A 69663-nucleotide genomic window follows, 5' to 3' on the forward strand; every position below is an offset into this window, starting at 1 on the left:
AAGTGCTACACCCGCCCCCATCGGGAGATGCCACCAGTGATTCTGTTCATCACACAGGGACTGTGGAGTTGTTGCCACAGTTTAGCTCCAAGTGCAATGCAGGTTGTCCTGCACCCAGTGTGTGCTATGCACTGACCTGGAATGTCCTGCTCCCAGAGAGAGCTCTTGTGTGTTTCAGCGAGTGCAGAGACCTAACTCAGTGTGTCATACGCCTACCCTGGTTGTTTTTTTTTTAATTTTGATACATTTTCTTAGTTGTTTAGGGCACATACGGTCAGGGGCTACAAGAAATTGGGTAAGACCATTGTTTCCATATTTTTTTTTCTGTATCTGTTTTAAGAAGGGAAATAAAGGGAGAAGCCCCACCCAGCCTCCCACCCCATCCCAAGTCCCCGACTCAGGAAATGCTCTGAGGCTCCTGCTCAAGACGTTCTGGTGGCTCAACTGTTTAGAATTCCTGCCACTCTCAGCATTACAAGCATGATGGAATCTCTCCAGAATCCACTGGTTGACTTAGTCCACCTTAGAGTCTCCATTTGCCTAGGTTTTCATTGGCAACACATGGTGGGATTGTTGAATGCTTTGTTCTGTCTTCTGTCCTCTGTTGTGGTACCAAGTGTCCTCTGCAGTTTCTGATGGACTGCCATATCTTCCACGTGCACCTGGAAATGCTGTCCACTGCTCCGTCTGAGCCTCTGAGGAGGCTCAGCTTTGACACTTTGACTCCTTGAACAGAGCTTGGAACCTACACTTCTCTTCATGGTTGGGCTTCTGAGATCAGCAGTTCAGTTGGAGGGATCCCCAGCGGAACTTCATGTGAGGTGATCCCAGAACAGATTCTTGTGTGTGCGTGCCAGTGCAGGGTCTGGCACAGTTCGTCACCCCAGTCAGCTTGAGCATATGCTGGTGGTTGCAATTGCTGGGTCAGTTCTATTTGCATTTCCAGCCCTGTCTTCCACATGAACCAAAGGGTGTTGCAGTGCATCCTGATTCTGCCCACCACACACTCGGCCCTCAGGCAAAAAAACCATTGGGACCTGCAGCCTAGTCATACCAACTCGCAGTAACCCCCACCAGGCCCATCCCCTGCCCTGGTGCCCATGCTTGCCCGTATGTACAGCAAACTGGTCCAGCCTGTCCCACATCCCATTCAACTCTCATGCATGTTGGTGGGCATTGAAGCGTCGTTCAAGCCAACCAGCCCCACTGTCCAGCCCACACCCATCCTGGGAGGTGATGTTCTGTCCCGCCAGGTCTGCCCCAGTCCTGGTTTTCAGGACTGGTTTTCTAGTGGGAGTGGTAACCCAAGAGGGAGGTGCCCACTATTTCCCTCCTGGGCCCACTCCTGGATCATGCACTTTCCAGGTGGTTCTGCAGTTGAGCTTGACAGAATTAGCCCCCAGTGCCAGCATCTGCCATCTGAAGCTGTGGCAAAGCCCAAGCAACCCTCAGCCATTCTGCTTCATGCGTGCACCAGTAGGGACAGTCAGCCCAGCCTGGCTCTTCCCTGATCTGGCTTCCATGAGGCGCACAGGTGTTGTAGCCTTGCCTGGTTTGGTGTGCCTCCATCCCAACTCACGCTCTTCCAGTGGGAAATGGCGGTCCAGCAGGGGAGCCATCCACTTTCCCTGACACAGCTTTGCCCCCACCTCCCCCGGTTCTCACGTGTGCTGATTGGGTATTGCAGTCTAGTGTGGCATAGCCCACCTTGCCTTGGCATTTCCAGTGTGTGCTGTAGCCGGGCCCAGCCGGGCCCAGCCCCCATTCCAGCTGGTGAGGGAGGGTTCCCGTCTAGCCCAGCCAGGTAGGCACCCAATCCCAGCAGTAATGTGTACTGGTATGTGTTGTGACCAAATCTGGCCTGACCCACACTCTGTCCTGGTACTCAGATTCACCAGTGGGTGATGTGTACTGGTTCAGTACACTAATCTGCCACCAACCTGTGGCAAATAGATGTTGCTGGGTACCTTTGCCTGGTCTGGTCTGGAATGCAACTTATTGTGGTTCTTGCGCTCACCTGCCAGGACTGTGTCCTGACAGACTAGTATCCCAAACTCCTCCATCAGAATCTCTCCCAAAGCAAATTTCTCGCATACTGGTGGGTCAGTGGGCTAACACTACTTAGTCCACCTCCTTAGTCCTGCCAGGAGCAGTGGCCTTTCCTGGCTGGCCTACAAACCATTCCAGCTGTTTTTGTATTTTCAAAAGATGTCTTTGTTTTTATTTCAAAGTCAGATGTACAGAGAGGAGGAGAGACAGAGAGAAATAGCTTCCATCCGATGATTCACTCCCCAAGTGACCACAACGGCCGGAGCTGCGCTGATCCCAGTCAGGAGTCCAGATCCTCTTCCAGGTCTACCACGTGAGTGCAGGTCCCAAGGCTTGTGCTGTCCTTGACTGCTTTCCCAGACCATAAACAGGGAGCTGGATGAGAAGCAGGGCTGTCGGAATTAGACCCTTCGCACTATGGGATCCTGGCACGTTCAAGGCAAGGGTTTTAGCTGTTAGGCCATGGTGCTGGGCCCTCCAGTTTTTATTGCTGCATGTTTCAGCACAGCCAAGACTCATTCATACCCAGACTCGGCTCACACAAGACCCAGTTGGGGCTACTCCATGCGACATCTACCCTGGTCCTGCAGAGTACCAGTTCCTACCCTGGCTCTTGAGGGCACTAGTTGGTGTTAGAGCCCAACCTAGTTTGGCACACCTCAGACCTGTTGACAGGCATGCTGAGGGAGACTGCAGTCCTGCCCAGTGCAGTTTGCCACCCCCATTCTGACTCTTGCACTCACCAGTGGGAACCATATCCTACCCGGGGCATCCTCTTAGCTTCCTGAGAAGACCTGCTCTCAGCCACAGAGCTTGCATGTGCCAGTGCATGCTCTGACACAGCCTGGCATAGCCCATCACCCATCGTGGCCTTTGCCATCAGCTGCTGCAGCCTAGCCCGGTTTGCTAGCCCAAGGCTTAGTCCTCAAGTAGAGTGGGGGTTGGGTGCCACCTAGACTTGCCAAATTTTCTGCCATCCCCGCCTTTCATGCTAGCAGATGCTATGATGGGCAACCCTAATGGCACACATTCCATCTGGGATCCTGCATATGCTAGTGTGCCCAGATTTTCTCAGGCCCTGCCACATCCATCAGCTGCTTCTCCACCAGAAATACTTGACAACAAGGGGATCAGCCATGCCCGGACTGACCACTAGCCAGGCTAGTTCCCCACATTCCCCCACCAGGCCCACTCCCACACCCAGATCTCACTTCTTCTAGAGGTTTCTGGCTCCTAACCCTGCAGTCTGCACCCTCTGTCTAGTCTTTCGTGTGAGCTGATGCATGTTGTTGCCCTTGCCACTACATATCATTTTGTGTGTGTGTTCCTACAGGGGCTGCATCCTGGATGAGCTGGGTCTGTTCGCAACCCGAGTTTCCATGAGTGCCAGCAGGTTCCTTGGTCATGCTCAGCTCAACCCATGGACACCATAACTCTTGAGCAATCCAGTGAGTATTGCAATTGCACAGGGGTGAGTCCACATATGCCCCACACAATCTTCCTCACACATGGTTCTCTAGCGTAGTATTGCGTAGTGTCATAACACAGCCAAACATCACCAGTCCCTCTTCCTATCCTCAGAGGCAGCGGTGCCAGGTTGGGGCCATGGTATTTGTGCCTCAGCTAGTGGCTAGGACGCAGGATGGATGGCCACACTGCTGGGAGCTGAATCGAGGCTCTTGTGCCATGCGGTACTCCTCAGCCTGCATCCCACCACCCCCGATTAGGGCAGTGTGCAAAAAACCAACCTACACCCAAAACAGTGCATCCAAAGGCTGCCGTGAGGGAAATGGAAAGCAATGGCTCTCTGCCTGCTGAGCCTGCGCCTCTAAGCCAGCCCCTCCTCAGCCCATTCACCAGGAACAGAGAGAAGACCTCAGAGAGATGTCAGTTCATGTCCCGGCTGCTCTGTGAATACAAGCTGGGAAGCTGCAGCAGGAGATAACGGAATAGTCACCTGATGAAGTCCTGGAATGTGGGCTTCTACCTGGGACAGTCCTGGCTGTTGCAGCCCTCAGGGAAGGAAGGAAGGCAGCAGATGGAAGCTTTCTCTCTGTCTCTCCCTCTCTGTCTCTGTACCTCTGTCTCTCTGATAAAGCAGTGCATGTTTGGAAGCTCTGGAGTTGGCAGGAGCTCCCCTTTGTCCTTCACCACAGTCTGGCAGGCTCCCTGGCCCTGTCGCCTTAGAGAGTGTCTGGTGCATCCTATCAAACACTGTGGCTTCGACATACGTGCACCCGTACCCTGACTGGGTCAACAGAGAGAGGAAGTCTGCTGAGCCTAGGGGACAGGTGGGGACTGTCACCAAAGAGACCCCAGGCTGCCTGGCCTCCAGCAGGAAGTCTTGAGTGCTGGAGAGACCAGACCTAGCAGGCAAGGAGCAGAACCAACCAGCCAGGGTGTCACGGCCCCTCGGAGTGGCCAGCAGAATCTTCCTCCAGTTCCCTGCTGACAGGAGGGGAGAGCACATTGGCCTCAGGAGCCCAGGAGGAAGAGGTGCAGCCCCAGGTGTGGGAGCCTGTCCCTGAGGGAGGGGTGGCCATGTCTTCCCTGAGCACAGGTGAGTGTCCCCACTGCCCGGTGCTGCCTACAGAGGTGTCAGCCTCCCGCGTGTGCCTGTGGCCCAGCCCTGGTGGCTGTGGAGCTTTGGGCACTAAACCAGGTGCTGACTTTTCTTGTCCCTATCATGTAACCTACAGGCACCTGCCAGGTTTGCATCCTGGGTCTTTCTGCACTCCAGTGCAGGCCACACCTCCCGCTCCAAGGCCCTTTACAGGTGAAGACTCAGTCACCATTAGTGCTCAGAGTCCAGCGAGGGAGTCAAGCCAGCATGTATGGTGGAGGTAAGAAGACTGTTTTATTACATGTCCCCAAGAAGTATAATTCACATTCTCCCTTCACATAGAGACAGACCACGGTCCTCATGCAAATTCAAGGTGTCAAGGCCAGATGAACCTGACAATGGAATCTTGGCAAAAGTCACTAACAAACACCCATATCTCCACAAACACTCAATCAGGAAATTGCAGGATTTACTATCTCGTAGATTATATAAGCATTAGAGTTTTTAAAAATTTCTAAACTGGAACAAAATTATATGTATGTATCATGTATGTAAGAATTAAAATGCTGGGCCCAGCGGCTGTGTGGCCTAGTGGCTAAAGTCCTTGCCTTGAACACGCCCCGGGATCCCATATGGGCGCCGGTTCTAATCCCAGCAGCTCCACTTCCCATCCAGCTCCCTGCTTGTGGCCTGGGAAAGCAGTCGAGGATGGCCCAGTGCTTTGGGACACTGCACCCACGTGGGAGACCCGGAAGAGGTTCCAGGTTCCCGGCTTCAAATCGGTGCGCATCGGCCCGTTGCGGCTCACTTGGGGAGTGAAACATTGGACAGATGATCTTCCTCTCTGTCTCTCCTCCTCTGTGTATATCTGGCTGTAATAAAATGAATAAATCTTTAAAAAATATTTAAAAGAATTAAAATGCTAACAGAAAGCTATAGAAAAACATTTTTAACAACAGTGGCTATTTTTTTTTTTTTTGCTAGTAACACTTTTATTACATCATCAAGATGACAGAAACACAAAACACTTAATCTAAGGAACTAAGAAAACATGAGGCAATTGCTAGAGCACTACTACAAATACAACCTTGAGCTACAGTCAAAATGAGGCCATTCAATCATTTTGGTCATCATCCCAGTCTTTCTTCCCCCCAGGAGGCTTGGGTCCACCGGCTGGTTTTGCCATGATGATCTGATGCACTCTAAGCACAGTGAGTGCAGCATTTGTGGCCAGTTTGATAGCCCAGTACTTTCCTAGGTAAGTATCTAGAACACCAGCTTCCAACATGTCCTTTACAGCAGGAACTGCTGCCTCAATGTCCAATCCAACATTCTTATTTCCTTCTTGATGTACTGCATAAAGTTTAGAGATTACTTCATTGGCCTTAACAGCGGTGTTTTCTGCCAGTGCCCGGGGAATAGCTTCGAATGCCTCAGCAAACTTCTTCATAGCATACTGTTCCAGGCCAGGACATGTCTCTCCATACGATGTGATCTGTTTGGCCAATTCAATTTCTGTTGCTCCACCTCCAGGTACAAGACGTTTATCCCTTGTCAGAACTTTGAAAGTATTAACACCATCATCTACTGCTCTTTCTATATCGTCCATCAAGTTGTCCGTGGAGCCTCGAAGTACTATGGTGGAAATAGCAACATCTTCCTTTTCATGCTGAAAAACCACCACTTGTGTGTCTCCAACTGCTGAGAGGTAAACACTATCACACTGCCCCATTTCTTCAAGGCCAGGAGGAGTCAATCTGGGAAGAGCCGTAGCACCAATGTTTTACAAAGTCTTCTGAAATCCCATTTAGAGTTCAGCCTTACCAACATAATATTGTATTTCTTTGCATAATGAAGAGCCATGTCTGCCACTTTGCCACCAGTCACTATTACATTTGCACCAGTAGCAGCAATAGCTTTGACTTGTGTATCCGAGAGATTTTCTTCTCCCTTACTAAAATGCATCAATTCCTCAGCAGTCTTTATCAATACAGTTCCCTTGGTTTCTGTTATCAGGCCATCAAAAGGACAAGAGTATACTGCTATTTTTGAGTCTTGGACAGATGTTACATCACCTTCGGTTTCTTTCTTAAAAACCATGCCATGTAAAACTGAGGAGGAATAGATCCCAGGGCCCAGGATTTTACAAACTCTGATGTTATCAACATTGAAATGGCCAGAATCAGGAAAAAAGCACATGCCTGAGCAATGAGCTTGGCCAGAAACCCTTCATTGCCGTACTGTTTACTCATGATGGAGGTACGAAGTAAAGATGACACTTCATCGACATTGCGAAGGTTTTTAGCAGAACAACACACCAAATCAGGAAGGATCTCATGAGCTTTTTTGCAAGCTATCTCGTAACCTTCTATGACCTCTGAAACCGATAGCCCGTTCCTCAGAAGCTCTTCAGCTAGCTCCAGAAGAGCTCCAGCAAATATAAGAACGAAGTTTGTGCCATCTCCCACCTCTTGCTCTTGCATGTGAGAGGCCATCACAGTCATTTTTGCAGCAGGATGCTGTACTTCTAGTTCTTTTAAAATAGTTGCCGCATCATTTGTCACAAACAATTTCTCTAGATGGTTGATAACCATTTTGTTCTTCCCATCCGGTCCATACGTAGTGCGTCGAGTGTGGGCAAGCTCTTTGCAAGCTTGTATGTTGCTGTACACAGCCTCTTCTAATCCCGAGAAATGTTTGGCTCCTTCCTTGAGCATCTGGGCAAAGCCCGGAGCTTTGGGGACGTGATGCGCCATGACCAGGCTGCAGCAAACCGTTCAGGCACTCGGTCAACAGTGGCTATTTCAAGACTCTGTGCGATAAACTTAATTATCTCTAAAAATAGATTTTATAAATATTTTCTTCATAAAATAGATCATAAATGTATACATTATATAAGAGCTAACTACAGAATATGCACTCCATTAGAAATGCAATTGGAGTGCAATTCATCCCAATGATGAGTCCAAATGCTGGTCCCTTCTGATGGTTTTCGACCGTGGGGACCAGACAGATGAAAACGAACTCATGAAATAAATAAATGGGTAGGGCTGCAGCTGCTGTCTCAGGGGAGGAGATCAATTGTGCCAATTTGTTGGAGTCTCGGGCCAGATGGAACTGGATAGGATGCCCGTCCCACCGCACAGCCCTGGGAGTGCCCACAGCTCCCAGGAGTTCATGGTGGGGATGCTGATGTAAAAGAGTCTGGGTTGTTCTAGACTGCCACCCAGCAGGCCTCTCCGCCATCTCGCAGTGGCCCTTGGTGTCTTGGCTGTTGCTGCTGCTGCTGCTGAAGAATGCCTCCCCTTGGCTCACCGACCTGGAAGCAGGAGAGACCCAGTCAGACGTGACTCTCAGGAAGTTGTGTCCCCATGCACGGGTGGGCTGGGGGACAGACTCCCTGGTGCCCTGGCCCTTGGTCCTGAACTCTGGTCCTCAGCCATCCTGGGCCTGTCCGTGGGAGTCCCTGACTCTGGGCCTGAGGTGGGGCCACTCGCCAGCAGGAGAGCCCATGCCCAATCCTGGACCCTCACCACTCAGCTCACGGCTCAAGGTGCGTCCTTGCCCAGCCCACATCCCTGACGTGCTGGGATGTTCCAGTGCTTACCCTTCCAGCGTTCTGGCAAATTCCATGAGCATAGGAACACTTGGAAAGTAGATAGAGATGTTTAGCTGGTGCCCTCCCCACCCACAAGGAGACTCATGCATGCATGTCCCACATGTGCACTTGCCACAAAAGTGTGCAGATCCAGTGGCCATGCTGGAGTGGAACCTTGCAGGAGGGGCCAAGGCGGCAGAGGTGGGAGTGAGGGGGCAGTGTTGATGCTGGTGTGGCCAACCTGGTGAGGGGTGTTGGAAAGTGACTGTGGGTGACTGCAGAGCACAGCAGAATTGAGTGGCAGGTTTGGACGTGCACACAGTCCCATGTAATGATCTCGCAGTGTGGATGTGGACAAGGTTTTAGAAAGGTGGGGATGACCAAAGGGAGTGCAGCTCAAGGGGCCCCCAGATCTCGCAGACTGGACACAGCCCTCTGCCAGCCCACCTCAAGGACCTGCACGTACCTGCCCTCTGGCCGGTGCCCACTGGTCTCAGTGCAGCCGCTTAGCAAAGGAGGGCCCGGTCTCGCCCCCACACCCAGAGCTCTGGGTCATAGGCTTGGATCTGGAAAGACAAACGCTCCCTCAGAGGCTCCTCCCTGGCCCTTCTGATCTGTCCCCACATCCCAAGCCCGGGCCCTGCAGCCCGGCTCCTGGGCCCTGCTCAAGCCGCCACAGCCTCACCCACCTACCTCCTCACACTCCTCCAGGGTGACCCTGGCCTTCCAGCCCATGCAGCGCATGAACTGCAGGCGCAGTTTGTGGAAGAAGGGCCGCTGGGCGTAGTTCCTGCCATAGAGGAAGGAGAAGATGGCCTGCTTGGGGGCCTCGTCGTCCTCCTCCATGTCGTTGGCGAGGTAGCTGTGGAAGAAAGCCCATCTCTTGGCATGCTCCCAGCAGGAAGGCCACTGGCTAGCCCAGCTTCTGGATGGGCACCCTCACTGCCCCTCTAGCTGGACTTGAACTGGCAGAGAATGCCTCCCACTGCGCCCTGGGCACTGCATCCATGCCATCCCTGCCCTCCCCACCCCTTCACCGTGATGTAGGTGCACACACCTCCCCAACTGCGCAGACATGCACCCTAGTGCAGACACACCGTGTCCATGCACTCCCATGCACTCCTTCAACATGCAGCTTGTAGCTCCACATTCCCTGTCACACTCTCTGGCCCATGGCATGTAGCAGCCAAGGCCTTGTACTGAGTGAACGATGTGCCAAAAAAAGGCAGAAGCTGAGCTGTCATCTTACACTCAGTGCCACATGGATGCCTAGAGATGTGCAAAGTAGGGCCAAGCCTGTAAGAGCCTGTGGGCACTGTGACATGACCCTGCCCCACAGGCCTGGGCCCAGCAGGTCAGGGATAAGAAAGTGTGGCCCCGGAAGCCGGCTGGGCAGCAGCGCTGGGAGGCCAGAGAAGCAGAGGGAGGGTGTGGTGTTGGAGCTGACTCTGCTGTTGCAGGTGTTCGGAGGACTCAGGCCCACAGGGGCCAGGGCAGAGAGTTGGGAAGCAGAATACTCACAGAGCTACAAAGAAATGGATGCGCCTGTACTGCCAGGAGAAGAGGCCGGCTCTGCTGAGGTAGGCGACGACCATGGCCAGCAGGTACTGAGGGAGAGAGGGGAGCCCGACATGAGTCCTGAGTTGACGAGAATCAGGACAGGGTGTTGGGGATTGGGGCTGTGGGCTGTTGCCACCCAGTGTAGCCTTGCAACTGCCAGGGGTCTGTGTGAGGGCAGCTGGGGTTCCCAGGGCTCTGGAGGAGCAGGAAGCAGGGGACGTGGACCCAGATCATCAGGGACGCCCACCAGAGTTGCAACATCCGGGCTGGCCTGACCTGGGGCCTGGCACAGAGGCAGCAGTCTCGGTGGGGAGCAGAGCTGCCACAGGCTCTGTCACACATGCAGGGCCCGTCAGGAAAGGGCAGGCACTGTGTGTGCGTGCTGGGTGGAGGCACGTGCAGGGGCAGATGACTGCAGGGGTGCTATGCCGTGTGTCCCCAACCCAATCTATCCGTGTGTGTTGGGCCCACTCACCTTGTCAGATAGTCTCAGCTGCTTGTCCCAGGCCAGGAACCGCTTGACCACGGGATCCTCTGGGAAAAAGGGCCAGTGTGTTAGGCTGAGAAGCAGGCGGGCCCTGGCCTCTTCTGGGGAAGTCTCAGGCAGGCACATGGCAGTGGCTGCCCATGTGCCATTGAGCCCTACTTGAGTCTCCATGGGGTGATCAGTGGGAGACACCCCGGCATAACAGTGACCCTGGCATCTCCCCAGCCCCACTGGTGGGCATGGGCAGCAAGAGCTGACATGTGTCAGAGAGCATGGCAGACCCAGGGCTCTCCCTAGGCCCCAGAAAGGTGAGTCTCTCACCTACACACTCTCTCACTACACACTCAAGGCTCTTCCTGGTCCTCCAGGACCCACCCAAAGACCCCCACCCACCACCCCATCTCATCCCCTACCGAGCAGCCTGTTGAAGACCTTGTGGTGCTCAGGCAGCACCGTGGACACACGCTGCTTCTTCAGCCTCATCTTCGACCCGATGAGCCACTCCACAGCCCAGCTCTCCATGGGGCTTGTGCGCTTGTTTAACAGCACCTTTGGGTTGGGCTCCATAGCCAGCTCGCCCTGCAGCCCCGAGGCCAGGTGCCCTTGCAGCACAGGTGTCACCTCCGTCTCTGAGTCCGACCCTGTTGACACATGCTGCTTCTTCAGCCTCATCTTCAGCCCGAGAAGCCACTCCACAGCCCAGCTCTTCATGGGCTCTGTGCTTTGTCTGCGCCTCTGGCTGGAGATCTGGGGCGAGCTCGCCCTGCAGCCCTGAGGGCAGGGGCCCTGCATCTCAGTTGCCGCCTCCATCTCCGAGTCCGACCCCGAGTTTGGGAAGGCTGTGGACCAAGGCCTCTTTCTGCTGCAGGCAGAACTCTGGGGTTCGGAGCTGGTGTCCATGCGTGGGGCTGTGGGAAGGAATTGGCTGTGTTGTGATGGGCCGTCTGTAGTTTGGTCCCCACAGAGTAACTGAAGCCGGCCATGCTCCCCAGCCCCAGCCTGGGGCCTGCTCCTGAGGCCGCCTGCTCCTTGACACATGGCACACTTGCCACCACCCCCAACACCCAACAACGCCCAGCCTGTCTCCTACTCGTCCTCAGGAAGCTAGGACCACCACTGGTTTCTCTGTCTCAGCACTGCCATGCCTAGCTCCCTGGGGTTGTGTCCTGGTGGGCATCCTGGTCCCCTCCTCCAGGCCTCTCCTCCAATCCCGGACCCCGAGGCCTGCTTTGCCATCACACTTGTCCTCAGCTCCCTAGGACTGCTGCCACCCTCCTCCTCCCCATCAACCTTCTCAGTTCCCACTCCCTCGGGGCCCCTCACCTGATGGTCCTGGGACTTCATCAGCCACCAGCGCCTCCAGGGGACAGTCCTCGATCTGGGAGTCTGCTTCACAGCTGGCCATGGTCTTTCTCAAAGCCCTGGCTCCCTGTCGCGGACCCACACCCTGATCTCTCACAGTCCTTCCCGATCAAGCCTGTCTGGCTCAAGCGCACACCGTGTCTTCCTCAGCCTGGGAGTCAACACTGAAGCCCAGCTCAGAGAAGATGCAGTTAGCCAGTGCTGGCAGGTGCCACCGAGTGTGGCTCCTCCAATCAGGAGGGGCAGAATCCTCTGATGTCATCTGTTATTCCAACCTGGCAACCAGCTCTAATCATCGCAAGAGCAACTGCCATACCTGCCTGACACTTGACCCTGTGTGGACCATTCGTTTGGTTGACCCAGGACCCCATCTCTGACCACACTGTCCACAGCCACACTCCAGGCCTCTGGCCTCCCTACTCATCTGCAACAAGTTTTATAAAATGATTTTATTTTGATGTTGATTGTGTAGTTGAGATGGATCCATGTCCATGTACCACTCTATCCCATGGGAAGGGTCGAGGAATAGGCTCACATGCATGACACCATCGTTTCTGATGTTCATTTTCTTCTCTGTGTTCTTGGGGAAAGGGAAGAAGAAGAGGTGAAGCCATACCCAGCATCCTAAGCGCATGAGTGGCTGGGGATGGAGGACAGCCACCCCATATGATCCCAGGTCCCAGATGTGGATCAGGCTCTGAGGGGACTGCTTAAGTGGTTTTGATAGTTCTGAAATGGTGTTGGTTTTGTTGCTGCAAGATTGAGGAAATTCTTCTTCTAAGGTCCACTGACTGACATTGTCCACCTTAGAGTGTCTGTTTGCCCAGATGCTTGATGCTAAATCCTGGTTTGTAGAGTTGTCCGAGTTGTTCTGTCTCCCATCGTCTACATGGTACTAAATGTCTGCAGACCTCGGTGAGCTGCCCTATGGCCCAAGTGCATCTGGGCATGCTGTCCACTGCTCAGGCTTAGCAAGTGAGGAGACCCACTTCTCCAAAATCCATGAGGTAGAGTTTCCGCTGGTTATGTTCATATAGTTTGTTGGTGAGATATGTTTCCTGTTGGCAAGAGACAGATGTGTGTTTCAGTTTTTGTTTGTTTGTTTTCGTTTTCTTTAGTTCTAGTCTGCTAATCTGTGATGTTTGCTTGATGAGTTTCAGCCATTTGTATTGAGGGTTACTAGGAATGGGTGGTAATTTGGTCGTGTCCTTTTAGCAATGGGTTGTTCATTGATTTAGTCTTGTGTTGTTCTTTTCCTGGGATGTTGTTGGTTTTGGTGGGTGCTATTCCTTTACTCTGTCAAGAGATGCTTATAAACAGACAGGAAACGGTCAGTGGGGATGCACTTATAACTCACTGGTGGGACACAAAGTTTAGTTACTCCTCACTGGGGTATGGAAGATTTCTCTGCACACCCCTCCTATACATGCTCACCTAAACTGTTGACATATATCCTGTTAGAATTATAGAGTTAGACCACCTGAAAAACAGCCAGGTTCAGCGAAAACGTGCTTCAATGCTATAAACTGCTAAATACTAAAATTAAAATAGGCATGAGACAGCTGAATAGCAATCTAAGCCATTTTAAGATGTATAGAACATGGTTGAATATAAAGTAAAATTGAAATTCTATGAAGAAGTCACAGGTTGTGGTTGAGAACCTGCATTTTCCTATTAACATATTGGTTAATCAATACCATGTCAATTAATACCACAATGTTGTAAATGGTTGGAAATATTATGTCGGGGCTTTTAATTGATTGGGATGATACTCTGCCGGCTCTACCTTCAGACTAGAGATGGTCCCACCAAGAAACCATTGAACTTACGAGGACAATAAGGTGCTGGCCTTTATGCTTGGTAAATACCTCCAATGAAAGAATGTCACCTGAATTTGAACTTTGGAAATGTAACAAGGTGGAGCAATCCACCGTGGAGGGAGGATTTTGGGAAGGGAGGGGGGAATCCCAATGCATAAAAAATGTATCACATAATGCAATGTAATTAATTAAAAAAATGAAATGCAATAAAAAAAAGAGAACATCTTGAAGTATCCTGTGTTGTGCAGTTTTGGAGGAGGCAAATTCTTTTAACCTTTGTTAACTGTGGAAAAATTTTATGTCATTTTCTAAGACAAAGGGAAATTTTGCTGGGTACGACATCGTGGGCCGACAATGTTTTGGTCTGGGACTCTGGGACTATGTTGCTGCATTGTCTTCTGGCCTGTGGAGTTTCCTGTGTGAGGTCTCCTGTGAGTTTAATTGGCATGGTTTTATTTGTCCGTTCATTTTTTTCACGTAGAATTTAAGGATGTTTTATTGATGTTCAATTGAGGAGAGCTTGCTTATCATGTGTCTTGGTGATGACCACTCTTGGTTAAGCCTGTTGGGAGTTGTGTGTTCTTCCTGGATGTTGTTTCCTAGTTCTTTCACTGGATTAGGGAAACTTTGCCTATGATTTCACTGAAGACACCTTGAATCCCAGCTTCCCTTTCTGCTCCTCCTGGGACACTCATGACTTTTGTTTTCTTTATTTGTGATAATCTTCACATGGTTGATTAGGGCACAAAGTGTCAAGGGCTACAGGACAGCGGATAAGGCTATTATTTGCACAAATGTTTTAAGCATAATTCGTTTTTTTATTAATTTTGTTGCATTTTGTGAGACAGTTTCATAGGCTCTGGGATTCCCCCAACTCCTACCAGTGTCCTCCCCCCATGGTGAATTCCTCCACCTTGGTGCAGTATTACAGTTCAAATTCAGTCAAGATTCTTTCATCGCAAGCATATAGCAAGCCTAGAGTGCAGCATCTTTTTGTCCAGATAAATTCAGCAGTTTCTTGGGGAGACCATCTGTGGTCTGAAGGTAGAGCTGGCAGAATATCATCCCGATCAATTGAAAGCCCCAGCACAACATCAACAACAATTTCCAACTTGATGGAATTGATTGACATGGTATTGAGTAATCAATATGCTAAAACAATGCAAGTCCTTAACCACATCCTGTGACTACTTCATTGACATTTCCATTTGTTTTTATGCACAGAACCGGTTGCTATACACCTTTAAGTAGCCATCGGGTACTATTCAGCTATCTCGTGTCTATATTTTCATTTGAGTATTTAGCAGTTTATAGTGTTGAAGCATAATTTTGCTGATTTTAGGATAGTGTAAACTGGCTTATAAATCTAACAAGGCCTTTCAACAGTTGAGGTGCAGAACAGTTTTAGGAGGGGTGTGCTGAGAAATCTGCAATACCCTAGTGAGGAGTAACTAATCATTTGTGTCCTACCTAGTAAGGTCTGTGTGGATCCACGGTGACTGTTTCCTGTCTGGTTCTAAGCTTTCCTTGTACTTCTGTGTCTATCTATTCTAGTTTTCTTTTTGTGGGGGTGGTGGTGGGGAATCTGGAGCGACCCTGATGGTCCTTGCAAGAGAGGGTGGGGATCCAAGCTGGAACTAAGTAAGGACCAGAAAAAGCTCCTCTGCCTAGTCCCGAAGGCAGTTTAGTGTTCTTCTGTTTCTGCAGACCACTCAGGGGTCCTGGCTGTTGTTGCGAGGACCTTGGATCCTGCAAGGAAGGAAGGATTTGTGCATCTTCGATCCCATGTAGTAGATCCCAACGGGGCTGGGTGACCTCGGAGTTCTCGGCCTCCAAAGGCACTCCAATTCCCCGTGTTCTCCTTGGCTGTTGGGATGAAGTCCTTGGTGCCCGTACTGATAGTCCTTTGTGAGGATCCGAGAGTCTTCAGGGTTCTCCCTCATAGTCTTGATGTCTTCCTCAGCTGACTGTGAGGTTGACCAAGGCTTTTGCTGCTTAGCAAGGAAGTCTTCAGTAACATTCATTGTGTCTCTGTCTCTTCTTTTCTCTTGGTCAGTGTACTTCAGGTTGTGAGATTCTTCTCCTTGGGGCAGGTTTCTAAGCTGTGTCACCCACAAGTCTACAATTTGATTTTTCTTGTTGTGGTTGGGATATGGCTCTTAGTTTGGAATTCCTTGTGCCACTCCCTCCACGAGTTCCAGGTCTGGGTTCTTATGTTAGATTTCCAGGATGCTCTCCATAGCCCCAGCTCCTGATTCCCCACTCTCCACCTCCTGTGATAGCATGCTGAGGCTGCACCATTGTCTCTGCAACTTTTTTCCCGTTTTGAGTTGGAGCAGGTCCCAGGATTAGTGAGACATCAGGTGTCCTCTATAGCTAGGTTGTTGTTGGTGCTGATCTTGCCAGAGCCTGTTGACTGTTAGGCCTGAGGGCCACATGTGCCTATTTTGGTCCATCCAGTGCCAAAGTCAGTATTCTTTCCCTGTGGGACCAGTGCAATGCACTGAGCTCAGTGAGTTCATCCCAGTTCAGCACATGCACAGCTCACTCTTGTCCCTACAGTCTTAAAGTCTTTCCACACTGGACAAAGTGGCACGTGATGTGTCAGGTTCTTGATCTGCTGGCTATCAGGTTGAGGATTACCTGTACCTATCTTTTGATGGCACTTTGTTGCAGTTCACTCAACAAATGAGCCAGAAATGAGTTCACTCCCAGCTCAGTGCATGCACAGTCCTGTCCCATAGCCTTTGCCTCCCTATATAAAATGACACCTGACTCGGCTTTATGGGGCAAACTGGGCTGTTAAATCCACCCTGTTCCCTCACTGCCCATCTGGGACGTACTGCTCTGTCTGCTCCTGCTCAAATCAAACTAGCCAGCAGAACGGGCAGTTGTTTGTGTGGCTTCACCTTCTGAGCTCCTTGTGAAAGTCCCTCCCACCTTGTTGCTGGTGCAGTTCTGGCTGTCAGTGCTGTTCTGAAAGCAGCTGGGATATCGGTCTCTGCAACACCACACCATTGTGTCTACTGCTTTCTTGCGTGTGACAGTCTCCAGGTCCCCCTCTGCTGTGATTCAGTCCTCTCCCATTTGCTGGAATGTGCCCTCTCTGCTTCACACTGGCTAATGTTTCTCCATCTGTTTCAACGTGTCCTTACTCTATTGCACCATCATTCCCCCCTTTAATGTACACACAACAGCTGCCTTTTATGTTTGCTTCGCTTAAGAGTTTGACCTAGAGATTCTTCTACAGACGTTTGTTTCTCATTGCTTTTTTGTAAGCTTTGAATTTTCCACTGTATGCATGTGCCATGATCCATCGATAGGTTACATGGCAATGTCACGTAGAACAAACAGTGCTTCTGAGAGTCACGTGGTACACAGACTCCCTTGAATTGTGTGAATGGCTATATATTCACTCTCCAGTGACCACACAGCCAGAGCCAAGCCAGTCAGAAGCCAGGAGCTAGAAGCTTTGTCCAGGTCACCCACAGAGGTGCAGGGTCCCCAGGCTTTCGGCCATTCTCTGTGTCCTCCAAGGCCACAAGTAGAGAGCTAGTTAGGAAATGGAGAAGCAGAAGACAAAGCAGCACCCATATAGAATCTTGGTGCTTGCAAGGTTAGGATTATCCAATTGAGCCATCATCACATCAGGAGCAGCACTGATTTTTTATTATTATTATTATTATTATTATTAAAAATGTATTTTTATTGCACAGCCAGATATTCAGAGAGTAGGAGAGTCAGTGAGGAGAATGTTACGTCCAATGATTCACTCCCCAAGTGAGCGCAACGGCCGGTGCTGCGCCAATCCGAAGCTAGGAGAGAGGAATTTCCATGAGGTCTCCCATGCAGGTCGGGGTCCCCAGGCTTTGGGCCATCCTTGACTGCTTTCCCAGGCCACAAACAGGGAGGTGGATGGGAAGAGGAGCTGCCGGGATTAGAACAAGCGCCCATATGGGATCCCAGCAATTCAAGGCGAGATCTTTAGCCACTAGGCCAAATCGCTTTGCCTACATTGATATATATTAAGCAAAAGAAATCATAAAACAAGCTAGGCAACTGCTTTGTGGGGAAATGCTTTGTTCTGAGGGATATTTCATATATGCATGTATTTCTCTTCTTCACAGGATCTTGAAAGCAGAAATGAGTTAGCAAAAGTCAAAGATGACCAGTGACCAATGGGATATCACTATTAGTTCTCTGAACTTTTTTTTTTTTTTGAGATGGTTAAGATTGAGTGGATAGGACTGAAACATACACATACCCCAATGATGTTATAGGTCTATTGGGATTGTGAATTGCTTCTTGATTCAGTCTTGCTGGATTGTGTGTGTCCAAAAATCTATCCATGTCTACTAGCTCTTCTGATTTGTTGCTGTATAGTTGCTTGTGATAGTTCGTACTAATTCTCTGTGTGTCTGAGGTATCAGTTGTTATGTTTCCTTTCTGATGTCTGAGGCTATTGATGTGTATCTTCTGCCTCCTTGGTTTGACTCCTTGTGCTAGTGGGGAGTGTATGTTGTTGATTTTCTCAGAGAACCAGCTCTTTGATTCATTGATCTGATGAACCGTACTCTTGGTGTCTATTTGGTTTATTTCCTCCCTCATTTTGATGATTTCTTTTTGCGTAGTGATCTTGGGATTGCTTGCTGTTGTTGGTCTAGTTTCTCACCTGTGAGGATAGTGGATTTACTTGATGCTTTTCGAGTTTTTGAATGTAAGCATGGATTGAGATGAGTTTTGCTCTTCACACTGGCTTGATTGTGTCTCTTAAGGTTTGATCTGTTGTGTGGATGCCTTCATTGGTTTCAAGCAATGTTTAAATCTCCCCTTTGATTTCCTCTCTAATCCAGTGCTCATGTGGTAATAGATTATTCAGAATGCATGTGTTTGCAAGTCTTCTTGGCTGTTTTGACTTTTTGGTCTCTAGCTCACTCCATGATGCATGGTACAATTTTGATTTTTAAAATTTTTGCTGAGGCTTGTTTTGTGGCCTAAACATGGTCAGTGTCTGAGAACGTTCCATTCACTGATGAAAACCAAAAGTGTATTCTGTATCTGTAGGATGAAAAGTTGGGTAGTGAACCAGTACACATCACCCACTTGCGAATCTGAGCAGCAGAACAGAGTGTGGATCAGGCCAGGTTCGGTCACAACACATAGCAGTTCTCCTCCTAGGCTTCTGGTGAACGCCCCTTGCCACCTTGTTGCTGGTGAGGTTCTGACTGCCAGTGCCATGCAGATCGCCACTTGCTGAATGCCGCTGGGGTACTGGTCCCTGCAACACCACAGCGTTTTGTCTGCTGCTTTCCTGTGTCTGTCAGTCTCCATTTGCCCCTCTGCTGTCATTCTGTCCTCTCCTAGTTCCTGGAATGTGGCCTTGGGTGCTTCACACGGGCTAACATTCTTCTGTGTGCTGAAATGTGTCCCTCAAGGAGTTATTCCACCAGATCTTATTTCTCCCAAGGCTTCCACTTTCTGAAGCTAAGTGCTACACCCGCCCCCATCGGGAGATGCCACCAGTGATTCTGTTCATCACACAGGGACTGTGGAGTTGTTGCCACAGTTTAGCTCCAAGTGCAATGCAGGTTGTCCTGCACCCAGTGTGTGCTATGCACTGACCTGGAATGTCCTGCTCCCAGAGAGAGCTCTTGTGTGTTTCAGCGAGTGCTGAGACCTAAGTCAGTGTGTCATACGCCTACCCTGGTTGTTTTTTTTTTTAATTTTGATACATTTTCATAGTTGTTTAGGGCACATACGGTCAGGGGCTACAAGAAATTGGGTAAGACCATTGTTTCCGTATTTTTTTTTCTGTATCTGTTTTAAGAAGGGAAATAAAGGGAGAAGCCCCACCCAGCCTCCCACCCCATCCCAAGTCCCCGACTCGGGGCATGCTCTGAGGCTCCTGCTCAAGACGTTCTGGTAGCTCAACTGTTTAGAATTCCTGCCACTCTCAGCATTACAAGCATGATGGAATCTCTCCAGAATCCACTGGTTGACTTAGTCCACCTTAGAGTCTCCATTTGCCTAGGTTTTCATTGGCAACACATGGTGGGATTGTTGAATGCTTTGTTCTGTCTTCTGTCCTCTGTTGTGGTACCAAGTGTCCTCTGCAGTTTCTGATGGACTGCCATATCTTCCACGTGCACCTGGAAATGCTGTCCACTGCTCCGTCTGAGCCTCTGAGGAGGCTCAGCTTTGACACTTTGACTCCTTGAACAGAGCTTGGAACCTACACTTCTCTTCATGGTTGGGCTTCTGAGATCAGCAGTTCAGTTGGAGGGATCCCCAGCGGAACTTCATGTGAGGTGATCCCAGAACAGATTCTTGCGTGTGCGTGCCAGTGCAGGGTCTGGCACAGTTCGTCACCCCAGTCAGCTTGAGCATATGCTGGTGGTTGCAATTGCTGGGTCAGTTCTATTTGCATTTCCAGCCCTGTCTTCCACATGAACCAAAGGGTGTTGCAGTGCATCCTGATTCTGCCCACCACACACTCGGCCCTCAGGCAAAAAAACCATTGGGACCTGCAGCCTAGTCATAGCAACCCACAATAACCCCCACCAGGCCCATCCCCTGCCCTGGTGCCCATGCTTGCCCGTATGTACAGCAAACTGGTCCAGCCTGTCCCACATCCCATTCAACTCTCATGCATGTTGGTGGGCATTGAAGCCGCGTTCAAGCCAACCAGCCCCACTGTCCAGCCCACACCCATCCTGGGAGGTGATGTTCTGTCCCGCCAGGTCTGCCCCAGTCCTGGTTTTCAGGACTGGTTTTCTAGTGGGAGTGGTAACCCAAGAGGGAGGTGCCCACTATTTCCCTCCTGGGCCCACTCCTGGATCATGCACTTTCCAGGTGGTTCTGCAGTTGAACTTGACAGAATTAGCCCCCAGTGCCAGCATCTGCCATCTGAAGCTGTGGCAAAGCCCAAGCAACCCTCAGCCATTCTGCTTCATGCGTGCACCAGTAGGGACAGTCAGCCCAGCCTGGCTCTTCCCTGATCTGGCTTCCATGAGGCGCACAGGTGTTGTAGCCTTGACCGGTTTGGTGTGCCTCCATCCCAACTCACGCTCTTCCAGTGGGACATGGCGGTCCAGCAGGGGAGCCATCCACTTTCCCTGACACAGCTTTGCCCCCACCTCCCCCGGTTCTCACGTGTGCTGATTGGGTATTGCAGTCTAGTGTGGCATAGCCCACCTTGCCTTGGCATTTCCAATGTGTGCTGTAGCCGGGCCCATCGGGCCCAGCCCCCATTCCAGCTGGTGAGGGAGGGTTCCAGTCTAGCCCAGCCAGGTAGGCACCCAATCCCAGCTGTAATGTGTACTGGTATGTGTTGTGACCAAATCTGGCCTGACCCACACTCTGTCCTGGTACTCAGATTCACCAGTGGGTGATATGTACTGGTTCAGTACACTAATCTGCCACCAACCTGTGGCAAATAGATGTTGCTGGGTACCTTTGCCTGGTCTGGTCTGGAATGCAACTTATTGTGGTTCTTGCGCTCACCTGCCAGGACTGTGTCCTGACAGACTAGTATCCCAAACTCCTCCATCAGAATCTCTCCCAAAGCAAATTTCTCACATACTGGTGGGTCAGTGGGCTAACACTACTTAGTCCACCTCCTTAGTCCTGCCAGGAGCAGTGGCCTTTCCTGGCTGGCCTACAAACCATTCCAGCTGTTCTTATATTTTCAAAAGATGTCTTTGTTTTTATTTCAAAGTCAGATGTACAGAGAGGAGGAGAGACAGAGGGAAATAGCTTCCATCCGATGATTCACTCCCCAAGTGACCACAACGGCCGGAGCTGCGCTGATCCCAATCAGGAGCCCAGATCCTCTTCCAGGTCTACCACGTGAGTGCAGGTCCCAAGGCTTTGTGCTGTCCTTGACTGCTTTCCCAGACCATAAACAGGGAGCTGGATGAGAAGCAGGGCTGTGTGAATCAGACCCTTTGCACTATGGGATCCTGGCACGTTCAAGGCGAGGGTTTTAGCTGTTAGGCCATGGTGCTGGGCCCTCCAGTTTTTATTGCTGCATGTTTCAGCACAGCCAAGACTCATTCATACCCAGACTCGGCTCACACAAGACCCAGTTGGGCTACTCCATGCGACATCTACCCTGGTCCTGCAGAGTACCAGTTCCTACCCTGGCTCTTGAGGGCACTAGTTGGTGTTAGAGCCCAACCTAGTTTGGCACACCCCAGACCAGTCCACAGGCATGCTGAGGGAGACTGCAGTCCTGTCCAGTGCAGTTTGCCACCCCCATTCTGACTCTTGCACTCACCAGTGGGAACCATACCCTACCCGGGGCATCCTCTTAGCTTCCTGAGAAGACCTGCTCTCAGCCACAGAGCTTGCATGTGCCAGTGCATGCTCTGACACAGCCTGGCATAGCCCATCACCCATCTTGGCCTTTGCCATCAGTGCTGCAGCCTAGCCCGGTTTGCCAGCCCAAGGCTTAGTCCTCAAGTAGAGTGGGGGTTGGGTGCCACCTAGACTTGCCAAATTTTCTGCCATCCCCGCCTTTCACGCTAGCAGATGCTATGATGGGCAACCCTAATGGCACACATTCCATCTGGGATCCTGCATATGCTAGTGTGCCAAGCTTTTTTCAGGCCCTGCCACATCCATCAGCTGTTTCTCCACCAGAAATACTTGACAACAAGGGGATCAGCCATGCCCGGACTGACCACTAGCCAGGCTTGCCTCATGTGCTCAGCAGTGAGGGCTAGAGCCCAGCTGGGGAGTTCCCCACATCCCCCACTAGGCCCACTCCCACACCCAGATCTCACTTGTTCCAGAGGTTTCTAGCTCCTAACCCTGCAGTCTGCACCCTCTGTCTAGTCCTTCGTGTGAGCTGATGCATGTTGTTGCCCTTGCCACTACATATCATTTTGTGTGTGTGTTCCTACAGGGGCTGCATCCTGGATGAGCTGGGTCTGTTCGCAACCCGAGTTTCCATGAGTGCCAGCAGGTTCCTTGGTGATGCTCAGCTCAACCCATGGACGCCATAACTCTTGAGCAATCCAGTGAGTATTGCAATTGCACAGGGGTGAGTCCACATATGCCTCACACAATCTTCCTCAGACATGGTTCTCTAGCGTAGTATTGTGTAGTGTCATAACACAGCCAAACATCACCAGTCCCTCTTCCTATCCTCAGAGGCAGCGGTGCCAGGTTGGGGCCATGGTATTTGTGCCTCAGCTAGTGGCTAGGACGCAGGATGGATGGCCACACTGCTGGGAGCTGAATCGAGGCTCTTGTGCCATCTGGTCCTCCTCAGGCTGCATCGTACCACTCCCGATTAGGGCAGCGTGCAAAAAACCAACTTACACCCAAAACAGTGCATCCAAAAGCTGCCGTGAGGGAAGTGGAAAGCAATGGCTCTCTGCCTGCTGAGCCTGCGCCTCTAAGCCAGCCCCTCCTCAGCCCATTCACCAGGAACAGAGAGAAGACCTCAGAGAGATGTCAGTTCATGTCCCGGCTGCTCTGTGAATACAAGCTGGGAAGCTGCAGCAGGAGATAACGGAATAGTCACCTGATGAAGTCCTGGAATGTGGGCTTCTACCTGGGACAGTCCTGGCTGTTGCAGCCCTCAGGGAAGGAAGGAAGGCAGCAGATGGAAGCTTTCTCTCTGTCTCTCCCTCTCTGTCTCAATATCTCTCCTTCTCTCTGTGTAGCTCTGTCTCTCTGATAAAGCAGTGCATGTTTGGATGCTCTGGAGTTGGCAGGAGCTCCCCTTTGTCCTTCACCACAGTCTGGCAGGCTCCCTGGCCCTGTCGCCTTAGAGAGTGTCTGGTGCATCCTATCAAACACTGTGGCTTCGACATAGGTGCACCCGTACCCTGACTGGGTCAAGAGAGAGAGGAAGTCTGCTGAGCCTAGGGGACAGGTGGGGACTGTCACCAAAGAGACTGCAGGCTGCCTGGCCTCCAGCAGGAAGTCTTGAGTGCTGGAGAGACCAGACCTAGCAGGCAAGGAGCAGAACCAACCAGCCAGGGTGTCACGGCCCCTCGGAGTGGCCAGCAGAGTCTTCCTCCAGTTCCCTGCTGACAGAAGGGGAGAGCACATTGGCCTCAGGAGCCCAGGAGGAAGAGATGCAGCCCCAGGTGTGGGAGCCTGTCCCTGAGGGAGGGGTGGCCGTGTCTTCCCTGAGCACAGGTGAGTGTCCCCACTGCCCGGTGCTGCCTACAGAGGTGTCAGCCTCCCGCGTGTGCCTGTGGCCCAGCCCTGGTGGCTGTGGAGCTTTGGGCACTAAACCAGGTGCTGACTTTTCTTGTCCCTATCCTCTAACCTACAGGCACCTGCCAGGTTTGCATCCTGGGTCTCTCTGCACTCCAGTGCAGGCCACACCTCCTGCTCCAAGGCCCTTTACAGGTGAAGACTCAGTCACCATCAGTGCTCAGAGTCCAGCGAGGGAGTCAAGGGACCACCACCCCATGGTGCACCAAGACCACGTGACAGCACGCCAGATGGGACAGAAAAGCCAGCATGCATGGTGGAGGTAAGAAGACTGTTTTATTACATGTCCCCAAGAGGTATAATTCACATTCTCCCTTCACATAGAGACAGACCACGGTCCTCATGCAAATTCAAGGTGTCAAGGCCAGATGAACCTGACAATGGAATCTTGGCAAAAGTCACTAACAAACACCCATATCTCCACAAACACTCAATCAGGAAATTGCAGGATTTACTATCTCGTAGATTATATAAGCATTAGAGTTTTTAAAAATTTCTAAACTGGAACAAAATTATATGTATGTATCATGTATGTAAGAATTAAAATGCTGGGCCCAGCGGCGTGGCCTAGCGGCTAAAGTCCTTGCCTTGAAAGCCCCGGGATCCCATATGGGCGCCGGTTCTAATCCCAGCAGCTCCACTTCCCATCCAGCTCCCTGCTTGTGGCCTGGGAAAGCAGTTGAGGATGGCCCAATGCATTGGGACACTGCACCCACGTGGGAGACCCGGAAGAGGTTCCAGGTTCCCGGCTTCGGATTGGCTCAGCTTCAGCTTTTGCGGCCAATTGGAGAGTGAATCATCGGACAGAGGATCTTCTTCTCTGTCTCTCCTCCTCTCTGTATATCTGGCTGTAATAAAATGAGTAAATCTTAAAAAATATTTAAAAGAATTAAAATGCTAACAGAAAGCTATAGAAAAAACATTTTTAACAACAGTGGCTATTTTTTTTTTTTGCTAGTAACACTTTTATTACATCAAGATGTCAGAAACACAAAACACTTAATCTAAGGAACTAAGAAAACATCAGGCAATTGCTAGAGCACTACTACAAATGCAACCTTGAGCTACAGTCAAAATGAGGCCATTCAATCATTTTGGTCATCATCCCAGTCTTTCTTCCCCCCAGGAGGCTTGGGTCCACCGGCTGGTTTTGCCATGATGATCTGATGCCTCTAAGCACAGTGAGTGCAGCATTTGTGGCCAGTTTGATAGCCCAGTACTTTCCTAGGTAAGTATCTAGAACACCAGCTTCCAACATGTCCTTTACAGCAGGAACTGCTGCCTCAATGTCCAATCCAACATTCTTATTTCCTTCTTGATGTACTGCATAAAGTTTAGAGATTACTTCATTGGCCTTAACACCGGTGTTTTCTGCCAGTGCCCGGGGAATAGCTTCGAATGCCTCAGCAAACTTCTTCATAGCATACTGTTCCAGGCCAGGACATGTCTCTCCATACGATGTGATCTGTTTGGCCAATTCAATTTCTGTTGCTCCACCTCCAGGTACAAGACGTTTATCCCTTGTCAGAACTTTGAAAGTATTAACACCATCATCTACTGCTCTTTCTATATCGTCCATCAAGTTGTCCGTGGAGCCTCGAAGTACTATGGTGGAAATAGCAACATCTTCCTTTTCATGCTGAAAAACCACCACTTGTGTGTCTCCAACTGCTGAGAGGTAAACACTATCACACTGCCCCATTTCTTCAAGGCCAGGAGGAGTCAATCTGGGAAGAGCCGTAGCACCAACGGTTTTATAAAGTCTTCTGAAATCCCATTTAGAGTTCAGCCTTACCAACATAATATTGCATTTCTTTGCATAATGAAGAGCCATGTCTGCCACTTTGCCACCAGTCACTATTACATTTGCACCAGCAGCAGCAATAGCTTTGACTTGTGTATCCGAGAGATTTTCTTCTCCCTTACTAAAATGCATCAATTCCTCAGCAGTCTTTATCAATACAGTTCCCTTGGTTTCTGTTATCAGGCCATCAAAAGGACAAGAGTATACTGCTATTTTTGAGTCTTGGACAGATGTTACATCACCTTCGGTTTCTTTCTTAAAAACCATGCCATGTAAAACTGGGGAGGAATAGATCCCAGGGCCCAGGATTTTACAAACTCTGATGTTATCAACATTGAAATGGCCAGAATCAGGAAAAAAGCACATGCCTGAGCAATGAGCTTGGCCAGAAACCCTTCATTGCCGTACTGTTTACTCATGATGGAGGTACAAACTAAAGATGACACTTCATCGACATTGCGAAGGTTTTTAGCAGAACAACACACCAAATCAGGAAGGATCTCATGAGCTTTTTTGCAAGCTATCTCGTAACCTTCTATGACCTCTGAAACCGATAGCCCGTTCCTCAGAAGCTCTTCAGCTAGCTCCAGGAGAGCTCCAGCAAATATAAGAACGAAGTTTGTGCCATCTCCCACCTCTTGCTCTTGCATGTGAGAGGCCATCACAGTCATTTTTGCAGCAGGATGCTGTACTTCTAGTTCTTTTAAAATAGTTGCCGCATCATTTGTCACAAACAATTTCTCTAGATGGTTGATAACCATTTTGTTCTTTCCATCCGGTCCATACGTAGTGCGTGGAGTGTGGACAAGCTCTTTGCAAGCTTGTATGTTGCTGTACACAGCCTCTTCTAATCCCGAGAAATGTTTGGCTCCTTCCTTGAGCATCTGGGCAAAGCCCGGAGCTGTGGGGACGTGATGCGCCATGACCAGGCTGCAGCAAACTGTTCAGGCACTCGGTCAACAGTGGCTATTTCAAGACTCTGTGCAATAAACTTAATTATCTCTAAAAATAGATTTTATAAATATTTTCTTCATAAAATAGATCATAAATGTATACATTATATAAGAGCTAACTACAGAATATGCACTCCATTAGAAATGCAATTGGAGTGCAATTCATCCCAATGATGAGTCCAAATGCTGGTCCCTTCTGATGGTTTTCGACCGTGGGGACCAGACAGATGAAAACGAACTCATGAAATAAATAAATGGGTAGGGCTGCAGCTGCTGTCTCAGGGGAGGAGATCAATTGTGCCAATTTGTTGGAGTCTCGGGCCAGATGGAACTGGATAGGATGCCTGTCCCACCGCACAGCCCTGGGAGTGCCCACAGCTCCCAGGAGTTCATGGTGGGGATGCTGATGTAAAAGAGTCTGGGTTGTTCTAGACTGTCACCCAGCAGGCCTCTCCGCCATCTCGCAGTGGACCTTGGTGTCTTGGTTGTTGCTGCTGCTGCTGCTGCTGCTGAAGAACGTGTCCCCTTGGCTCACCGACCTGGAAGCAGGAGAGACCCAGTCAGACGTGACTCGCAGCCAGTTGTGTCCCCATGCACGGGTGGGCTGGGGGACAGGCTCCCTGGTGCCCTGGCCCTTGGTCCTGAACTCTGGTCCTCAGCCATCCTGGGCCTGTCCGTGGGAGTCCCTGGCTCTGGGCCTGAGGTGGGGCCACTCGCCAGCAGGAGAGTCCATGCCCAATCCCGGACCCTCACCACTCAGCTCACGGCTCAAGGTGCGTCCTTGCCCAGCCCACATCCCTGAGGTTTTGGGATGTTCCAGTGCTTACCCTTCCAGCGTTCTGGCAAATTCCATGAGCATAGGAACACTTGGAAAGTAGATAGAGATGTTTAGCTGGTGCCCTCCCCACCCACAAGGAGACTCATGCATGCATGTCCCACATGTGCACTTGCCACAAAAGTGTGCAGATCCAGTGGCCATGCTGGAGGTGTTGCTGGGGTGGAACCTTGCAGGAGGGGCCAAGGCGGCAGAGGTGGGAGTGAGGGGGCAGTGTTGATGCTGGTGTGGCCAACCTGGTGAGGGGTGTTGGAAAGTGACTGTGGGTGACTGCAGAGCACGGCAGAATTGAGTGGCAGGTTTGGACGTGCACACTGTCCCATGTAATGATCTCGCAGTGTGGATGTGGACAAGGTTTTAGAAAGGTGGGGATGACCAAAGGGAGTGCAGCTCAAGGGGCCCCCAGATCTCGCAGACTGGACACAGCCCTCTGCCAGCCCACCTCAAGGACCTGCACGTACCTGCCCTCTGGCCGGTGCCCACTGGTCTCAGTGCAGCCGCTTAGCAAAGGAGGGCCCGGTCTCGCCCCCACACCCAGAGCTCTGGGTCATAGGCTTGGATCTGGAAAGACAAACGCTCCCTCAGAGGCTCCTCCCTGGCCCTTCTGATCTGTCCCCACATCCATAGCCCAGGCCCTGCAGCCCGGCTCCTGGGCCCTGCTCAAGCCGCCACAGCCTCACCCACCTACCTCCTCACACTCCTCCAGGGTGACCCTGGCCTTCCAGCCCATGCAGCGCATGAACTGCAGGCGCAGTTTGTGGAAGAAGGGCCGCTGGGCGTAGTTCCTGCCATAGAGGAAGGAGAAGATGGCCTGCTTGGGGGGCTCGTCGTCCTCTTCGTCCTCCTCCATGTCGTTGGCGAGGTAGCTGTGGAAGAAAGCCCATCTCTTGGCATGCTCCCAGCAGAAAGGCCTGTGGCCAAGCTCAGCTTCTGAATGGGCGCCCTCACTGCCCCTGTAGCTGGACTTGAACTGGCAGAGAATGCCTCCCACTTGCGCCCTGGGCACTGCATCCATGCCATCCCTGTCCTCCCCACCCCTTCACCGTGATGTAGGTGCACACACCTCCCCAACTGCGCAGACATGCACCCTAGTGCAGACACACCGTGTCCATGCACTCCCATGCACTCCTTCAACATGCAGCTTGTAGCTCCACATTCCCTGTCACACTCTCTGGCCCATGGCATGTAGCAGCCAAGGCCTTGTACTGAGTGAACGATGTGCCAAAAAAAGGCAGAAGCTGAGCTGTCATCTTACACTCAGTGCCACATGGATGCCTAGAGATGTGCAAAGTAGGGCCAAGCCTGTAAGAGCCTGTGGGCACTGTGACATGACCCTGCCCCACGGGCCTGGGCCCAGCAGGTCAGGGATAAGAAAGTGTGGCCCCGGAAGCCGGCTGGGCAGCAGCGCTGGGAGGCCAGAGAAGCAGAGGGAGGGTGTGGTGTTGGAGCTGACTCTGCTGTTGCAGGTGTTCGGAGGACTCAGGCCCACAGGGGCCAGGGCAGAGAGTCGGGAAGCAGAATACTCACAGAGCTATGAAGAAATGGATGCGCCTGTACTGCCAGGAGAAGAGGCCGGCTCTGCTGAGGTAGGCCACGACCATGGCCAGCAGGTACTGAGGGAGAGAGGGGAGCCCGACATGAGTCCTGAGTTGATGAGAATCAGGACAGAGTGTTGGGGATTGGGGCTGTGGGCTGTTGCCACCCAGTGTAGCCTTGCAACTGCCAGGGGTCTGAGTGAGGGCAGCTGGGGTTCCCAGGGCTCTGGAGGAGCAGGAAGCAGGGGACGTGGACCCAGATCATCAGGGACGCCCACCAGAGTTGCAACATCCGGGCTGGCCTGACTTGGGGCCTGGCACAGAGGCAGCAGTCTCGGTGGGGAGCAGAGCTGCCACAGGCTCTGTCACACATGCAGGGCCCGTCAGGAAAGGGCAGGCACTGTGTGTGCGTGCTGGGTGGAGGCACGTGCAGGGGCAGATGAGTGTAGGGGTGCTATGCCGTGTGTCCCCAACCCAATCTATCCGTGTGTGTTGGGCCCACTCACCTTGTCAGATACACTCAGCTGCTTGTCCCAGGCCAGGAACCGCTTGACCACGGGATCCTCTGGGAAAAAGGGCCAGCGTGTTAGGCTGAGAAGCAGGCGGGCCCTGGCCTCTTCTGGGGAAGTCTCAGGCCAGAGCCAAGGCTCCAGCAGCCATGCAGAGGCTGGGCCCATATGGTTGACAGGGAAGGGGCTGTGGCTGCCACAGAGGAAGGTCTTGGTCCAGCATGGATGTGTGTGCTGGGCCTGGGCACATGCCAGTGGCTGCCCATGTGCCATTGAGCCCTGCTTGAGTCTCCATGGGGTGATCAGTGGGAGACACCCCGGCATAACAGTGACCCTGGCATCCCCCCAGCCCCACTGGTGGGCATGGGCAGCAAGAGCTGACGTGTGTCAGAGAGCATGGCAGATCCAGGGCTATCCCTAGGCCCCCAGTCTCTCTCACTATACACTGGAAGGCTCCATCCTGGTCCTCCAGGACCTCTCCCTACCCACCCAATGACCCCACCCATCACCCCATCTCATCCCCTACCGAGCAGCCTGTTGAAGACCTTGTGGTGCTCAGGCAGCACCGTGGACACACGCTGCTTCTTTAGCCTCATCTTCAGCCCGAGAAGCCACTCCACAGCCCAGCTCTTCATGGGCTCTGTGCTTTGTCTGCGCCTCTGGCTGGAGCTGCGGGGCCAGCTCGCCCTGCAGCCTCGAGGCCAGGTGCCCTGCATCTCAGATAAAACCTCCATGTCTGAGTCCGACCCCGAGTTTGAGAAGGCTGAGGACCAAGGCCTCTTTCTGCTGCAGGCAGAACTCTGGGGTTCGGAGCTGGTGTCCATGCGTGGGGCTGTGGGAAGGAATTGGCTCTGTTGTGATGGGCCATCTCTAGTTTTGGTCCCCACAGAGTAACTGAAGCCGGCCATGCTCCCCAGCCCCAGCCTGGGGCCTGCTCCTGAGGCCGCCTGCTCCTTGACACATGGCACACTTGCCACCACCCCCAACACCCAACATCGCCCAGCCTGTCTCCTACTCTTCCTCAGAAATCTAGGACCACCAATCGTTTCTCTGTCTCAGCACTGCCATGCCTAGCTCCCTGGGGTTGTGTCCTGGTGGGCATCCTGGTCCCCTCCTCCAGGCCTCTCCTCCAATCCCGGACCCCGAGGCCTGCTTTGCCATCACACTTGTCCTCAGCTCCCTAGGACTGCTGCCACCCTCCTCCTCCCCATCAACCTTCTCAGTCCCCACTCCCTCGGGGCCCCTCACCTGATGGTCCTGGGACTTCATCAGCCACCAGCGCCTCTTGGGGACAGTCCTCGATCTGGGAGTCTGCTTCGCAGCTGGCCATGGTCTTCCTCAAAGCCCTGGCTCCCTGTCGCGGACCCACACCCTGATCTCTCACAGTCCTTCCCGATCAAGCCTGTCTGGCTCAAGCGCACACCGTGTCTTCCTCAGCCTGGGAGTCAACACTGAAGCCCAGCTCAGAGAAGATGCAGTTAGCCAGTGCTGGCAGGTGCCACCGAGTGTGGCTCCTCCAATCAGGAGGGGCAGAATCCTCTGATGTCATCTGTTATTCCAACCTGGCAACCAGCTCTAATCATCGCAAGAGCAACTGCCATACCTGCCTGACACTTGACCCTGTGTGGACCATTCGTTTGGTTGACCCAGGACCCCATCTCTGACCACACTGTCCACAGCCACACTCCAGGCCTCTGGCCTCCCTACTCATCTGCAACAAGTTTTATAAAATGATTTTATTTTGATGTTGATTGTGTAGTTGAGATGGATCCATGTCCATGTGTACCACTCTATCCCATGGGAAGGGTCGAGGAATAGGCTCACATGCATGACACCATCGTTTCTGATGTTCATTTTCTTCTCTGTGTTCTTGGGGAAAGGGAAGAAGAAGAGGTGAAGCCATACCCAGCATCCTAAGCGCATGAGTGGCTGGGGATGGAGGACAGCCACCCCATATGATCCCAGGTCCCAGATGTGGATCAGGCTCTGAGGGGACTGCTTAAGTGGTTTTGATAGTTCTGAAATGGTGTTGGTTTTGTTTCTGCAAGAATGAGGAAATTCTTCTTCCAAGGTCCTCTGACTGACATCGTCCACCTTAGAGTGTCTGTTTGCCCAGATGCTTGATGCTAAATCCTGGTTTGTAGAGTTGTCCGAGTTGTTCTGTCTCCCATCGTCTACATGGTACTAAATGTCTGCAGACCTCGGTGAGCTGCCCTATGCCCCAAGTGCATCTGGGCATGCTGTCCACTGCTCAGGCTTAGCAAGTGAGGAGACCCAGTTCTCCAAAATCCATGAGGTAGAGTTTCCGCTGGTTATGTTCATATAGTTTGTTGGTGAGATATGTCTCCTGTTGGCAAGAGACAGATGTGTGTTTCAGTTTTTGTTTGTTTGTTTTTGTTTTCTTTTCTTTAGTTCTAGTCTGCTAATCTGTGATGTTTGCTTGATGAGTTTCAGCCATTTGTATTGAGGGTTACTAGGAATGGGTGGTAATTTGGTCGTGTCCTTTTAGCAATGGGTTGTTCATTGATTTAGTCTTGTGTTGTTCTTTTCCTGGGATGTTGTTGGTTTTGGTGGGTGCTATTTGTTTACTCCGTCAAGACAACATCTTGAAGTATGCTGTGTTGTGCAGTTTTGGAAGAGGCAAATTCTTTTAACTTTTGTTAACTGTGAAAGAATTTTATGTCATTTTCTAAGACAAAGGGAAATTTTGCTGGGTACGACATCGTGGGCCGACAATGTTTTGGTTTGGGACTCAGGAAGATGTTGCTGCATTCTCTTCTGGCTGTGGAGTTTCCTGTGAGAGGTCTCCTGTGAGTTTAACTGGCATTGTTTTATATGTCCGTTCATTTTGCAAACGTAGAATTTAAGGATGTTTTATTAATGTTCAATTGAGGAGAGCTTGCTTATCATGTGTCTTGGTGACGACCACTCTTGGTTAAGCCTGTTGGGAGTTGTATGCTCTTCCTGGATGTTATTTTCTAGTTCTTTCACTGGACTTTCCCAGCCAAGCATCACCATCTCTCTTCCTATCCTCAGAGGCAGGTACTGTGCTGTAGCGGTGCCAGGTTGGGGCCATGGTATTTGTGCCTCAGCTGCCGGCTAGGACGCAGAATGGATGGCCACGTTGCTGGGAGCTAAATTTAGCTTTTTGTGCCATCTGGTCCTCCTCAGCTTGCATCCCACCACCCCCAATTAGGGCAGCGTGCAAAAAACCAACCTACACCCAAAACAGTGCATCCAAAGGCTGCCGTGAGGGAAATGGAAAGCAATGGCTCTCTCCCTGCTGAGCCTGCGCCTCTAAGCCAGCCCCTCCTCAGCCCATTCACCAGGAACAGAGAGAAGACCTCAGAGAGATGTCAGTTCATGTCCCGGCTGCTCTGTGAATACAAGCTGGGAAGCTGCAGCAGGAGATAACGGAATAGTCACCTGATGAAGTCCTGGAATGTGGGCTTCTACCTGGGACAGTCCTGGCTGTTGCAGCCCTCAGGGAAGGAAGGAAGGCAGTAGATGGAAGCTTTCTCTCTGTCTCTCCCTCTCTGTCTCTGTAGCTCTGTCTCTCTGATAAAGAAGTGCATGTTTGGATGCTCTGGAGTTGGCAGGAGCTCCCCTTTGTCCTTCACCACACCCTGGCAGCCTCCCTGGCCCTGTCACCTTAGAGAGTGTCTGGTGCATCCTATCAAACACTGTGGCTTCGACATACGTGCACCCGTACCCTGACTGGGTCAAGAGAGAGAGGAAGTCTGCTGAGCCTAGGGGACAGGTGGGGACTGTCACCAAAGAGACTCCAGGCTGCCCGGCCTCCAGCAGGAAGTATTGAGTGCTGGAGAGACCAGACCTAGCAGGCAAGGAGAGAACCAACCAGCCAGGGTGTCACGGCCCCTCGGAGTGGCCAGCAGAGTCTTCCTCCAGTTCCCTGCTGACAGGAGGGGAGAGCGCATTGGCCTCAGGAGCCCAGGAGGAAGAGGTGCAGCCCCAGGTGTGGGAGCCTGTCCCTGAGGGAGGGGTGGCCGTGTCTTCCCTGAGCACAGGTGAGTGTCCCCACTGCCCGGTGCTGCCTACAGAGGTGTCAGCTTCCCGCATGTGCCGTGGCCCAGCCCTGGTGGCTGAGAAGCTTTGGGCACTAAACCAGGAGCTAACGTTTCTCGTCCCTATCATCTAACCTATAGGCACCTGCCAGGTTTGCATCCTGGGTCTCTCTGCACTCCAGTGCTGGCCATGCCTCCCGCTCCAAGGCCCTTTGCAGGTGAAGAGTCAATCACCATCAGTGCTCAGAGTCCAGCGAGGGAGTCAAGGGACCACCACCCCATGGCGCACCAAGACCACATGACAGCACGCAAGATGGGACAGAAAATCCAGCATGCATGGTGGAGGTAAGAAGACTGTTTTATTACATGTCCCCAAGAGGTATAATTCACATTCTCCCTTCACATAGAGACAGACCACGGTCCTCTTGCAAATTCAAGGTGTCAAGGCCAGATGAACCTGACAATGGAATCTTGACAAAAGTCACTACAAAATGCAAAATCTCCACAAACAATCAGGAAATTGCAGGATTCCCTATCTAGTAGACTGTATGATAATAAGAGGTAAAAATTTCTAAACTGGAACAAAATTATATTTATGTATCATGTATGTAAGTAGTGAAATGCTAATAGAAAACTATAGAAAAGCATTTTTAACAACAGTGGTTATTTCAAAACTCTGTGCAATAAACTTAATCATCTCTAAAAATAGATTTTATAAATACTTTCTTCACAAAAATAGATCATAAAATGTATACATTATAAAAGAGCTAAATCAGAATATGCACTCCATTAGAAATGTAATTGGAGTGCAATTCATCCCCATGATGAGTTCAAACGCTGGTCCCTTCTGATGGTTTTCGACCATGGGGACCAGATAGATGAAAACGAACTCATGAAATAAATAAATGGGTAGGGCTGCAGCTGCTGTCTCAGGGGAGGAGATCAATTGTGCCAATTTGTTGGAGTCTCGGGCCAGATGGAACTGGATAGGATGCTGTCCCACCACACAGCCCCGAGAGTACCCACAGCTCCCAGAAGTGCTTGGGGGGGACGCTGATCTAGAAGAGTCTGGGTTGTTCTAGACTGCCACCCAGCAGGTCTCTCCCCCATCTCGCAGTGGCCCTTGGTGTCTTGGCTGCTGCTGCTGCTGCTGCTGCTGCTGCTGCTGCTGCAGAACGTGTCCCCTGGGCTCACTGACCTGGAAGCAGGAGAGACCCAGTCAGACGTGACCAGCAGCCAGTTGTGTCCCCATGCACGGGTGGGCTGGGGGACAGACTCCCTGGTGCCCTGGCCCTTGGTTCTGAACTCTGGTCCTCAGCCATCCTGGGCCTGTCCGTGGGGGTCCCTGACTCTGGGCCTGAGGTGGGGCCACTCGCCAGCAGGAGAGCCCATGCCCAATCCCGGACCCTCACCACTCAGTTCACGGCTCAAGGTGCGTCCTTGCCCAGCCCGCATCCCTGACGGGAACAAATGAGTCAGTGGTGACCACCACGTGGGATGTTCCAGTGCTTACCCTTCCAGCGTTCTGGCAGCTCAGAGTAGTTCTTGCCATAGAGGAAGAAGATGGCTGCTTGGGGACCTCGTTGTGCTCTTCCATGTCGTTGGACAGGTAGCTGAGGAAGAAAGCCCATCTCTCGGCACGGGATGCATGGACAGTGGTAACGTGTGGACAGCGAGAACACGTGGACAGTGAACATGCGTGGGCCATGAGAACACATGGACAGTGGGACTATGCAGACGGTGAGAATGTGTGGACAGTGACCTTTCACAGCAACAACAGTCAGAAACCAAAAATGCACCATGGCACAGCAAGCTAAGCCTCCCAAGCTTCCCATATGGATACTGGTTCGAGTCCTGGATACTCCACTTCTGACTCAGATCCTGGCTAATGCACCTGGGAAAGCAGTAGAGGATGGCCCAGGTGCTTGGAACCCTGCCACCCACTGGGAGACTCAGAAGCAGCGCCTGGCTTCTGGCTTTGGAATGCCCTGCTCCAGCTTATGGGCAGTGAATTAGCACATGGAAACTCTCTCTGTTCTTCCTTCTCTCTGTAAATCCACCTTTCAAATAAAGCAAATCTTTACAAAACCAATTAGGGAGGAGGAGATTGGTGGCTCAAGTCCTCGGGCACTGTGGGCAGCACAGAGCAGCACACGCCCTGGCGCTGCCATGCTGCCAGGCCGGTCACCCAGGAGACAGTTCAGGTGCTGGGTCCACGGGGCAGTCAGTGCTACAGGTCATCTGTTGGCCGGGGGCAGGTGTTCATCCGGCCAGCACAGGCCATGACTGAGCTCTGAATGGGGAAGTGGAGTTGGGAACAGGAGAGAGGGCGGAGCTGCCATCCAGCAGGGAGGCAGTGCAAGACAGGAGGGGGGACACAAAAGTCTCATGGTGATTTTCCTGTAAGACTTTGGGGTGTCTGCAAACAAAGGTCGTTGCCAGTACCAGGTGGACGACCAAGAGGGGCCTCAGGGCTGTGAGAGCAAACTCCCTGGAGCCGGAGCCAGTGCCAGCAGAGGGCAGGGACCTGGGGCCACGTGCACACAGGTCCTGCTGTCACCTCGGCTGGGACAGTAAACACTCTTGTTGCTCACCTAGAGGACTCAGACAGGGAAGCTCTCTGTCCGCCAGCCATGGCTCCTCTCCCAGCTCCAACTTCACGATCACGCGTGGCTTGGAGACGTCACCGCCTGTTTGTGAGAAGCAGGGCCCTCAGGTCAGGGCTGGGCTGCCAGGTTGCCCAGCACTTATCTGTACCCTATGCACCACCCAGTGGGCATGAAGTGGCCTGACGGCGCCACCCAGAGGGCACTCAGGAGGGCACTCCTCACCCACGGCCACGAGGTGGCTGTAGTTCTCCAGCGTCACCTCCCGGTAAGTCCTCCTCTGCACCGGCTCCAGCTGCTGCCACTCCTCCTGTGTGAAGCCCACGGCCACGTCCTTGAACCACAAGGGCCCCTGCAACGGCAGTGAGACGCCAAGTGGGACATGAAGCAGAGTACCCTGGTGCCCGCTCTGCCTCGGGGCTCTGTCCTGTGCCACACACGACAGCCAGAGCCAGCCCAGCCCCCACAGTCAAGGGCGACAAACACCCACCACGATCTCCCACCAGACTCCTTGACCTCCACCCTTGTGCTCTTCACGGCCAGGGGCCACAGTGCACACGGCCAGCCCACCAGCTGCTGGACTTCCCCTGTCACCTCAGTTTTCTAGATTTTTTCAAATAAAAGTGGGAAGGCAGAGTTACAAAGAAGACAGACAACTAGATATAGAGATAGATATAGAGAATCACCTGCTGATTCTCTCCCTGAATGGCCACAACGGCCAGAGCTGGGCCATGCTCTGCTGCTCTCCCAGACCATAAGCAGGGAGCTGGATCAAATGTGGAGCAGCCGGGACTTGAACCAGCACACGTCTGGGATTCTGGCCAACAACAGGAATCTACTCCAGCAAAGGGGATCACACAAGCGGTCATTTAAAACAGAACCGTGATCGCTTCTTGGCCTTTTGGCTAAGATCAAGTGTAGTAAACAGAACCGTGGACTGCTCTGTGTGTACTGCGTGTGGAAATCAAAGGCAACAAGAGGGACCCAGGAAAGCAGCTCCTGCTGAGCTGGGACACACAGCAGCAGCACACCAGCAACCCCAAAGCAGCCACCACATCCCACAGCCGCGTTCCCACTGACAACCCAACGGGAACAAACCAGAAGCAGCACACTGGAGCCCAACCTCTCCCTCAGCACGGTGCAAGTGAATGGCCGAAAAAGCCCAAGTAACATGCAGAACTGTCAGACTGACTTAGGGGGAAAAAAGGCAAGAAAAAAGCAACAATGTGCTACCTACAAAAGCACACTTGTCAAAAGGAAGGTGCAGGGGTCAGTAGTGTAACAAGCTAACCCTCTGCCTACACACGGGCATCCCATATGGACACTGGTGGGAGTCCTGGCTGCCCCACTGCAGAACCATCTCCATGTTGCTGGCCCGGGCAGGTGGTGGAGAATGGCCCAAGTGCTTGGCCCCTGCACCCACGTGGGAGACCTGGAAGAAACGCCTGGCTTCTGGCTTCTGGCTTAGGGGCAGCTCAGCTGTAGCAGCTGCAGCCGTTTGTGGGGTTTAACCAGCAGATGGAAGAGCTCCCTGTCTGGACTCTCTCAAGTAACATAAATAGAAGTTTTTTAAGAAGAAGAGGGTTCAGGGGTGGGTGCTGTGGTGCTAGGGGTCAAGCTACTTCCTGGAACATGTGCATCCCATACAAACACAGGTTCAAGTCCCTGCTATTCAACTTTCAGTCTGGCTTCCTGCCAGTGCAAACTGGGGCATGACGGAGGAAGCTAGAGTCACACAGGCCCCTTCCCCCTCGTGGGAGATTTGGTGGGCATCTTGGGCGTTGGGCTCCAGCTTGGGTCAGCTCTGGCATGTGGGAGTGAATCTGTAGATAGAAGGTATTCTCCTCCCTCTGTCAGTCCACCTTCCAAGTAGATGCAAAGAAATAATTAAGAAAGATGTGAGGGACCGGCACAGTAGCCTAGCGGCTGAAGTCCTCACCTTGCACACACTGAGATCCCAATTGGGCAGTGGTTCATGCCCCAGCCGACCTGCTTCCCATCCAGCTCCCTGCCTGTGGCCTGGGAAAGCAATCGAGGACGGCCCAAAGCCTTGGGACCCTGCACCCACACAGGAGACCCGGAAGAAGCGCCTGGCTCCTGGCTTCAGATTGGCTCAGCTCTGGCCATTGTGGCCACTTCGGGAGTGAATCATCGATGGAACTCCTCCTCTCTTTAAAGCTAACTTTCCAATAAAAAATAAACAAATCTTACAATAAAATACAAAAGATGTGAAGATGCAAAGAGGTAACAAGTGAAAGGAGACGGGCTGTGCCAGTCAGCCCGGACGTTCCATGCAGACGGCAACCCTGGCCGGCCCAGGGCACAGCCTGGGGACGTCACCAACTACAGTGGTGGGTGAGCCAGTCAGGAGGACATTACTGAGAGGCAGCGATGGAGAGATCTTCCACCGTCCAGTTCACTCCACAAATGCCAGCAATGGCTGCAGTTGGACCAGGCTCAAGCCAGGAGCTGCTTCTGGATTTTCCATGTGGGCAACAGGGGCCAAGTGCTTGAGCCATCCTCTGCTGCTTTCCCAGGCCACTCGCAGAAAGCCGGGTCAGGGAGACAATCAAGATGGCGGAACAGGGTAAGGACATGTTTAAACGGACTGAGAAACAGTTCATCAGGATGAAGCAGAGAGGACACATTCCAGGAAATAGGAGAGGACAGAACAGCAGCAGGGGGGTACCTAGAGACTTGAGACACAGGAAAGCAGCAGACACAACGGTGTGGTGTTGCACTGACTGATACTCCAGCCGCATTCAGCAAACCGGGATCTGAACTCCACCAGCAGCCGGAACTCCACCAGCAACCAGGTGGGAAGGGACTCTGACTGGGAGCTCGGGAGGTGAGCCCAGACATAGAATTGTCCGTCCTGCTGGTCTGTTTGATTTGAGCAGGAGCAGAGACCTAGCAGCAGATCCCAGATGGGCAGTGCGAGAATAGGGTGGATTTCACAGCCCAGTCAGCCTCCTAGAGCTGAACTGGGCACCATTTTGCCTAAGGAGGCAAAGGGGAAGGATTGAGCATACACTGAGCTGGGAGTGAACTCTTTTTTGACTCAGTTAATTGCAGCAATGCAGCATTCCACAGGTTCCACCTAAAACACGTCTGGGTAGCAACAGACTTGACGGCCAGCAGACCAAGAACTCTATAGGGGCACGTCAGGCACCATTTTGCACACTCTGGCAAAAGCTTTAGGACTGCAGGGACAACAGTGAACTGCGCATGTGCTGAGCTCGTGAGAACTCTCCAAGTTCAGTAGATTGCACTGGTCCCACAGGAAAATAATACCGTCTATGGCATCGTACGAGTCCAAATAAGTTCGTGTGGCACCCAGACCTAACATGCAACAGGTCTGGCAAGATCCTAGCTATATAGGATACCTGGTGTCTCCCTAATCCTGGGACCTGCTCCAACCGAAAGTGGTAGAAAGGTTGTACAGACAACAGTGCAGCCTCAGCACGATATCACAGGAGGTGGAGAGTGGGGAGCCAGGAGTTGGGGCTACAGAGACCACGGTGGAAATCTAAGATAAGAACCCAGACCTGGAACCTGCTGGAGGGAGTGGCACAATTGGCTATAAGCAAACAACTGTGTACCAACAGAAACAAGTAAAATCGAACTGTAGACTTGTGGGTGACACAGCTTAGAAACCTGCCCCAAGCAGAAGAATATGATAACCAGAAGTACAGTGACCAAGAGCAAAAGAAGAGACAAAGGCACAATGAATATTACTGAACTCCCTGCAAAAGAGCAAAACCCTATGCCAACCTCCGACTTAACTGAGGAAGACATCGAGAAAATAGGGGAGACACAGAATTCATAAAAATCATTTTAAAGCTTCTGATCAAGAGTTCAAAGAATTGGGCCTGGCGGCGAGCCTAGCAGCTAAAGTCCTCGCCTAGAACGCACCAGGATCGCATATGGGCGCCGGTTCTGGTCCCAGGAGCTCCACTTCCCATCTAGCTCCCTGCTTGTGGCCTGGGAAAGCAGTCGAGGACGGCCCAATGCATTGGGACCCTGTACCCGTGTGGGAGACCTGGAAGAGGTTCCTGGTTCCTGACTTCGGATCAGCACAGCACCAGCCGTTACGCTCACTGGGGGAGTGAAACATCGGATGGAAGATCTTCCTCTCTGTCCTCCTCTCTGTATATCTGACTTTGTAATAAAATAAATAAATCTTTTAAAAAAAAGAGTTCAAGGAATTTAAGGAATATGTTACACAAGAAAAAGCAGCAATAAAGCAAATCAAGGCTGATATATCAGAAATCAAGAACACAGTAGAGCAAATTAAAAGCACAGTGGAGAGTCTCCAAAACAGAATCAAGAAAGCAGAAAACAGAATCTTAGAAGTGGAAGATATTTACTGTTGTCAGGGGGAAGCAAACAAAAACCTGGAAGCAGAGCTGGATCAGGCCAAAAATAGTATTCAAGAATCAAAAGACACTATTAGGAGGCCTAAAATAAGAGTTATGGGAATCCCAGAAGGTACAGAAAGGGAAACTGGTTTTACAGATATATCTAATGAAATAAAAAGCGAACATTTCCCTAATCTGGAGAAACAATTGGGAAATAACATCCAGGAGGGGCACAGAACTCCCAACAGGCTTGATCCAAAGCAATCTTCACCAAGACACATGATCATCAAGCTCTCTTCAATTGAACATAAGGAAAAGATCCTTAAATGTGCATGTGAAAAAAATCAATTCACATATAAAGGAATGCCAATTAAACTCACAGGACACCACTCACAAGAAACTCTACAGGCTAGAAGGGAATGGAGTAACATATTCCAGATTCTAAAAGAAAAACATTGTCGGCCCAGGATAACATGTCCAGAAAAGCTTTCTTTTGTCTTGGAAAATGAAATAAAATTCTTCCCCAGTAAAGAACAGTTAAAAGAATATGCCTCTTCCAAACATGCCCTACAAAGAATACTTCAAGATGTTCTCTTGACAGACAAGAAGAATAGCACCCAACAAAACCAAAGGCAAACGAGAAGAACATCCCAGGAAAATGACAACAGAAGACTAAATCAATGAACAACCCATTGCTAAAAGGACAGGACCAAATTACCACCCATACATGTGAACCCTCAGAGTAACCGCCTTAAGCTTAATCAAACTGAGTCATAGATGAGTACACTGGATTCAAAAACAAAACCCATCTATTTGTTGTCTAGAAGAGACATATTTCACCAAGAAAAATTGGCAGGAGCTGTATCTCATGGATTTTGATGTTTTTGGTTTTGTTAGTTTCATCTCCTCATAACAGCTTCTTGTGATTAAATTATTCAGAGACTCCTAGATCATATAGTAGCATCACTTTCATCAAGAGGGTTCTTGATTTTCTTTATCATTTCTTCAGCAACACATTAATCCATCAGTAACATATTATTGAACTTCATGGTGTTGTTAAATTTTTTTATTCCTGATGTTGATCTTTTCTTGTGGCTTTTCATTTAAGGGGATTTATAATAGCTGTGCAATAAAGACTGTCATATCTAGTAACATGTTATTGAACTTCATGGCATTGTAAATCTCTAGTTTTCTTCCTATTGTTGATTTTCTATTGTGACTTTTCATTTAAGGGGATGTACAGTAGCTGTGAAATGGAGACTAACACATCCAGATGTGAGGATAGAATGCAGCATGCATTTCTACTTCCAGACAAGGATGGACTTACACTGAAACTGTTTACTATAGCTTGACAATAGGATGCTGGACTCTCTGCCATTGTCCATGCCCGCAATGATGGACATATGACTGTGTATGAAGAACTATACTTTGGGCCCGGCGGCGTGCCATAGCGGCTAAAGTCCTCGCCTTGAATGCACCAGGGTCCCAAATGGGCGCTGCTTCTGGTCCCGGCAGCTCCACTTCCCATCGAGCTCCCTGCTTGTGGCCTGGGAAAGTAGTCAAGGACGGCCCAAAGCCTGGGGACCCTGCACCGCGTGGGAGACCCGGAGGAGGTTGCTGGTTCTCAGCTTCAGATCGGCGCAGCACCAGCCGTTGCGGCTCAGTTGGGGAGTAAATCATCGGACGGAAGATCTTCCTCTCTGTCTCTCCTCCTCTCTGTGTGTCTGACTTTGTAATAAAATAAATAAATCTTCAAAAAAAAAAAAAAACCAAAAACACTTAAGAAATGATATAGAAGAACTAGGTGGGGGGAGGAGCTGGGGAGGGGTCATGGGAAATCCCAGGAGCCTATGGAACTGCATCATAAAATGATAAATAATAAAACATTGTTCCGAAAAAAAAAAAAAGCAAGCAAGCAAGCTGGGTCCGAAGTGGAGCAGCCGGGACACGAGCTGGCGGCCTTCTGGGATGCTGGTGTTGCCGGCTGAGGCTTTACCTGCAGTGTCTGCTCCCCAAATGACTAACTGACGCATGCACACCCACAAGGAGTCCTGTGTCAGGGCGTCCGGCCAGAGCTGCCGGCCGAGGCCCAGGTCATGCGGGTGATGTGCACGTACAGCCTGTCCCGCCTCACGCCCACGGCAGGTGCCCTTGCAATCCTTTATCTCCACCTACAGGGCCCTCGCCTGGACAGACTGTCCCAACATATCCTCAGAAACGTCTTTTGAAAGGCAGAGTGATACAGCAGGAGAAACCAAGACCAGAAAAACCAGAGTGAGAGCTTCCATCCCTGGGTTCACTTCTGAAATGGTGTGACAGCTGGGGCCAGGGGCTCCACCTGAGTCCCCGACGTGAGTGCAGGGACCCCAGCACTTGGGCCACAATCCGCAGGTCCCCAGATGCATCAGCAGGGGAGCTAGGTCAGACACACAACGTGTGGGCCTGGACCCGGCACTCCCCCCGCCACCCCAGCCGTGTCCATGGAGTCCTCAGTGGGCTACTCCTCACAGACCTTGTCTCTGCACCTGTGTGTAAACCAGGCCTCTCCTGCGTGGGAAACCCACCCCACCCGCAGCTCTCCTGCTGGCCACGCCTGTGCATGCTCACTGCCACTGGAACCTGGGGAAAACACAGGGCGCTACTGGCCACTGCGCCCTGGGCACAGCACACCTGCTAGGCTGCCCTCCATAACCCAGACCTCCACCTTTCCAATGGACTGATTTCCACAAAGAGTAAGATAAAACATGTCAACACAAGCCAAACTGGCAAATTAAGACACACAACCCGGATTCCTTAGAAAACTAGACGGGGGCAAGGACGCACAAGAGACCCGCCAGGGCAGCTCCTGTTGCAACTTGGTGACCAAGAGCAGCACGAGCTCTCTGTCCACGAGGACCACGTGACTGCAGAACACAGGAAGCTATACCTTAAGGAAAGACCCCCATGTTGTGGAAAGACAAACACGGGGGTGGGCGCTGGGCCTCACGCCCACATTCCGCACAGATGCCTGGCACCAGGGCCTGGCTCCTCCCCAAGCCCAGCTTCCTGTTAACATCACCCACCCTGGAAGGCCGCAGGTGATGGCTCACGCACTTGGGCCCAGGCACGTGGGAGACCCCCATGCAATTCCCACCTCCTGTCTTGGGCCTGCCTTGGCCCTTGCTTGCTGATTAATGTCTTTCCAAAGTCAAGGGAAATGGAGACTCTATGGGGAAGACACCAACGTAGAAACAGCAAACGTCAGAGGCTCGTCCGGCGAGGCACGGACAAACCGCCTAGGGCTGAGCATGAAACAGATCCCCGGCTCAGCAAAGTGGCGAGAGGCCACACCAGGTGGGAAACGTGAGACGAGAGAAAACCTGCCTGGTCAGCTGTGGGGCCCACTCACCCCACGGACAGAGATCCTTGGCAGGTGAGGCACCGGCCACCCTCCCAGGGCTCACCCCTGGACCGGCAGGCAAAGCACGTGCACATCAGGTTCTCCCTGGGCAGCAGGCCCTGGGCTGCTGTGAGCCGCACGGAGGCGCCTGTGGCAAGGACGCCACGGCTCCTACTGCACAAAGTCACAGGCCACTTCACTGGCTCCCGCCCAGAAACACTTCCAGGAACGTGGCAACAGGGAAAACCCACCAACAACGAGAAGTCCCTCAGGCACCCCATGACCCCTGCCTGCATGCAAAGGTGGCCCAGGGCTCTCAGCTCACCCACCCTCTGCAGGGAAGGTGTGTTTCACGTGATCAGGAGCTTCATCTTTCTTCAGAGTGGGAGCAAACACACAGCACACGGCGACTCACCTGCGATCGGCTCATTTTCGGAGGCTTCTGGATCAGCGTGAGGGGCCGGCTGACGGTGGAGCTAGGGGAGAGGAGGAGGCAGGCACTGAGCTCGGGGGCCTGGCGGCCTGTGCAGGCAGACATGCCCGGCACACGGAGGCCCGCTGTGGACGCTCGGCTGGGGCTCCCAGGGTGACTGTGGGCACACACACCTGCCCCTGCAGGCCCCCACACCATCAGGTGCTGACAAGCCGCACGAGCCTCTCTCTCTCTCTGGTCAGGACTGACCAGGGCACCTGTCACAAACAGATGTCCTCGTGCAGTACAAGAAGCAAATGGGAGGGGTCTGGGTCTGTGGCACCACAGCTCTGGCCCGCCACCTGCTGTGCCCACATCCCACCTGCTCACTGGCTGCAGTCCCAATGCCCCACTGCCAATGCAGCTCCCTATGCCTGGGAAAGCAGCGGGAAACGGACCAAGGAACTCAACCCCTGACCTCCATGTAGGAGACCCTGAGGGACCTCCAGACTCCTGCCTCCTGGCTCCAGCCTCGCCCAGCACCCCAGCTGGTCCTGGGGTCAGATGGGGTGGGCCTGGCAGCCTGCAACGTGGGCGTCCCACATCTGAGCTGCATGGAGTCCCAGATGCTATGGTTCAGAACCAGCTCCCAGCTGATGCGCCAGGGAAGACGGCCCGAGTCCCAGGGTCCTTGCCATCTACCGGGGAGACCGCAACGGAGTTTCCGGCTCGGGCTTGGACCAGCCCCAGCCGTGGCAGCCGCGTGCCAAGTGAAGCAGCACATGGAAGCTTCTCTCTGCCTCTTGTTGTCACTCTGCTTTTCAGGGAAATGGGGGTCCGGGAGGGGGAAGAGAACCAAGGGGGACATGGTGGGCAGGACGCTGGCGAGGTAAGACTCTGCAGTGGCACCATGAGCCAAGCCACACACACACACAGTGACCTCTGCCAAGTCACCCCAATTCTCAGCACCCCTCACCTTCGTCCAGCAGGAGGCAGCCTGCCACTCCGCCCCGCACAATCACTTCCACAAGCTGACACAGGACACTGCCAAGGGTGCCTGTCGCCTTCTTCCCAACCTGCTTTGCCACTAAGCCATTAAAGCCGCTACCTGTTTCCCCTAATTCTAACGTGGAATGCCATCAAGGCGGACCCGAGGGGCACCCGGGCACGGAAGCACGTTTAGTGGCACCAAGGACCCAATGGTGAAGGGAGGAGTGGGAACGACCTTGCAGGGGCAGCTGGTCCAGAAGCGACCCCAACCCTGCCGTCCACTCCCAGCCGGTACCAAATACCCACCCTGCAGGGGGCTCCGGACAGTGCCCATCACCTGTTCTTCAGGAGGCTCCGGGCAGTGCCCATCACCTGTTCTTCAGGAGGTTCCGGGCAGTGCCCAGCAGAAAGCATCACAGCGAGCTCCGGGCCTCTCCGAGGGGCCGAGTCTGCACCTCCGGGGCTCAGCTGGCGCAGGCAGCGCTCCCGGGGCCCTGTCCGCCCGCAAGGGACTCACCGTCCACTCACCATCCCAAGCCATGCGCTCCTGGGGCTCGCGTTCCTGGTTCCCTGTCGGATCTAGGCTGGTGGAGGCCAGGCAGCCGGCCAATTAGCCACTCAACCCCGCAGGGGCTTTCGGTTCTCAACCACAGGAGGAAAGCCCGGGAGATGGAGCCTGCAACACCACAGGGACCGCACAGCAAGCCTGGGCAGTGCGGCTGTGCTGCGCAGGCGTGGACACCTCAAACGCTTTGGGGGGGCCTGCACATGCGCCATAGAGCACCGGAAGCTGCCTCCAAGGGCCCATCCTTAGGGCCCAGGGCAAGTCCCAGGACTACATTTCCCAAAAGGCAACGCGCCACGCCTGGAGCAGCCACTGAACTGGTGTCCCTGACTTAACCGTTAACGATGCTCATGCTGCAAGTACTGGACTCCTCGAACTGTAAAGTCGAGTGTCTCGTTAATGGGGAGTATTCCCATCCAGACGCCTGCCATAATTTCTGGAAAGGTGGCCGAGGAAGGTAGAAGTGGTGGGACCCCAGGCACTCAATTCCCAAACAGAAAGACTGGCTTTTGCCTCTAAACAGACCAAGACATGGTGGCTGAGGAGCTTTGGGCACCAAAGGAGGAGCTGACTCTCCTTGTCCCAATCATCTAACCTACAGGCACCTGCCAGGTTTGCACCCTGGGTCTCTCTGCACTCCAGTGCAGGCCACGCCTCCCGCTCCAAGGCCCTTTGCAGGTGAAGAGTCAGTCACCATCAGTGCTCAGTGTCCAGCGAGGGAGTCAAGGGACCACCACCCCATGGCGCACCAAGACCACGTGACAGCACGCCAGACGGGACAGAAAATCCAGCATGCATGGTGGAGGAAAGAAGACTGTTTTATTACACGTCCCCAAGAGGTATAGTTCATGTTCTCCCTTCACAGACAGACCACGGTCCTCATTCAAGTTCAAGGTGTCAAGGCCAGATGAAACTGACAACAGAATCGTGGCGAAAGTCACTAACAAACACCCATATCTCCACAAACACTCATTCAGGAATTTGCAGAACTTGCTTTCTAGTGGAGTAGTTACGCCTGAAATTTAAAAAAATTCTTTACGTGGAACAAAATTGTATGTATATAACATGTAAGACTTACAATGTCAACACAAAACTATAGGAGCAACGTTTTCAGAACAGTGGCTATTTCAAAACTATTTGTAATACATTTAATATATTATCTATAAAAACAGCAGCTTTAAAATGTTTTCTAAAACACCTAACATAGGTCATAAAATGTATATAATATATCTGAGCTATATCCAGAGTATGCACTTCATTAGAAATGTGACTAAGATTGGAATGCAGTTCATCCCCATGATGAGTCCAAATGCTGGTCCCTTCTGATGGTATTCGACCGTGTTGACCAGTTAGATGACAACAAACTAAATAAATAAATGGGTAGGGCTGCAGCTGCTGTCTCAGGGGAGGAGATCAATTGTGCCAATTTGTTGGAGTCTCGGGCCAGATGGAACTGGATAGGATGCTGTCCCACCACACAGCCCTGGGAGTGCCCACAGCTCCCAGGAGTCCTTGCAGGGACACTGATCTAGAAGAGTCTGGGTTGTTCTAGACTGCCACCCACCAGGCCTCTCCGCCATCTCGCAGTGGCCCTTGGTGTCTCGACTGTTGCTGCTGCTGCTGAAGAACGTGTCCCCTGGGCTCACCGACCTGGAAGCAGGAGAGACCCAGTCAGATGTGACCAGCCAGTTGTGTCCCCATGCACGGGTGGGCTGGGGGACAGACTCCCTGGTGCCCTGGCCCTTGGTCCTGAACTCTGGTCCTCAGCCATCCTGGGCCTGTCCGTGGGAGTCCCTGACTCTGGGCCTGAGGTGGGGCCACTCGCCAGCAGGAGAGTCCATGCCCAATCCCGGACCCTCACCACTCAGCTCACGGCTCAAGGTGCGTCCTTGCCCAGCCCGCATCCCTGACGGGAACAAATGAGTCAGTGGTGACCACCATGTGGGATGTTCCAGTGCTTACCCTTCCAGCGTTCTGGCAGCTCAGCGTAGTTCTTGCCATAGAGGAAGAAGATGGCTGCTTGGGGACCTCGTTGTGCTCTTCCATGTCGTTGGAAAGGTAGCTGAGGAAGAAAGCCCATCTCTCGGCATGGGATGCATGGACAGTGGTAACGTGTGGACAGCGAGAACACGTGGACAGTGAACATGCGTGGGCCATGAGAACACATGGACAGTGGGACTATGCAGACGGTGAGAATGTGTGGACAGTGACCTTTCACAGCAACAACAGTCAGAAACCAAAAATGCACCATGGCACAGCAAGCTAAGCCTCCCAAGCTTCCCATATGGATACTGGTTCGAGTCCTGGATACTCCACTTCTGACTCAGATCCTGGCTAATGCACCTGGGAAAGCAGTAGAGGATGGCCCAGGTGCTTGGAACCCTGCCACCCACTGGGAGACTCAGAAGCAGCGCCTGGCTTCTGGCTTTGGAATGCCCTGCTCCAGCTTATGGGCAGTGAATTAGCACATGGAAACTCTCTCTGTTCTTCCTTCTCTCTGTAAATCCACCTTTCAAATAAAGCAAATCTTTACAAAACCAATTAGGGAGGAGGAGATTGGTGGCTCAAGTCCTCGGGCACTGTGGGCAGCACAGAGCAGCACATGCCCTGGCGCTGCCATGCTGCCAGGCCGGTCACCCAGGAGACAGTTCAGGTGCTGGGTCCACGGGGCAGTCAGTGCTACAGGTCATCTGTTGGCCGGGGGCAGGTGTTCATCCGGCCAGCACAGGCCATGACTGAGCTCTGAATGGGGAAGTGGAGTTGGGAACAGGAGAGAGGGCGGAGCTGCCATCCAGCAGGGAGGCAGTGCAAGACAGGAGGGGGGACACAAAAGTCTCATGGTGATTTTCCTGTAAGACTTTGGGGTGTCTGCAAACAAAGGTCGTTGCCAGTACCAGGTGGACGACCAAGAGGGGCCTCAGGGCTGTGAGAGCAAACTCCCTGGAGCCGGAGCCAGTGCCAGCAGAGGGCAGGGACCTGGGGCCACGTGCACACAGGTCCTGCTGTCACCTCAGCTGGGACAGTAAACACTCTTGTTGCTCACCTAGAGGACTCAGACAGGGAAGCTCTCTGTCCGCCAGCCATGGCTCCTCTCCCAGCTCCAACTTCACGATCACGCGTGGCTTGGAGACGTCACCGCCTGTTTGTGAGAAGCAGGGCCCTCAGGTCAGGGCTGGGCTGCCAGGTTGCCCAGCACTTATCTGTACCCTATGCACCACCCAGTGGGCATGAAGTGGCCTGACGGCGCCACCCAGAGGGCACTCAGGAGGGCACTCCTCACCCACGGCCACGAGGTGGCTGTAGTTCTCCAGCGTCACCTCCCGGTAAGTCCTCCTCTGCACCGGCTCCAGCTGCTGCCACTCCTCCTGTGTGAAGCCCACGGCCACGTCCTTGAACCACAAGGGCCCCTGCAACGGCAGTGAGACGCCAAGTGGGACATGAAGCAGAGTACCCTGGTGCCCGCTCTGCCTCGGGGCTCTGTCCTGTGCCACACACGACAGCCAGAGCCAGCCCAGCCCCCACAGCCCAAGGGCGACAAACACCCACCACGATCTCCCACCAGACTCCTTGACCTCCACCCTTGTGCTCTTCACGGCCAGGGGCCACAGTGCACACGGCCAGCCCACCAGCTGCTGGACTTCCCCTGTCACCTCAGTTTTCTAGATTTTTTTCAAATAAAAGTGGAAAGGCAGAGTTACAGAGCAGACAGACAACTAGATACAGAGATGGATATAGAGAATCACCTGCTGATTCTGTCCCTGAATGGCCACAACGGCCAGAGCTGGGCCGTGCTCTGCTGCTCTCCCAGACCATAAGCAGGGAGCTGGATCAAATGTGGAGCAGCCGGGACTTGAACCAGCACACGTCTGGGATTCTGGCCAACAACAGGAATCTACTCCAGCAAAGGGGAGCATACAAGCGGTCATTTAAAACAGAACCGTGATCGCTTCTCAGCCTTTTGGCTAAGATCAAGTGTAGTAAACAGAACCGTGGACTGCTCTGTGCGCACTGCGCGTGGAAATCAAAGGCAACAAGAGGGACCCAGGAAAGCAGCTCCTGCTGAGCTGGGACACACTGCAGCAGCACACCAGCAACCCCAAAGCAGCCACCACATCCCACAGCCGCGTTCCCACTGACACCCAACGCGGACAAACCGGAAGCAGCACACTGGAGCCCAACCTCTCCCTCAGCACAGTGCAAGTGAATGGCCGAAAAAGCCCAAGTAACATGCAGAACTGTCAGACTGACTTAGGGGGAAAAAAGGCAAGAAAAAAGCAACAATGTGCTACCTACAAAAGCACACTTGTCAAAAGGAAGGTGCAGGGGTCAGTAGTGTAACAAGCTAACCCTCTGCCTACACACGGGCATCCCATATGGACACTGGTGGGAGTCCTGGCTGCCCCACTGCAGACCCATCTCCATGTTGCTGGCCCGGGCAGGTGGTGGAGAATGGCCCAAGTGCTTGGCCCCTGCACCCACGTGGGAGACCTGCAAGAAATGCCTGGCTTCTGGCTTCTGGCTTAGGGGCAGCTCAGCTGTAGCAGCTGCAGCCATTTGTGGGGTTTAACCAGCAGGTGGAAGAGCTCCCTGTCTTGGGTCAGCTCTGGCATGTGGGAGTGAATCTGTAGATAGAAGGTATTCTCCTCCCTCTGTCAGTCCACCTTCCAAGTAGATGCAAAGAAATAATTAAGAAAGATGTGAGGGCCCGGCACGGTAGCCTAGTGGCTGAAGTCCTCGCCTTGCACACACTGAGATCCCAATTGGGCAGTGGTTCATGCCCCAGCCGACCTGCTTCCCATCCAGCTCCCTGCCTGTGGCCTGGGAAAGCAGTCGAGGACGGCCCAAAGCCTTGGGACCCTGCACCCACACAGGAGACCCGGAAGAAGCGCCTGGCTCCTGGCTTCAGATTGGCTCAGCTCTGGCCATTGTGGCCACTTCGGGAGTGAATCATCGATGGAACTCCTCCTCTCTTTAAAGCTAACTTTCCAATAAAAAATAAACAAATCTTACAATAAAATACAAAAGATGTGAAGATGCAAAAGGTAACAAGTGAAAGGTGAACGGGCTGTGCCAGTCAGCCCGGACGTTCCATGCAGACGGCAGCCTGGCCGGCCCAGGGCACAGCCTGGGGACGTCACCAACTACAGTGGTGGGTGAGCCAGTCAGGAGGACATTACTGAGAGGCAGCGATGGAGAGATCCTCCACCGTCCAGTTCACTCCACAAATGCCAGCAATGGCTGCAGTTGGACCAGGCTCAAGCCAGGAGCTGCTTCTGGATTTTCCATGTGGGCAACAGGGGCCAAGTGCTTGAGCCATCCTCTGCTGCTTTCCCAGGCCCCTCGCAGAAAGCCGGGTCAGGGAGACAATCAAGATGGCGGAACAGGGTAAGGACACGTTTAAACGGACTGAGAAACAGTTCATCAGGATGAAGCAGAGAGGACACATTCCAGGAAATAGGAGAGGACAGAACAGCAGCAGGGGGGTACCTAGAGACTTGAGACACAGGAAAGCAGCGGACACAACGGTGTGGTGTTGCAGTGACTGAAACTCCAGCCGCATTCAGCAAACCGGAATCTGAACTCCACCAGCAGCCGGAACTCCACCAGCAACCAGGTGGGACGGGACTCTGACTGGGAGCTCGGGAGGTGAGCCCAGACAAAGAATTGTCCGTCCTGCTGGTCTGTTTGATTTGAGCAGGAGCAGAGACCTAGCAGCAGATCCCAGATGGGCAGTGCGAGAACAGGGTGGATTTCACAGCCCAGTCAGCCTCCTAGAGCTGAACTGGGCACCATTTTGCCTAAGGAGGCAAAGGGGAAGGATTGAGCATACACTGAGCTGGGAGTGAACTCTTTTTTGACTCAGTTAATTGCAGCAATGCAGCATTCCACAGGTTCCACCTAAAACACGTCTGGGTAGCAACAGACTTGACGGCCAGCAGACCAAGAACTCTATAGGGGCACGTCAGGCACCATTTTGCACACTCTGGCAAAAGCTTTAGGACTGCAGGGACAACAGTGAACTGCGCATGTGCTGAGCTCGTGAGAACTCTCCAAGTTCAGTAGATTGCACTGGTCCCACAGGAAAATAATACCGTCTATGGCTTCGTACGGGTCCAAATAAGTTCATGTGGCACCCAGACCTAACATCCAACAGGTCTGGCAAGATCAGCGCCACCAACAACCTAACTATATAGGATACCTGGTGTCTCCCTAATCCCGGGACCTGCTCCAACCGAAAGTGGTAGAAAGGTTGTACAGACATCAGTGCAGCCTCAGCACGATATCACAGGAGGTGGAGAGTGGGGAGCCAGGAGTTGGGGCTACAGAGACCACGGTGGAAATCTAAGATAAGAACCCAGACCTGGAACCTGCTGGAGGGAGTGGCACAACTGGCTATAAGCAAAGAGCTGTGTACCAACAGAAACAAGTAAAATCGAACTGTAGACTTGTGGGTGACACAGCTTAGAAACCTGCCCCAAGCAGAAGAATATGATAACCAGAAGTACAGTGACCAAGAGCAAAATAAGAGACAAGGGCACAATAAATATTACTGAACTCCCTGCAAAGGAGCAAAACCCTATGCCAACCTCCAAGTTAACTGAGGAAGACATCGAGAAAATAGGGGAGACACAGAATTGAGAAAAATCATTTTAAAGCTTCTGATCAACAATGAGAAACACATACAAGACTTCAAAGAATTGGGTCTGGCGTGGCTTAGCAGCTAAAATCCTCACCTTGAACACACCGGGATCCCATATGGGCACCGGTTCTGGTCCCAGGAGGTCCACTTCCCATTCAGCTCCCTGCTTGTGGCCTGGGAGGTAATTGAGCACGGCCCAATGCATTGGGACCCTGTACCCGTGTGGGAGACCTGGAAGAGGTTCCTGGTTCCTGACTTCGGATCAGCACAGCACCGGCCGTTACGCTCACTTGGGGAGTGAATCATCAGATGGAAGATCTTCCTCTCTGTATATCTGACTTTGTAATAAAATAAATAAATCTTTAAAAAAAAAGAGTTCAAAGAATTTAAGGAATATGTTACACAAGAAAAAGCAGCAATAAAGCAAATCAAGGCTGATATATCAGAAATCAAGAACACAGTAGAGCAAATTAAAAGCACAGTGGAGAGTCTCCAAAACAGAATCAAGAAAGCAGAAAACAGAATCTTAGAAGTGGAAGATATTTACTGTTGTCAGGGGGAAGCAAACAAAAACCTGGAAGCAGAGCTGGATCAGGCCAAAAATAGTATTCAAGAATCGAAAGACACTATTAAGAGGCCTAAAATAAGAGTTATGGGAATCCCAGAAGGTACAGAAAGGGAAACTGGTTTTACAGATATATTTAATGAAATAAAAAGCGAACATTTCCCTAATCTAGAGAAGGAATTGGGAAATAACATCCAGGAGGGGCACAGAACTCCCAACAGGCTTGATCCAAAGCAATCTTCACCAAGACACATGATCATCAAGCTCCCTTCAATTGAACATAAGGAAAACATGCTTAAATGTGCATGTGAAAAAAATCAACTGACATATAAAGGAATGCCAATTAAACTCACAGGACACCTCTCACAAGAAACTCTACAGGCGGGCCCGGCAGCGTGGCCTAGCGGCTAAAGTCCTCGCCTTGAAAGCCCCGGGATCCCATATGGGCGCTGGTTCTAATCCCGGCAGCTCCACTTCCCGTCCAGCTCCCTGCTTGTGGCCTGGGAAAGCAGCTGAGCACGGCCCAATGCACTGGGACACTGCACCCGCATGGGAGACCGGGAAGAGGTTCCTTGTCCCGGCATTGGATGGGCGCGTACCGGCCCGTTGCAGCTCACTTGGGGAGTGAAACATCGGATGGAAGATCTTCCTCTGTCTCTCCTCCTCTCTGTATATCCGGCTTTCCAATAACAATAAAATTAAAAAAAAAAAAAAAAGAAACTACAGGCTAGAAGGGAATGGAGTAACATATTCCAGATTCTAAAAGAAAAACATTGTCGGCCCAGGATAACATGTCCAGAAAAGCTTTCTTTTGTCTTAGAAAATGAAATAAAATTCTTCCACAGTAAAGAACAGTTAAAAGAATATGCCTCTTCCAAACATGCCCTACAAAGAATACTTCAAGATGTTCTCTTGACAGACAAGAAGAATAGCACCCAACAAAACCAAAGGCAAACGAGAAGAACATCCCAGGAAAATGACAACAGAAGACTAAATCAATGAACAACCCATTGCTAAAAGGACAGGACCAAATTACCACCCATACATGTGAACCCTCAGAGTAACCGCCTTAAGCTTAATCAAACTGAGTCATAGATGAGTACACTGGATTCAAAAACAAAACCCATCTATTTGTTGTCTAGAAGAGACATATTTCACCAAGAAAAATCAGCAGAAGCTGTATCTCATGGATTTTGATGTTTTTGGTTTTGTTAGTTTCATCTCCTCATAACAGCTTCTTGTGATTAAATTATTCAGACTCATAGATCATAAAGTAGCATCACTTTCATCAAGAGGGTTCTTGATTTTCTTTATCATTTCTTCAGCAACACATTAATCCATCAGTAACATATTATTGAACTTCATGGTGTTGTTAAATTTTTTTATTCCTGATGTTGATCTTTTCTTGTGGCTTTTCATTTAAGGGGATTTATAATAGCTGTGCAGTAAAGACTGTCATATCTAGTAACATGTTATTGAACTTCATGGCATTGTAAATCTCTAGTTTTCTTCCTATTGTTGATTTTCTATTGTGACTTTTCATTTGAGGGGATGTACAGTAGCTGTGAAATGGAGACTAACACATCCAGATGTGAGGATAGAATGCAGCATGCATTTCTACTTCCAGACAAGGATGGACTTACACTGAAACTGTTTACTATAGCTTGACAATAGGATGCTGGACTCTCTGCCATTGTCCATGCCCGCAATGATGGACATATGACTGTGTATGAAGAACTATACTTTGGGCCCGGCGGCGTGCCATAGCGGCTAAAGTCCTCGCCTTGAATGCACCAGGGTCCCAAATGGGCGCTGCTTCTGGTCCCGGCAGCTCCACTTCCCATCGAGCTCCCTGCTTGTGGCCTGGGAAAGTAGTCAAGGACGGCCCAAAGCCTGGGGACCCTGCACCGCGTGGGAGACCCGGAGGAGGTTGCTGGTTCTCAGCTTCAGATCGGCGCAGCACCAGCCGTTGCGGCTCAGTTGGGGAGTAAATCATCGGACGGAAGATCTTCCTCTCTGTCTCTCCTCCTCTCTGTGTGTCTGACTTTGTAATAAAATAAATAAATCTTCAAAAAAAAAAAAAACAAAAACACTTAAGAAATGATATAGAAGAACTAGGTGGGGGGAGGAGCTGGGGAGGGGTCATGGGAAATCCCAGGAGCCTATGGAACTGCATCATAAAATGATAAATAATAAAACATTGTTCCGGAAAAAAAAAAAAAAAAAAAGAAAGCAAGCTGGGTCCGAAGTGGAGCAGCCGGGACACGAGCTGGCGGCCTTCTGGGATGCTGGTGTTGACGGCTGAGGCTTTACCTGCAGTGTCTGCTCCCCAAATGACTAACTGACGCATGCACACCCACAAGGAGTCCTGTGTCAGGGCGTCCGGCCAGAGCTGCCGGCCGAGGCCCAGGTCATGCGGGTGATGTGCACGTACAGCCTGTCCCGCCTCACGCCCACGGCAGGCACCCTTGCAATCCTTTATCTCCACCTACAGGGCCCTCGCCTGGACAGACTGTCCCAACATATCCTCAGAAACGTCTTTTGAAAGGCAGAGTGATACAGCAGGAGAAACCAAGACCAGAAAAACCAGAGTGAGAGCTTCCATCCCTGGGTTCACTTCTGAAATGGTGTGACAGCTGGGGCCAGGGGCTCCACCTGAGTCCCCGACGTGAGTGCAGGGACCCCAGCACTTGGGCCACAATCCGCAGGTCCCCAGATGCATCAGCAGGGGAGCTAGGTCAGACACACAGCATGTGGGCCTGGACCCGGCACTCCCCCCCCCACCTCAGCCGTGTCCATGGAGTCCTCAGTGGGCTGCTCCTCACAGACCTTGTCTCTGCACCTGTGTGTAAACCAGGCCTCTCCTGCGTGGGAAACCCACCCCACCCGCAGCTCTCCTGCTGGCCACGCCTGTGCATGCTCACTGCCACTGGAACCTGGGGAAAACAGGGTGCTACTGGCCACTGCCCCCTGGGCACAGCACACCTGCTAGGCTGCCCTCCATAACCGAGATTCCACCTTTTCAATTAACTGATTTCTCTCTCTGTCCTTTTTTTTTTGTTTTAATTTTTTTTGGGAAAGATTTTCTTATTTTTATTGGAAAGGCAGATGTACACAGAGCAGGAGAGAAGAGAGGAGAGGAAGATCTTCCGTCCAACCATTCACTCCCCAAGTGAACGCAACAGCCGGTTCTGCTCCAACAGAAGCCAGGAGCCAGGAACTTCCTTCCAGGTCTTCCATGTGGGTGCAGGGTGCCAAGTTTGGGCCGTCCTCCACCACTTTCCCAGGCAACAAACATGGAGCTGTATGTGAACTGGAGCTGCTGGGATTAGAACTGGCACCCATATGGGATCCCAGTGCATTCAAAGGGGGGGACCTTAACCATTACGCAATCTCGCCGGGTCCTCAATTAACTGATTTCCACAAAGAGTAAGATAAAAGATGTCAACACAATCCAAAATGGCCAACCAAGACACACAACCTGGATTCCTTAGAAAACTAGACGGGGGCAAGGACGCACAAGAGACCCGCCAGGGCAGCTCCTGTTGCAACTTGGTGACCAAGAGGAGCACGAGCTCTCTGTCCACGAGGACCACGTGACTTCAGAACACAGGACACTGTACCTTAAGGAAAGACCCCCATGTTGTGGAAAGACAAACACGGGGGTGGGCGCTGGGCCTCACGCCCACATTCCGCACAGATGCCTGGCACCAGGGCCTGGCTCCTCCCCAAGCCCAGCTTCCTGTTAACATCACCCACCCTGGAAGGCCGCAGGTGATGGCTCACGCACTTGGGCCCAGGCACATGGGAGACCCCAATGCAATTCCCACCTCCTGTCTTGGGCCTGCCTTGGCCCTTGCTTGCTGATTAATGTCTTTCCAAAGTCAAGGGAAATGGAGACTCTATGGGGAAGACACCAACGTAGAAACAGCAAACGTCAGAGGCTCGTCCGGCGAGGCACTGGACAAACCGCCTAGGGCTGAGCATGAAACAGATCCCCGGCTCAGCAAAGTGGCGAGAGGCCACACCAGGTGGGAAACGTGAGACGAGAGGAAACCTGCCTGGTCAGCTGTGGGGCCCACTCACCCCCACGGACAGAGATCCTTGGCAGGTGAGGCACCGGCCACCCTCCCAGGGCTCACCCCTGGACCAGCAGGCAAAGTACGTGCACATCAGGTTCTCCCTGGGCAGCAGGCCCTGGGCTGCTGTGAGCCGCACGGAGGCGCCTGTGGCAAGGACGCCACGGCTCCTACTGCACAAAGTCACAGGCCACTCCACTGGCTCCCGCCCAGAAACACTTCCAGGAACGTGGCAACAGGGAAAACCCACCAACAACGAGAAGTCCCTCAGGCACCCCATGACCCCTGCCTGCATGCAAAGGTGACCCAGGGCTCTCAGCTCACCCACCCTCTGCAGGGAAGGTGTGTTTCACGTGATCAGGAGCTTCATCTTTCTTCAGAGTGGGAGCAAACACACAGCACACGGCGACTCACCTGCGATCGGCTCATTTTCGGAGGCTTCTGGATCAGCGTGAGGGGCCAGCTGACGGTGGAGCTAGGGGAGAGGAGGAGGCAGGCACTGAGCTCGGGGGCCTGGCGGCCTGTGCAGGCAGACATGCCCGGCACACGGAGGCCCGCTGTGGACACTCGGCTGGGGCTCCCAGGGTGACTGTGGGCACACACACCTGCCCCTGCAGGCCCCCACACCATCAGGTGCTGACAAGCCGCACGAGCCTCTCTCTCTCTCTGGTCAGGACTGACCAGGGCACCTGTCACAAACAGATGTCCTCGTGCAGTACAAGAAGCAAATGGGAGGGGTCTGGGTCTGTGGCACCACAGCTCTGGCCCGCCACCTGCTGTGCCCACATCCCACCTGCTCACTGGCTGCAGTCCCAATGCCCCACTGCCAATGCAGCTCCCTATGCCTGGGAAAGCAGCGGGAAACGGACCAAGGAACTCAACCCCTGACCTCCATGTAGGAGACCCTGAGGGACCTCCAGACTCCTGCCTCCTGGCTCCAGCCTCGCCCAGCACCCCAGCTGGTCCTGGGGACAGATGGGGTGGGCCTGGCAGCCTGCAACGTGGGCGTCCCACATCTGAGCTGCATGGAGTCCCAGATGCTATGGTTCAGAACCAGCTCCCAGCTGATGCGCCAGGGAAGACGGCCCGAGTCCCAGGGTCCTTGCCATCTACCGGGGAGACCACAATGGAGTTTCCGGCTCGGGCTTGGACCAGCCCCAGCCGTGGCAGCCGCGTGCCAAGTGAAGCAGCACATGGAAGCTTCTCTCTGCCTCTTGTTGTCACTCTGCTTTTCAGGGAAATGGGGGTCGGGGAGGGGGAAGAGAACCAAGGGGGACATGGTGGGCAGGACGCTGGCGAGGTAAGACTCTGCAGTGGCACCATGAGCCAAGCCACACACACACACAGTGACCTCTGCCAAGTCACCCCAATTCTCAGCACCCCTCACCTTCGTCCAGCAGGAGGCAGCCTGCCACTCCGCCCCGCACAATCACTTCCACAAGCTGACACAGGACACTGCCAAGGGTGCCTGTCGCCTTCTTCCCAACCTGCTTTGCCACTAAGCCATTAAAGCCGCTACCTGTTTCCCCTAATTCTAACGTGGAATGCCATCAAGGCGGACCCGAGGGGCACAAGGGCACCGAAGCAAGTTTACGGACACCGAGGACCCGACAGTGAAGGGAGGAGTGGGAACGACCCCGCAGGGGCAGCTGGTCCAGAAGCGACCCCAACCCTACTGTGCACTCCCAGCCGGTGCCCAATACCTACCCCGTAGGGGGCTCCGGGCCCGAAGCACACCTACCTAACAGGGGGCTCCAGGCCATACCCACCACAGGGGGCTCCGGGCAGTGCCCACCGCTACCCTGCAGGGGCTCCTGGCAGTGCCCACCACTTACCCCGCAGGGGCTCTCGGGACTCACCCACGCAAGGAAAGCCCGGGAGATGGAGCCTGCAACACCACAGGGACAGCACAGGAAGCCTGGGCAGTGCGGCTGTGCTGCGCAGGAGTGGACACCTCGAACGCGTTGAGGGCGTGCACATGCGCGACGGGGCACCGGAAGCTGCCTCCCAGGGCTCATCCTGAGGGCCCAGGGCAAGTCCCAGGACTACATTTCCCAAAAGGCAACGCGCCACGCCTGAAGCAACGGCTGAACTGGCTGTCCCTGACTTAACCGTTAAGGATGTTCATGCTGCAAGTACTGGCCCCTCGAACTGTAAAGTCGAGTGTCTCGTTAGTGGGGAGTATTCCCATCCAGATGTCTGCTAGTGTTCCTGGAAAGGTGGCCGAGGAAGGTAGAAGTGGTGGACCCCAGCCGCTCAATCCCGAACAGAAAGACTGGCTTCTGGCTCTAAACAGGCCCAGACATGGCCTGGAGCTTTAGGGACCAAAAGAGGAGGTGACTTTTCTTGTCCCTATCATCTAACCTACAGGCACCTGCCAGGTTTGCACCCTGGGTCCCTGCACTCCATGCAGGCCAGGCCTCCTGCTCCAAGGCCCTTTGCAGGTGAAGAGTCAGTCACCATTAATGCTCCTGGTCCAGCGAGGGAGTCAAGGGACCACCACCCCATGGTGCACCAAGACCACGTGACAACACGCCAGATGGGACAGAAAATCCAGCATGCATGGTGGAGGTAAGAAGACTGTTTTATTACATGTCCCCAAGAGGTATAATTCACATTCTCCGTTCACATAGAGACAGACCACGGTCCTCATGCAAATTCAAGGTGTCAAGGCCAGATGAACCTGACAATGGAATCTTGGCAAAAGTCACTAACAAACACCCATATCTCCACAAACACTCAATCAGGAATTTGCAGGATTTGGTATCTAGTGGACTATATAATGATAAGACGTAAAAATTTCTTACATAAAACTAAATTATATGTATATACATATAAGCTAACAGTCAAAATGCCAACAAAACTATACAAGCAGTGTTTCCACAACAGTGGCTATTTCAGAACTCTGTGCAATAAATTCAATAACTTATCCCTAAAAATAGATTTTATAAATATTTTCCTAAAAAATACATCATAATATGTATACATGATGTGAGAGCTACATATAGAATATACACTCCATTAGAAATATGACTAAAATTGGAGTGCAATTCATCCCTATTATGAGTCCAAATGCTGGTCCCTTCTGATGGTTTTCGACCGTGGGGACCAGATAGATGAAAACGAACTCATGAAATAAATAAATGGGTAGGGCTGCAGCTGCTGTCTCAGGGGAGGAGATCAATTGTGCCAATTTGTTGGAGTCTCGGGCCAGATGGAACTGGATAGGATGCCTGTCCCACCGCATAGCCCCAAGAGTGCCCACAGCTCCCAGGAGTTCATGGTGGGGATGCTGATGTAAAAGAGTCTGGGTTGTTCTTGACTGCTTCCCAGCAGGTCTCTCCCCATCTCACAGTGGCCCTTGGTGTGTCGACTGTTGCTGCTGTTGCTGCTGAAGAACGCGTCCCCTGGGCTCACCGACCTAGAAGCAGGAGAGACCCAGTCAGACGTGACTCTCTCCCAGTTCTGTCTGAACTCTGGTCCTCAGCCATCCTGGGCCTGTCAGTGGGAGTCCCTGACTCTGGGTCTGAGGTGGGGCCACTCTCCAGCCCGAGAGCCCATGCCCAATGCCGGATATTGGTCTGTAGTTCTCTTTTGGTCTGTAGTTCTATTGGTCTGTTGTTTCTCTATGCGATTTTGGAGTTAAGGTATTAGTGGTTTCATGGAAAGTGTTGGGAAGAATTGCTTCTCTGTCTATTGTTTGGAAAAGCTTGTGGAGGACTGGGGCTAGTTCCTCTTGAAATGTTTGGTAGAATCCAGCAGTCAATCCAAGTGGTCCAGGACTTTTCTTGTTTAGGAGTTCTTTAAGTACTGATTCAATCTCAGTACATGTTATAGGTCTATTTAGATTGTCAATTGCTTCTTGATTCAGTCTTGCTGGATTGCATGTATCCAAAACTCTATCCATGTCTTCTAGCTCTTGTGATTTGTTGCTGTATAGTTGCTTGTGATAGTTCGTACTAATTCTCTGTGTCTGTCTGAGGTATCAGTTGTTATGTTTCCAATCCCAAAAGGTCAGATACCACATGTTTGCGTTAATTTAAGAGGATATGATGTTATGTAAAACATGTTACTTTATGTATATATGTTATATGTTGTGTATAAAGTAAAACTGAATTGACAATGAGGTGATCACAGAAGATGGTTAAGAAATCGCAATTGTTTTTAACATAGTGGTTACTCAATACTAGAACTTAATTACACAACGAAGTTAATTGTTGCTGAGGATATGTAGGAGCCTTTAATTGATCGGGTTGATAATCTGATGGTTCTGCCCTCGGACCGGACAGGGTCTCCCCAAGAAGCTGAGGAACTAGACTGGACTTTAAGATGTTGGACTCTATGTTTAGTTTATGCTTGCAAAGAGGGAATTTCAGCAGTACTTGATCAGTGGATATGCAACAAGGTGGAATATTCCACATGGAGGGAGTGTGGGTGGAAGGGTGGGGTGATTCCCAGTTCCAACGAAACTGTATCACATAATACAATGTAATCGATGAATAAAAAAAAGAAACTGTATTATAAAATAATAATAATAAAAAAGAAAGCCCCAGCACAACATCAACAACAATTTCCAACATGATGGAATTGATTGACATGGTATTGAGTAATCAATATGCTAAAACAATGCAAGTCCTTAACCACATCCTGTGACTACTTCATTGACATTTCCATTTGTGTTTATACACTGAACTCGCTGCTATACACCTTTACGTGGCCATTGGGTACTATTCAGCTGTCTCGTGTCTATTTTCATTTGAGTATTTAGCAGTTTATAGTGTTGAAGCATAATTTTGCTGAACTTGGCAGATTTTAGGATAGTGTAAACGGGCTTATAACTCTAACAAGGCCTTTGTCAACAGTTGAGGTGCAGAACAGTTTTAGGAGGGGTGTGCTGAGAAATCTGCAGTACCCTAGTGAGGAGTAACTAATCATTTGTGTCCTACCTAGTAAGGTCTGTGTGGATCCACGCTGACCGTTTCCTGTCTGGTTCTAAGCTTTCCTTGTACTTCTGTGTCTAACTATTCTAGTTTTCTTTTGTGGGGGTGGTGGTGGGATATCTGGAGCGACCCTGATGGTCCTTGCAAGAGAGGGTGGGGATCCAAGCTGGAACTAAGTAAGGACCAGAAAAAGCTCCTCTGCCTAGTCCCGAAGGCAGTTTAGTGTTCTTCTGTTTCTGCAGACCACTCAGGGGTCCTGGCTGTTGTTGCGAGGACCTTGGATCCTGCAAGGAAGGAAGGATTTGTGCATCTTCGATCCCATGTAGTAGATCCCAACGGGGCTGGGTGACCTCGGAGTTCTCGGCCTCCAAAGGCACTCCAATTCCCCGTGTTCTCCTTGGCTGTTGGGATGAGAGCCACATGTACCTATTTTAACGCGTGCAATGCCAAAGTCGGTATTCTTTCCCTGTGGGACCAGTGCAATGCACTGAGCTCAGTGAGTTCACCCCAGTTCAGCACATGCACAGCTCACTCTTGTCCCTACAGTCTTAAAGTCTTTCCACACTGGACAAAGTGGCACGTGATGTGCCACGTTCTTGATCTGCTGGCTATCAGGTTGAGGACTACCTGTACCTATATTGGGTGGAACCTGTAGGATGGCACTTTGTTGCAGTTCACTCAACAAATGAGCCAGAAATGAGTTCACTCCCAGCTCAGTGCATGCACAGTCCTGTCCCATAGCCTTTGCCTCCCTATATAAAATGACACCTGACTCGGCTTTATGGGGCAAACTGGGCTGTTAAATCCACCCTGTTCCCTCACTGCCCATCTGGGACGTACTGCTCTGTCTCTGCTCCTGGTCAAACGAAAGACGCCAAACAGGCCAGCAGAACGGGCAGTTGTTTGTGTGGGTTCACCTTCTGAGCTCCTGGTGAAAGTCCCTCCCACCTTGTTGCTGGTGGGGTCTGCCAGTGGTGTTCTGAAAGCAGCTGGGATATCGGTCTCTGCAACACCACACCGTTGTGTCTGCTGCTTTCCTGTGTGTGACAGTCTCTGGGTGCCCCTCTGCTGTGATTCAGTCCTCTCCCATTTGCTGGAATGTGCCCTCTCTGCTTCACACTGGCTAATGTTTCTCCATCTGTTTCAACGTGTCCTTACTCTATTGCACCATCATTCCCCCCCTTTAATGTAAATATAGCATCTGCCTTTTATGTTTGCTTCGCTTAACAGTATGACCTAGAGATTCTTCTACAGATGTTTGTTTTTCATTGCTTTTTTGTGAGCTTTGAGTTTTCCACTGTATGCATGTACCATGATCCATTGATAGGTTACATGGCAATGTCACGTGTAAGATGGAGAGCTTTTGAGAGTCACGTGGCACACAGACTCCCTTGAATTGTGTGAATGGCTATATATTCACTCTCCAGTGACCGCACAGCCAGAGCCAAGCCAATCAGAAGCCAGGAGCTAGAAGCTTTGTCCAGGTCACCCACAGAGGTGCAGGGTCCCCAGGCTTTCGGCCATCCTCTGTGTCCTCCAAGGCCACAAGTAGAGAGCTAGTTGGGAAATGGAGAAGCAGAAGACAAAGCAGCACCCATATAGAATCTTGGTGCTTGCAAGGTTAGGATTATCCAATTGAGCCATCACACCAGGAGCAGCATTGATTGATTATTATTATTAGTATTAGTATTAGTATTAAAAATGTATTTTTATTGCACAGCCAGATATTCAGAGAGTAGGAGAGTCAGTGAGGAAAATGTTACATCCAATGATTCACTCCCCAAGTGAGCGCAATGGCCGGTGCTGTGCCAATCCGAAGCTAGGAGAGAGGAATTTCCATGAGGTCTCCCATGCAGGTCGGGGTCCCCAGGCTTTGGGCCATCCTTGACTGCTTTCCCAGGCCACAAACAGGGAGGTGGATGGGAAGAGGAGCTGCCGGGATTAGAACAATTGCCCATGTGGGATCCCAGAACATTCAAGGCGAGATCTTTAGCCACTAGGCCAAATCGCTGTGCCTACATTGATATATATTAAGCAAAAGGAATCATAAAACAAGCTAGGCAACTGCTTTGTGGGGAAATGCTTTGTTCTGAGGGATATTTCATATATGCATGTATTTCTCTTCATCACAGGATCATTGACGTCACAGGATTCATTGATCTGATGAACCGTACTCTTGGTGTCTATGTGGTTTGTTTCCTCCCTCGTTTTGATGATTTCTTTTCGTGTAGTAATATTGGGATTTCTTGCTGTTGTTGGTCTAGTTGCTCACCGGTAAGGATAGTGGATTTACTTGATGCTTTTCGAGTTTCTGAATGTAAGCATGGATTGAGATGAGTTTTCCTCTTCACACTGGCTTGATTGTGTCTCCTAAGTTTTGATCTGTTGTGTGGATGCCTTCATTGGTTTCAAGCAATGTTTAAATCTCCCCTTTGATTTCCTGTCTAATCCAGTGCTCATGTAGTAATGGATTATTCAGAATGCGTGTGTTTGCAAGTCTTCTTGGCTGTTTTGACTTCTTGGTCTCTAGCTCACTCCATGATGCATGGTACAATTTTGATTTTTGAACATTTTTGCTGAGGCTTGTTTTGTGGCCTAAACATGGTCAGTGTCTGAGAACGTTCCATTCACTGATGAAAACCAAAAGTGTATTCTGTATCTGTAGGATGAAAAGTTGGGTAGTGAACCAGTACACATCACCCACTTGCGAATCTGAGCAGCAGAACAGAGTGTGGATCAGGCCAGGTTCGGTCACAACACATAGCAGTTCTCCTGCTAGGCTTCTGGTGAACGCCCCTTGCCACCTTGTTGCTGGTGAGGTTCTGACTGCCAGTGCCATGCAGATCGCCACTTGCTGAATGCCGCTGGGGTACTGGTCCCTGCAACACCACAGCGTTTTGTCTGCTGCTTTCCTGTGTCTGTCAGTCTCCATTTGCCCCTCTGCTGTCATTCTGTCCTCTCCTAGTTCCTGGAATGTGGCCTTGGGTGCTTCACACGGGCTAACATTCTTCTGTGTGCTGAAATGTGTCCCTCAAGGAGTTATTCCACCAGATCTTATTTCTCCCAAGGCTTCCACTTTCTGAAGCTAAGTGCTACACCCGCCCCCATCGGGAGATGCCACCAGTGATTCTGTTCATCACACAGGGACTGTGGAGTTGTTGCCACAGTTTAGCTCCAAGTGCAATGCAGGTTGTCCTGCACCCAGTGTGTGCTATGCACTGACCTGGAATGTCCTGCTCCCAGAGAGAGCTCTTGTGTGTTTCAGCGAGTGCAGAGACCTAACTCAGTGTGTCATACGCCTACCCTGGTTGTTTTTTTTTTAATTTTGATACATTTTCTTAGTTGTTTAGGGCACATACGGTCAGGGGCTACAAGAAATTGGGTAAGACCATTGTTTCCATATTTTTTTTTCTGTATCTGTTTTAAGAAGGGAAATAAAGGGAGAAGCCCCACCCAGCCTCCCACCCCATCCCAAGTCCCCGACTCAGGAAATGCTCTGAGGCTCCTGCTCAAGACGTTCTGGTGGCTCAACTGTTTAGAATTCCTGCCACTCTCAGCATTACAAGCATGATGGAATCTCTCCAGAATCCACTGGTTGACTTAGTCCACCTTAGAGTCTCCATTTGCCTAGGTTTTCATTGGCAACACATGGTGGGATTGTTGAATGCTTTGTTCTGTCTTCTGTCCTCTGTTGTGGTACCAAGTGTCCTCTGCAGTTTCTGATGGACTGCCATATCTTCCACGTGCACCTGGAAATGCTGTCCACTGCTCCGTCTGAGCCTCTGAGGAGGCTCAGCTTTGACACTTTGACTCCTTGAACAGAGCTTGGAACCTACACTTCTCTTCATGGTTGGGCTTCTGAGATCAGCAGTTCAGTTGGAGGGATCCCCAGCGGAACTTCATGTGAGGTGATCCCAGAACAGATTCTTGTGTGTGCGTGCCAGTGCAGGGTCTGGCACAGTTCGTCACCCAGTCAGCTTGAGCATATGCTGGTGGTTGCAATTGCTGGGTCAGTTCTATTTGCATTTCCAGCCCTGTCTTCCACATGAACCAAAGGGTGTTGCAGTGCATCCTGATTCTGCCCACCACACACTCGGCCCTCAGGCAAAAAAACCATTGGGACCTGCAGCCTAGTCATACCAACCCACAATAACCCCCACCAGGCCCATCCCCTGCCCTGGTGCCCATGCTTGCCCGTATGTACAGCAAACTGGTCCAGCCTGTCCCACATCCCATTCAACTCTCATGCATGTTGGTGGGCATTGAAGCGTCGTTCAAGCCAACCAGCCCCACTGTCCAGCCCACACCCATCCTGGGAGGTGATGTTCTGTCCCGCCAGGTCTGCCCCAGTCCTGGTTTTCAGGACTGGTTTTCTAGTGGGAGTGGTAACCCAAGAGGGAGGTGCCCACTATTTCCCTCCTGGGCCCACTCCTGGATCATGCACTTTCCAGGTGGTTCTGCAGTTGAGCTTGACAGAATTAGCCCCCAGTGCCAGCATCTGCCATCTGAAGCTGTGGCAAAGCCCAAGCAACCCTCAGCCATTCTGCTTCATGCGTGCACCAGTAGGGACAGTCAGCCCAGCCTGGCTCTTCCCTGATCTGGCTTCCATGAGGCGCACAGGTGTTGTAGCCTTGCCTGGTTTGGTGTGCCTCCATCCCAACTCACGCTCTTCCAGTGGGAAATGGCGGTCCAGCAGGGGAGCCATCCACTTTCCCTGACACAGCTTTGCCCCCACCTCCCCCGGTTCTCACGTGTGCTGATTGGGTATTGCAGTCTAGTGTGGCATAGCCCACCTTGCCTTGGCATTTCCAGTGTGTGCTGTAGCCGGGCCCAGCCGGGCCCAGCCCCCATTCCAGCTGGTGAGGGAGGGTTCCCGTCTAGCCCAGCCAGGTAGGCACCCAATCCCAGCAGTAATGTGTACTGGTATGTGTTGTGACCAAATCTGGCCTGACCCACACTCTGTCCTGGTACTCAGATTCACCAGTGGGTGATGTGTACTGGTTCAGTACACTAATCTGCCACCAACCTGTGGCAAATAGATGTTGCTGGGTACCTTTGCCTGGTCTGGTCTGGAATGCAACTTATTGTGGTTCTTGCTCTCACCTGCCAGGACTGTGTCCTGACAGACTAGTATCCCAAACTCCTCCATCAGAATCTCTCCCAAAGCAAATTTCTCGCATACTGGTGGGTCAGTGGGCTAACACTACTTAGTCCACCTCCTTAGTCCTGCCAGGAGCAGTGGCCTTTCCTGGCTGGCCTACAAACCATTCCAGCTGTTTTTGTATTTTCAAAAGATGTCTTTGTTTTTATTTCAAAGTCAGATGTACAGAGAGGAGGAGAGACAGAGGGAAATAGCTTCCATCCGATGATTCACTCCCCAAGTGACCACAACGGCCGGAGCTGCGCTGATCCCAGTCAGGAGCCCAGATCCTCTTCCAGGTCTACCACGTGAGTGCAGGTCCCAAGGCTTGTGCTGTCCTTGACTGCTTTCCCAGACCATAAACAGGGAGCTGGATGAGAAGCAGGGCTGTCGGAATTAGACCCTTCGCACTATGGGATCCTGGCACGTTCAAGGCGAGGATTTAAGCTGTTAGGCCATGGTGCTGGGCCCTCCAGTTTTTATTGCTGCATGTTTCAGCACAGCCAAGACTCATTCATACCCAGACTCAGCTCACACAAGACCCAGTTGGGGCTACTCCATCCTACATCTACCCTGGTCCTGCAGAGTACCAGTTCCTACCCTGGCTCTTGAGGGCACTAGTTGGTGTTAGAGCCCAACCTAGTTTGGCACACCTCAGACCAGTCCACAGGCATGCTGAGGGAGACTGCAGTCCTGCCCAGTGCAGTTTGCCACCCCCATTCTGACTCTTGCACTCACCAGTGGGAACCATACCCTACCCAGGGCATCCTCTTAGCTTCCTGAGAAGACCTGCTCTCAGCCACAGAGCTTGCATGTGCCAGTGGTTACTGTGACACAGCCTGGCATAGCCCATCACCCATCTTGGCCTTTGCCATCAGCTGCTGCAGCCTAGCCCAGTTTGCCAGCTCAAGGCTTAGTCCTCAAGTAGAGTGGGGTTTGGGTGCCACCTAGACTTGCCAAATTTTCTGCCACCCCCGTCTTTCATGCTAGCAGATGCTATGATGGGCAACCCTAATGGCACACATTCCATCTGGGATCCTGCATATGCTAGTGTGCCAAGCTTTTCTCAGGCCCTGCCAATCCATCAGCTGCTTCTCCACCAGAAATACTTGACAACAAGGGGATCAGCCATGCCCGGACTGACCACTAGCCAGGCTAGTTCCCCACATTCCCCCAACAGGCCCACTCTCACACCCAGATCTCACTTCTTCCAGAGGTTTCTAGCTCCTAACCCTGCAGTCTGCACCTTCTGTCTAGTCTTTCGTGTGAGCTGATGCATGTTGTTGCCCTTGCCACTACATATCATTTTGTGTGTGTGTTCCTACAGGGGCTGCATCCTGGATGAGCTGGGTCTGTTCGCAACCCGAGTTTCCATGAGTGCCAGCAGGTTCCTTGGTGATGCTCAGCTCAACCCATGGACGCCATAACTCTTGAGCAATCCAGTGAGTATTGCAATTGCACGGGGGTGAGTCCACATATGCCCCACACAATCTTCCTCAGACATGGTTCTCTAGCGTAGTATTGCGTAGTGTCATAACACAGCCAAACATCACCAGTCCCTCTTCCTATCCTCAGAGGCAGCGAGCGGTGCCAGGTTGGGGCCATGGTATTTGTGCCTCAGCTAGTGGCTAGGACACAGGATGGATGGCCACACTGCTGGGAGCTGAATCGAGGCTCTTGTGCCATCTGGTCCTCCTCAGCCTGCATCCCACCACCCCCGATTAGGGCAGCATGGAAAAAGCCAACCTACACCCAAAACAGTGCATCCAAAGGCTGCCGTGAGGGAAATGGAAAGCAATGGCTCTCTGCCTGCTGAGCCTGCGCCTCTAAGCCAGCCCCTCCTCAGCCCATTCACCAGGAACAGAGAGAAGACCTCAGAGAGATGTCAGTTCATGTCCCGGCTGCTCTGTGAATACAAGCTGGGAAGCTGCAGCAGGAGATAACGGAATAGTCACCTGATGAAGTCCTGGAATGTGGGCTTCTACCTGGGACAGTCCTGGCTGTTGCAGCCCTCAGGGAAGGAAGGAAGGCAGCAGATGGAAGCTTTCTGTCTCTCCCTCTCTGTCTCTGTAGCTCTGTCTCTCTGATAAAGAAGTGCATGTTTGGAAGCTCTGGAGTTGGCAGGAGCTCCCCTTTGTCCTTCACCACAGTCTGGCAGGCTCCCTGGCCCTGTCGCCTTAGAGAGTGTCTGGTGCATCCTATCAAACACTGTGGCTTCGACATACGTGCACCCGTACCCTGACTGGGTCAACAGAGAGAGGAAGTCTGCTGAGCCTAGGGGACAGGTGGGGACTGTCACCAAAGAGACTGCAGGCTGCCTGGCCTCCAGCAGGAAGTCTTGAGTGCTGGAGAGACCAGACCTAGCAGGCAAGGAGCAGAACCAACCAGCCAGGGTGTCACGGCCCCTCGGAGTGGCCAGCAGAGTCTTCCTCCAGTTCCCTGCTGACAGGAGGGGAGAGCGCATTGGCCTCAGGAGCCCAGGAGGAAGAGGTGCAGCCCCAGGTGTGGGAGCCTGTCCCTGAGGGAGGGGTGGCCATGTCTTCCCTGAGCACAGGTGAGTGTCCCCACTGCCCGGTGCTGCCTACAGAGGTGTCAGCCTCCCGCGTGTGCCTGTGGCCCAGCCCTGGTGGCTGAGAAGCTTTGGGCACTA

General features: G+C 51.9%; 5 protein-coding genes across 5 annotated transcripts; all 5 read right to left on the reverse strand.

Moving 5' to 3' along the window:
- Positions 1-5673: 5673 nt before the first annotated feature.
- On the reverse strand, positions 5674-7397 carry LOC131483294 (T-complex protein 1 subunit theta-like). Its single transcript, XM_058681162.1, is given in 3 exon segments — positions 5674-6391; positions 6394-6807; positions 6810-7397. Coding segments are annotated over 3 exon segments (1638 nt in total). The 5' UTR covers positions 7369-7397; the 3' UTR covers positions 5674-5726.
- A 1247-nt stretch (positions 7398-8644) lies between these two features.
- On the reverse strand, positions 8645-11662 carry LOC131483264 (speedy protein E4-like). The gene is made up of 7 exons (XM_058681017.1): positions 11581-11662; positions 10909-11096; positions 10671-10878; positions 10246-10304; positions 9732-9817; positions 8904-9072; positions 8645-8776 (listed from the first exon to the last, which is right to left on the reverse strand). The coding sequence occupies exons 1-7, from the start codon at positions 11660-11662 to the stop codon at positions 8717-8719; spliced, it is 852 nt and encodes a 283-aa protein (XP_058537000.1). The 3' UTR covers positions 8645-8716.
- Positions 11663-24739: 13077 nt separating this feature from the next.
- On the reverse strand, positions 24740-26420 carry LOC131483292 (T-complex protein 1 subunit theta-like). Its single transcript, XM_058681161.1, is given in 3 exon segments — positions 24740-24846; positions 24849-25841; positions 25844-26420. Coding segments are annotated over 3 exon segments (1638 nt in total). The 5' UTR covers positions 26403-26420; the 3' UTR covers positions 24740-24760.
- A 1261-nt stretch (positions 26421-27681) lies between these two features.
- On the reverse strand, positions 27682-29998 carry LOC131483301 (speedy protein E4A-like). Its single transcript, XM_058681181.1, has 5 exons — positions 29838-29998; positions 29309-29367; positions 28795-28880; positions 27956-28133; positions 27682-27828 (listed from the first exon to the last, which is right to left on the reverse strand). Exons 1-5 carry the CDS (start codon positions 29944-29946, stop codon positions 27769-27771), a joined length of 492 nt encoding a protein of 163 aa, XP_058537164.1. The 5' UTR covers positions 29947-29998; the 3' UTR covers positions 27682-27768.
- Positions 29999-48654: 18656 nt separating this feature from the next.
- LOC131483265 (KRAB domain-containing protein 4-like) lies at positions 48655-57381 on the reverse strand. The gene is made up of 3 exons (XM_058681018.1): positions 57348-57381; positions 48930-49056; positions 48655-48788 (listed from the first exon to the last, which is right to left on the reverse strand). Exons 1-3 carry the CDS (start codon positions 57360-57362, stop codon positions 48655-48657), a joined length of 276 nt encoding a protein of 91 aa, XP_058537001.1. The 5' UTR covers positions 57363-57381.
- Positions 57382-69663: the final 12282 nt, after the last annotated feature.

The sequence above is a fragment of the Ochotona princeps genome, chromosome 24 (assembly GCF_030435755.1).
Source record: "Ochotona princeps isolate mOchPri1 chromosome 24, mOchPri1.hap1, whole genome shotgun sequence".
NCBI lineage: Eukaryota > Metazoa > Chordata > Mammalia > Lagomorpha > Ochotonidae > Ochotona > Ochotona princeps.

Coding starts and splice junctions, on each gene's coding strand:
- LOC131483264 (XM_058681017.1), bottom strand. CDS start 11,662: ATGGCCAGCTGTGAAGCAGACTCCCAGATCGAGGACTGTCCCCTGGAG. Junction 10,305..10,670: donor GGTCTTCAACAGGCTGCTCG/GTAGGGGATGAG, acceptor CCTTTTTCCCAG/AGGATCCCGTGGTCAAGCGG. Junction 8,777..8,903: donor CCCTGGAGGAGTGTGAGGAG/GTAGGTGGGTGA, acceptor TTGTCTTTCCAG/ATCCAAGCCTATGACCCAGA.
- LOC131483301 (XM_058681181.1), bottom strand. CDS start 29,946: ATGAAGAGCTGGGCTGTGGAGTGGCTTCTCGGGCTGAAGATGAGGCTA. Junction 29,368..29,837: donor GGTCTTCAACAGGCTGCTCG/GTAGGGGATGAG, acceptor CCTTTTTCCCAG/AGGATCCCGTGGTCAAGCGG. Junction 28,134..28,794: donor ATCCATTTCTTCATAGCTCT/GTGAGTATTCTG, acceptor TTTCTTCCACAG/CTACCTCGCCAACGACATGG.
- LOC131483265 (XM_058681018.1), bottom strand. Junction 48,789..48,929: donor CAGCCACCTCGTGGCCGTGG/GTGAGGAGTGCC, acceptor TCTCACAAACAG/GCGGTGACGTCTCCAAGCCA.